At 35.2% G+C, this 70,409-nt stretch overlaps 8 protein-coding genes, 3 long non-coding RNA genes and 1 other non-coding gene across 25 annotated transcripts in view; 4 read left to right on the top strand and 8 right to left on the bottom strand.

Annotated features, from left to right (window-relative positions):
• Positions 1-6,694: 6,694 nt before the first annotated feature.
• Positions 6,695-9,727, bottom strand: LOC110930981 (serine/threonine receptor-like kinase NFP). Its single transcript, XM_022174373.2, has 2 exons — positions 8,485-9,727; positions 6,695-7,536 (listed from the first exon to the last, which is right to left on the bottom strand). Exons 1-2 carry the CDS (start codon positions 9,580-9,582, stop codon positions 6,802-6,804), a joined length of 1,833 nt encoding a protein of 610 aa, XP_022030065.1. The 5' UTR covers positions 9,583-9,727; the 3' UTR covers positions 6,695-6,801.
• Positions 9,609-12,674, top strand: LOC118490275. Of its 2 annotated transcripts, XR_004888972.1 has the most exons (3): positions 9,609-9,746; positions 10,340-10,830; positions 10,936-12,674. It is a non-coding gene; the product is annotated as an uncharacterized LOC118490275 (long non-coding RNA). The 2 variants fall into 2 exon arrangements; XR_004888971.1 differs by having other exon boundaries at positions 10,340-12,674.
• A 3,590-nt stretch (positions 12,675-16,264) lies between these two features.
• On the bottom strand, positions 16,265-18,471 carry LOC110930982 (photosynthetic NDH subunit of subcomplex B 5, chloroplastic). Its single transcript, XM_022174374.2, has 5 exons — positions 18,132-18,471; positions 17,939-17,999; positions 17,806-17,868; positions 17,120-17,178; positions 16,265-16,646 (listed from the first exon to the last, which is right to left on the bottom strand). The coding sequence occupies exons 1-5, from the start codon at positions 18,432-18,434 to the stop codon at positions 16,416-16,418; spliced, it is 717 nt and encodes a 238-aa protein (XP_022030066.1). The 5' UTR covers positions 18,435-18,471; the 3' UTR covers positions 16,265-16,415.
• A 2,299-nt stretch (positions 18,472-20,770) lies between these two features.
• Positions 20,771-26,444, top strand: LOC110930983 (protein GAMETE EXPRESSED 1). Its single transcript, XM_022174375.2, has 7 exons — positions 20,771-20,939; positions 22,094-22,600; positions 23,942-24,529; positions 25,066-25,192; positions 25,271-25,457; positions 25,545-25,689; positions 26,048-26,444. Exons 2-7 carry the CDS (start codon positions 22,122-22,124, stop codon positions 26,292-26,294), a joined length of 1,773 nt encoding a protein of 590 aa, XP_022030067.1. The 5' UTR covers positions 20,771-20,939; positions 22,094-22,121; the 3' UTR covers positions 26,295-26,444.
• A 1,198-nt stretch (positions 26,445-27,642) lies between these two features.
• Positions 27,643-32,991, top strand: LOC110930984 (protein GAMETE EXPRESSED 1). 3 transcript variants are annotated; one of them, XM_035987793.1, is made up of 6 exons: positions 27,643-28,030; positions 29,070-29,581; positions 30,684-31,298; positions 31,935-32,061; positions 32,144-32,330; positions 32,478-32,991. In XM_035987793.1, the coding sequence occupies exons 2-6, from the start codon at positions 29,097-29,099 to the stop codon at positions 32,855-32,857; spliced, it is 1,794 nt and encodes a 597-aa protein (XP_035843686.1). In that variant the 5' UTR covers positions 27,643-28,030; positions 29,070-29,096; the 3' UTR covers positions 32,858-32,991. The 3 variants fall into 3 exon arrangements, with proteins under 3 accessions (XP_035843686.1, XP_035843687.1, XP_022030068.1); XM_035987794.1 differs by having other exon boundaries at positions 27,643-27,818; XM_022174376.2 differs by having other exon boundaries at positions 27,645-28,030; positions 30,711-31,298.
• Positions 32,992-33,171: 180 nt separating this feature from the next.
• Positions 33,172-34,854, bottom strand: LOC110930985 (berberine bridge enzyme-like 25). Its single transcript, XM_022174377.2, has one exon. It carries the CDS (start codon positions 34,845-34,847, stop codon positions 33,243-33,245), a length of 1,605 nt encoding a protein of 534 aa, XP_022030069.1. The 5' UTR covers positions 34,848-34,854; the 3' UTR covers positions 33,172-33,242.
• An 800-nt stretch (positions 34,855-35,654) lies between these two features.
• On the bottom strand, positions 35,655-35,727 carry TRNAK-UUU. Its single transcript has one exon. It is a non-coding gene; the product is annotated as a tRNA-Lys (tRNA).
• Positions 35,728-36,795: 1,068 nt separating this feature from the next.
• Positions 36,796-38,325, bottom strand: LOC110930986 (CBL-interacting serine/threonine-protein kinase 7). Its single transcript, XM_022174378.2, has one exon. The coding sequence runs from the start codon at positions 38,233-38,235 to the stop codon at positions 36,928-36,930; it is 1,308 nt and encodes a 435-aa protein (XP_022030070.1). The 5' UTR covers positions 38,236-38,325; the 3' UTR covers positions 36,796-36,927.
• A 2,825-nt stretch (positions 38,326-41,150) lies between these two features.
• LOC110928369 lies at positions 41,151-41,889 on the bottom strand. The gene is made up of 3 exons (XR_002586323.2): positions 41,764-41,889; positions 41,579-41,656; positions 41,151-41,300 (listed from the first exon to the last, which is right to left on the bottom strand). It is a non-coding gene; the product is annotated as an uncharacterized LOC110928369 (long non-coding RNA).
• Positions 41,890-42,727: 838 nt separating this feature from the next.
• Positions 42,728-47,573, bottom strand: LOC110930987 (protein TPR3-like). 9 transcript variants are annotated; one of them, XR_004888973.1, is made up of 14 exons: positions 47,257-47,523; positions 46,930-47,095; positions 46,651-46,830; positions 46,454-46,567; positions 46,223-46,384; positions 45,987-46,135; positions 45,792-45,912; positions 45,456-45,591; positions 45,256-45,370; positions 44,080-45,143; positions 43,815-43,968; positions 43,503-43,726; positions 43,316-43,415; positions 42,728-43,215 (listed from the first exon to the last, which is right to left on the bottom strand). XR_004888973.1 is itself a non-coding variant. In XM_035987795.1 (7 exons), exons 3-7 carry the CDS (start codon positions 46,701-46,703, stop codon positions 45,857-45,859), a joined length of 534 nt encoding a protein of 177 aa, XP_035843688.1. In that variant the 5' UTR covers positions 46,704-46,830; positions 46,930-47,095; positions 47,257-47,573; the 3' UTR covers positions 45,599-45,856. The 9 variants fall into 9 exon arrangements, 1 of the variants encoding a protein (XP_035843688.1); XR_002588144.2 differs by having other exon boundaries at positions 42,728-43,726; positions 46,930-46,957; positions 47,055-47,095; XR_002588142.2 differs by having other exon boundaries at positions 42,728-43,726; positions 46,930-46,957; positions 47,035-47,095.
• A 16,247-nt stretch (positions 47,574-63,820) lies between these two features.
• Positions 63,821-65,284, bottom strand: LOC110928370. Its single transcript, XR_002586324.2, has 4 exons — positions 64,950-65,284; positions 64,363-64,582; positions 64,086-64,249; positions 63,821-64,011 (listed from the first exon to the last, which is right to left on the bottom strand). It is a non-coding gene; the product is annotated as an uncharacterized LOC110928370 (long non-coding RNA).
• A 180-nt stretch (positions 65,285-65,464) lies between these two features.
• LOC110930988 overlaps positions 65,465-70,409 on the top strand; it is an 8,430-nt gene continuing 3,485 nt past the window's right edge. The window contains exons 1-3 of one of the 3 annotated variants that reach the window (XR_002588146.2): positions 65,465-65,626; positions 66,092-66,145; positions 66,647-66,966. Coding sequence is in view for 1 of the 3 variants with exons in the window: in XM_022174379.2 (XP_022030071.1) it covers positions 67,709-68,852 (1,144 nt within the window). In the remaining 2 variants the exon portion in view is untranslated. Of the gene's footprint in view, positions 65,627-66,091; positions 66,146-66,646; positions 66,967-67,708; positions 68,853-70,409 lie in introns of those variants that run through there. The other 2 variants (XM_022174379.2, XR_004888975.1) reach the window with 2 other exon arrangements.

Consider the following 70,409-nt stretch of genomic DNA (forward strand, 5'->3'; position numbering starts at 1 on the left):
ACAAAGTACAGACCACTATCCTGACTACCATTCATCAGAATTTTCTTGGAACTGGAATCCTGTAACATACAACTATTCTCCTTAAAGATAACAGAAATATGATTATCCTTAGCAAGCTTATAAACAGACAGAAGATTCACACAGTAATCAGGAACATAGAAAACATCTCTCAATACTATATTATCAGTCAGTTTTAGATCCCCAATTTTTAAGACTTTCACATTTGTACCATTAGGATGACCAACTGTAATATTAAACTCAGACACATCAACAACATTTATCATATTCTTATCTGACTTTACCATATGTTGACTAGCACCAGAGTCAACAATCCAAACAAAGTTGTTACTAAAACTAACTGAACTAGAACAACTCACAAAATTAGACACATTGAAACACTCACCTCCCACATTAGCATTCTGAGCATTTGACCCACTTTTTTCACCAACTAGACTTAACAGCTTCGAAATCTGCTCAGATGTAAAAGGTAATACAGAACCACCAGTAGAAACAGAAGATCCACCAACATTATTTGACTTATTACTATTATTATTATTAATACTAGAGTTGGTTTTATTAACTTGATTATTATTTCCTCTTCTTTTAAACCCTGGAGGATACCCAACAATCTCAAAACACCTATCAACAGTATGTCCTATCATATTGCAATGAGTACATTTCAAATTAGGATTAGGACCTCTGTTATTTCTTCTTTTAGGATCAAATGCTTGATTAGGTTTAGATACAAAAGAAACATTCTGTGTTTTTGATCCACCACTAGACAACCTATGTGACTCTTCCCTAGAAATAATAGAAAAAGCCACTTTGACAGAAGGAAATGGTTCTCTTGTTAACAAATTAGTTCTTACTGGTTGATAAACATCATCAAGACCCATAAGAAACTGCATCAATTTTATCAAAGTTGAAAAATCATTGTAGTCTTTGGCAGCTTGACAAGAACATGAAGGCAGGTGCAACATTGCATCAAACTGCTTCCACATAGTTGTCAATCTATTATAGTAATCTGCCACAGAGCTACCATTTTGTGAAATATTATTGATCTTTTTATACAAATCATACACAATAGAACCATCTACCTTATCAAATGACTCTTTAAGATCATTCCAGACTTCAGATGCTAACTTAGAAAACACTTGACCAAGAAACAATTCCTCAGATATAGAATTCAACAACCAAGTAAGCACAACTGAATTACATCGATCCCACTGAGCAGACAACACATCATCATCTTTTGGTTTTTCACATTTACCATCTATAAACCCATACTTATTTTTAGCTTCTAGTGCAAGTTTCATTGCACTAGCCCAAACAGTATAGTTTTCAGTACCTTTAAGTTTTAGATTAACAATAGTCAAAGCACTAGAATCACTAGGATGCAAATAGAGAGGTGACCCTATGTCTAGCTTACTAATGAGAGTAACTGAAGGACCAGGTCCGTCCACCATGATAAGAACACACAAACAAACAACCAAGAACCAAGAACCACAGACAAACACAAACAGAACCCAACAGATCAAACACAAACTAAGGCGAAACTGAGTCAGGGACCAGATTCCAGGTTCGTCACTCAAAAGGTGCCTGGACAAGCCTTTACTCAGGAGCCGAACCCTAACAGAAAGCAAACACAACAAACAGAAAACAAGAATATGTGCCGGTCCTCACTACCCCGACTTCAACTACTCAACAACAGAAATAAAAACAATAGAACAGAACGATCTTACAGAGGGTGCAATCTTCCACCAAATACCAGATCTGTAGTTTTCAAGAACTACAGGATCTGATATGCAGAAAACCAAACACAACCACTGGTTAGTTTGCCCTAAAACCTTCAAGGGTTTTAGAGACTAACGCAGCCTTGAAGATCCAGCAGTATATGAAGCCTCACACGAACCAAGAAACCCTAAGCTAGGGTTTCAGCACACAGATCGGACCAAATACTCCCAAGATCAAGACGATCTAGATCACAACAGGTTGAGAACAGAATCGCAACCTAAACAAGAAAAGTAACAACCAAATCAGAATCAAACAGCGGAAAGAAACAAATCAGGAGCATCTAGCTCTGATACCATGTAAAAATGGTATGAACAACAAAAGAACAAGACAAACAGAATCACAACACCAGAAAATAGTGACAAAACGGTGACAAAAATTTTTATTACTTAACCAACCCAGAAAATCACCCAAACCTCCCTTGATCTTACAAAATGTAAGATCTATGAACAATACAAGAAATACACAATCAACTGATGTAATATCAGTTGATTATATGAAACAATACAACCAGAATGAAGAACGATCTACAAGATCTAAAGATACAATCAAACAACAGATCAAGATCTGTAACAACTCTTCAAGATGTAGCAGATCTTCAACAGCATAAGCACAAGAACTGCGAAACCCTAGTTTCGCCTCAACAACCAGAGAGAGAAATGTGAGTGAAGTGAGAGAAAATATCTGAGTTCTGGAAGGATCTGAGCTCTTCAACACCTTTTATATACACAGTTACACAAAGCCCCCTCAACTATCATAACAACCTGTAACAACCACAACCACTAAGAGAAATATCAGTTATAACAACTGGGCCAACTATCCACGAGAAGCCCAACATATGAACAATGAGCAGCCCATTATATAACATATAATCAGCCCATTATATAGAAAATAAGCCCAGACATGTTTACGTTTGATCACCATATGTTTTAACACAAAGGCACAACAATAGGGTTGTAAACGAACTGGACGAACACAAACAAGGCCATGTTCGTGTTCGTTCGTTAACGAAATTAACATGTTCGCGAACTATTCACAAACGCATACCGAACATAAGTTTATGTTCATGTTCGTTTGTTAAGAAAATTCAGTTGTTCACGAACAGTTCGTGAACACTGGTCTCAAACACAAACGAACGCAAGCAAATAAAAAAGAACGCAAACGAACATTTAACTTGAAAATAAAAAAAATAAAAATATTGTTTTTCTTAAACATTGGATATAAATAGTTAAATACAACTATCAAATGATAAATCAAAACACAAGAAGTCTAATACACCACCAAACGATGAATCGACTTTAACTAACTTAGACATAATTATCCCCAAAAATGTCTTAGCATGTCCAAATTTTAGATAACTTAGAAAAAATAGGGTTTGAAGTTTTTAATATGTTTAGATAAAAAGTTTATTATTTGTTATTTTTTTAATATAATCAAACGAACACGGACGAACGTAACCTAACATTTTACCAAACGTTCACGAACGCAGTCGAATGAACGAGACCTATGTTCGTGTTCGTTCGCTAAGCTAACCGAACGAAATTTTTTGTTCGTGTTCGTTCGTTAAGCTAATTGAACGAACATAAACGAACTTCCCGCCGAGCGGTTCACGAACTGTTCGCTGAACGTTCAGTTCGTTTACAACCCTACTCAAGAACAAAATGGTTGAACTCAAATGTTTGGATATGAATATTCAATCGACAAGCTTAAAGTTTGGAATGTTTACCAAAATCAACCAAAACTAACTAAACAAGAATAATAATCCAACATTTATACTAACTCTAATTTGATAAACTAGGAAACGAAATATTTATTGAAATTACATAATAAGATATCTTGATCTTAAGTCTAGGGCAACCCATTCCTAAATCCATTGCGAAACTGGCCCAAATCATCTTCATCCGCAAGCCTATGCCGCCTTTGGTAGTCCAAATCATGATCACATAAATACCTAGATCAAATGGCCCATTTAATTCCTGACCCAATTGGTGATCCATGAACTGATCCATGGATGCTCCTACATCATATGTTTGAAAAAGACTCTCCTCGTGTCTTGTAGTTGACCCGGTCCATGAAACTGCTGACTTTTAGCCTACGACCAATTAACTCAGATTCAAGAACATTAATCCAGCTCATTCCCTAGAACTTTATCCGGGCCTCATGAATATTATATGCAAAATTGGTGATGACATCTTGTAACACCTCGAAGTTTCAATTAACGAGTTTTGTATTGTTATTAGATATGAAATAGAAAAGGACTTTTGTGCATGGATTTATAAAAGTTCGTAAAAGGCATATTGATAATTTCGGTTGAAACCTTAAAGGATAAAAAAGTGTCATTGCCTCCTCAAAATGTCATTTGCAAGTTTTCCCATTTTTTGTTAGAGAGAGAAAGAGCTATATAGAGAAACATCTTATTTAAGCTTACTCACCTGATTTCTTCACGGTTTCACTATAAGGGAAGCATATGGTGGAGTGTGATAAACACCTACGTGCCTTGTTCTAGTTGTTACCGAGTAAAACATAGATTTTGGAGTTGTTTTGCTCGAAAGTTGGTTCAAACCCATTCAAAGATATGGTTTTCGTTTAAAGTTCATACGTTCACGACTAATGATGCATGTACTTATAATAAACATTCATTTTGAAGCATTCGGGTATATAAGTTGGAATCTTGAGTATTTTTAGGTATACATCATGTAGCCACAGCAAACAGGTTGATCTAGGGTTTCTGCGAAGAGATAGACATTAATTATGTTTTCGTATTTGTTCTTGCTAAAAGATAGCCTTTGTGTGAATAATAGACTTTCGTTTGATAGTTTTCGCTTGGTCTTGTCTAGGCATGGAAATTAAACCCTTACTCAATGGTTTAACATGTTGTAGGTTCAAGTCATGCTTCTCCATTGTTCACAATGTCCTTAAGTTATATATCTCCTCATGTTTTTATGTTACCATATGGAGCAGTGGAAATATCGAACCGGTCATAACGAAATAAATAATGGAGTAACATTTGTTAGGCAATAAAAGACGAAGTAACAGAATACAATTTATTAAAAACGACATAAATATATCTGCCTCAACAACAACAATATATTAATGGTAAAAAATTAATAATAAAGATATTGATATTAATATTAATATTAAATTATTAATAATATATTTCTTTCCATTCCTTGAAGGAATGAAAAAAAAACGCCTACCAAGGAATGATCTATTCCATTACCACATGATAACCAAACATGTTCTTTTCATTTCATCAGAATGATCTATTTCATTCTGCCTTCAGTTCCTTCATAACGCTACCTTATGTTTGAATACCAAAGTAGAGATTTGATTCAAATATTCATATTAGAAATAAGATCCCTTGAATAAATCCAGTTAGTAACATCAAGTACTTAACCGGATCATCAAAACAGTACAGATTCGAGTCTTACAAAGTAAACAATAGAATATGTTTTAGAAATAAACTAGCATTTAGGACACGCGCTTTGCGGGGGGCCTGTTAAATCGAACAAAAAGTAGACGTAAACACTTTGAACCACGTACACACGTTAAGACCAAAATGTAAAAGATAGTAAAGAATGACTAAGTCAACTTATGATTCGCGCGTTGCGACGGACCATTAAATTGCAAAAAAAAATACGTTAAATCACACAAGCATGTTCTAGCTTATACCGAGTCTAAGCAGATAAAAATATACACAAAAAGCATGACCAACAAAACAAAATATACAGCCACATAAATCAGAAACTTGTATCAAAAAAATTGAATAGTAATATTGTCGAAAAGAACTTGATTTTTTACTTTTAACCCAAAGGTTTTTACATTTTACAACTTTAACGCTACATAATTTGTTTTTTTAACTTTAACCCAAAAGTTTTTATTATACTATTAACAAAAAGGTTTTTACCTTTTACAATTTTAACCCTACATAATCTGTTTTTTAAACTTTAACCCAAAAGTTTTCATTATTTGCAATTTAACTTCACAACTTTTGTCACTTATACTTTTCATCTTTCGCAATTTTTTGTTTTACGTATAGTTCTAAATTTTTCGAGTTAATGCGACGCAGCGTACGAGTGTGGTTCAACTTTTTTATGTTTTGTTTCAGATTTTGCAAGTTAACACGGCGCAACGTGCATGTGTGGTTCAACGTTTTTACCTCTATTTTTTCATGTTTGACAGGTTTGTCGCAACACTCAGATCCTATATCGAGTCAGTGTTGGTGGTCGGTGACGGTTGTGTGACGTTAGTACTATTTGACACCATTTTACGCCCCGCCGCAACGCAGGGTGTGCTTTGGGGTTTTTCAAAGAAAAAATGGTTATGCATATGGTTGTTGTAACCTTGGCTTTGAGGGTTTTCCAAAAAAAAATGGATTTTTTTTTTTACTTTTTACCCAAAAGTTCATAAATTACTTTTAACCCAAAACTATTTGTTTTTTTTTTACTTTTAACCCAAACTTTTTATCTTTTGCAATCTATCCTCACAACTTTTTTTACTTTCAACTTTGGTCCTTTATAGTTTTCATTTTCCGCAATTTTTTCGCTTTATGCTTGGTTCTAAATGTTGTGACTTAACACATCGCAACGTGCGTCTTTGATTTAACGTTTTTACATTTCGTTCTAAATTTTGCGAGTTAACACGACGAAACATGCGTGTGTGGGTGAACGTTTTTACAACGTCTATTTTTTCCCGTTTAACAGGTTTAACATAACGTGCGAGTCCTAGATCGACTTAGTTATAATTAAAGAATCTCCGCCGCGTTGCGACGGACCGCAATTCTAGTTAGATCTTTAAATGGTGTGTAGTATTTAATTATTTATATAAGATAATATTATATATGTAGCCTTATTTGATTCTAACACGCAATCTGTAATGAATTTCCAATCTCCAAACCGTCAACTACGATGATAAGGTTGTATTTATTACCTTAGGAAAAACATGCCTAGATGGCTAAAGGGGGTGGGTGTGTATATATACATATATTATTCAGAAATTACCAAAATAGATCTATCTTGCTAAAACTTGGCGTGGAGAAAACCCATCATCGGATATATCAGTGAACAAATCATCACTCTTACACAACGCGTAAACAATATCCACCATACTCGGTCTTCTTGAAGGATCCCTATGTAAACACGCGATCGCGATTGCCATAACATTCATCACACCATCCATTGAGCAAGATTCCTTCAATATAACATTATCAACAAACCCTTTTAGCATATTCTTGTGTTTCTCGTCATTCCCATTAAAATTGGCATATGCCTCTACCCACAACGCCTTTCCCTCGTCATCCACGGCTTCCCTCCCGGAAATGAGCTCAAGTAAAATAACCCCAAAAGAGAAAACATCCATCTTAGTTGACACAATTCCATCAGCTAAGTATTCGGGAGCAATATATCCTTGAGTTCCCACAATATGCATTGTTATAGCATTGCATCCTGATTTAGCTAGCCCAAAATTGGCAATCTTGGCTCTCATTTGTGCATCCAAGAGAATATTACTACTCTTGACATCTTTGTGCACGACTCTTGGTATGGTGTGTTCATGGATGTATTGAAGACCGTTGGCTATATCAACCGCGATTCTTAGTCTTTGTTTCCAACTTAGTGTTTCTGACTTGCTATCGTGCAATCTTGTATATAGAGATCCATTTTCGAGATACTCGTAAACTAGATAGCAATTTGCATCTTCAGAATCTATGCAAAATCCTTCCAATATCACCAAATTTCCATGGTTTATCTTCAAAGGAAGAATAATAATAACATCAAGGTTATAGCCATTTAAAACATTGTCAATTCACAAATTAAATACAAGTTCTCTTTTTTTTTTCTTTTCTATCGAGAGAAGAAATAAATAAAAATTCAAAAATTAATTTATTGTTTTATCTTGAAACTTATGAAGTACTAGATAAGGGAGAGGAAGTAGTCCCACTTTTCCCTATTTTCCTACATGACACATGAGTACAAAATTACAAATCTTAGAACATATAAAGAAAATGAGAAACAACTCACCAACCTAACAATTTAATAATTCACGCGAAGACAAACATAACTAATTATAATATCAAATTTTAAAATACATTTAATTAGTTTATAACAATATAATAATTCACGCGAAGACAAACATAACTAATTATAATATCAAATTTTAGAATACATTTAATTAGTTTATAATTTAGTAAGTCGTGTCTTTTAATCGTTTCTTAATTTTATCAAATTTTAAAATACATGTAATCAGTTTATAATTTAGTAAATTATGTCTTTTAATCGTTTATTTCATAATATATGATTAATGATTTAGATACTTCTTTTACTGTATATTTTTTTTTTCAAACAGGTTAGATAAGGCAATAGCATGTCAAAATGTAGAAAGGGTGGGTAGAATACTAGAATGACAACACACTTGCATACAAATTTTGGTGCATATAAAAAATCAAAACAAAAAGCTCTTATAATTGTTAGTATAAATTATTGAAAAGGAATAGTACCTAATAGCACTTGCATATTACCTAATCTATGTTTCATCAACTAAACTATTCTCCAATTGTCCTACTTGCAAAAAGCTTATTGTTGGGTTTTCCTTAATTATTTAAGTTTTGACCCCAAAGATTAATTAATTCAATATTCTTAACTTTTTAAATATTCATCAAATTTGTCATCTTAGTAAGTGAAAGATGAAGTGATGTACCTTTTGCAAGATCTTGAGTTCTTCACAAGCATTCCACTTCATCCTTTTGATTGCATACCACCTCCCATCAATACAACCCTTAAAAACAGACCCTTGGATCACACATCTTTCATCAAAACCATCTGTTGCATCATACAACTCTTCAATTGTATACACTTTATATTTATCCAAACAATCTGAAACATCTTCCATAAGACTAACTTTCACTTTAGTTTTCTTGTTTTCTACATCATATCTATTCTTTCCCACTCTTTTTTTCCATGAAGACTCTCTATATGCCCAAAAACCACCCATCAAAACCAACATAACTCCACAAACTCCAAGTCCTATTCCCAAACCAATCACCTCCCCTTTTCTATCACTCTTTGAGTCCAATGAAACGTTAGTCGGGGGAGGCTGTGCGAGCTCGGGAAGCTGCGAAACCGGCACGAAAACGGTGTCCGAAGGCTTAAGATCATTACCATTTAATTCAACTATTGAGTTTTCTGTTGTCCCAAACCTTGAAGCAATGGAAGATATTGTGTCAAATGGTTCAAAAACATATGAAATAAGATAATTGACTCTATTTTGGAGTTGGGTTTGTGTTGGGCACTTGCAAAAGATTGGAAATATTACATCTTGACCTATGGAGAGGTTTGTAGGGACAAGTGTAGGATTGACAATCTCCACTGATTGGTAGGTTGTTAGGTTATGAAACAGGCTTGTGGACACAACATAAAAAGTGTCACCACTTTTAATTGTGTAGTTGATGCTAGCATAAGATAGATTTGTAGTAGTGTTCACTAAGTTGCATGTGCAAGTGAGTGGAACAAAGAGGGCTTGGTTAGGGGAAAGAGGTGAAGTTAGAGATGTTAAGTTGCTTGGTTTCGCGATCATGGGACGGGTTATGGAGAATAGATCGCTTATCGAAGCTAAGTCGAGTTGGTCCGGACCCTTGGCTCGAAAGAAGGCGTAGGTTTGGCAAGAGGGTGTGGTTTGGTTAGGATTGCAAGCATAGCCAGTGGTGTTTGGAGGTAAGGTTAAGGTTTGTGAAGATGAAACTTGGAAGAAGTTGTGAAGGTGCAAAAGGAATAGGAAGAAAAATAAGAGGAATCTCATGGTTTGTTTGTTGTTATGTGATTTTGTGATGGTGTTTGTTTGTTATGTAGGATGCAATGAATTGAAGTCACATGGGTCCATTCAAACTTAGTTGGTGCAAGAGAGGAAATTCTTGGTCAAACATGATGCTAAAGTCCACCAACAGTAAATATGTGTGACAAAAGGTTTTTTTTTTTTTATATTTTTATTCTTTTAAACAGCCGTTGTGAAAGTAGAACCATATCTTATTTAATTGATTTCTAGTAATAATAAAATAACGTGGAGTCCTGTCCTACTCGGGCATCATTAACTCCAAATAATGATCGCCATTATTAACAAAAGAAAAGTGATTCTTGACTTTTTAGTTTTACAAGTTGTTGAAAAAAAACATAAATTATATATATATATGGAACCCATTAAGTGGAAGTTACCTTTGAAATCAATCTGCACCGTCGAATCATGCTAAGATTAAATCTCAGCCACTTAAACTCACAAAATTAACCGCTATTGTGGCGGTTCAGAGCGGTTATTAGCGGTTTCCTTAATGGGTGGTTAGCTCCACATTTTCCTACCCATTATCTCCACAACTTTGGTGGTTATCTCCTAATGGGTGGTTAGCCCAGCTTTTTAGCAAGTAGTGGGGATAGCGGGCTACGTAACTTCCAAGCATAATGTGTATAAAATACGTAGGGAGCATGAAAACGTATTTCATTTTGTTGGTCACATAACCCAGACAAACACTGCAGATTTCTCACAAGACATATTTCATGCTATGCAGTACCTATTTTCAACAGCGGAGTTTGCATGCAAGGTAACTCTGATTTTCTACATGGTGCGGAATAATTTAAGTGTATGATCCAAAAGTGACAAAATACATATTATATATATTGTATTAGCAACTTAAGAAACTTTCCATTTCCGCTTTCTAACAATGATTCTGAAGCCAAGCAGGACTGCCTTATAGTTAGTCCGATCAGAGAAACACTCTCAAGTGTTGAGATCCTTTATTACGGCCAATGTTTCAGCCCTACAAATCTCAGTTTGAGAGAGATTAGTGAAGAGGTGACCTTTTTTTATGTAATTTTACAATACCAATGCATCAAATTATACGATTTTAGAGTTGCATGCATGCATGAGTGTATTTTTATTTTGTTGATTTTATTATATAATTGAAACCCCTCCACTTGATGTATCACATTTTAGCTTTCTAAAAAAGCTTTTGTAGCCAAGCAGGACCAACACATCAGCCCGATCAAGAAAGAACAAAAGGTTTGTTCTACTTTAACAATACTGGAAAATGTTTGTTTTACTTTTAACACTATGGTTAAAAGTTTAGACATACTGAATATTTATATTTCTTTTCATAAATTTCAGACTAACACTAACAGGAACAAAGTGGGCCAACGAGGGAAGTTGGGGTTGCAACTGCCCTTTAGCATATCTATATAATACGCGAATAGTGTCTTAAAAAAATATTTTTTCTCAACAGAACTTGCGGAGCACTTCAACTTATAGAAATGAAGTAATTTTCGAAGTTGACGATTACGAAAGCCAAGGTAAGATAAACTAAACAGTAGAGATGGAGACGTACATGTTTCATTGTTGTAATATAGTTATGCTTTTTTTTCATCTCATCCGAGTGACATGGAACAAAAGTAGCAAAGGATAAGTGGAAATGGATACATTTACATGGAGCAAAAGTAGATCCGAATGAAACCACAAACTAACTTGCCATGGTAATTTATTTTATTAAATATTCTACTAACCTACTTCATTAAATGTAATCAACAATGAATTTTGTTTTCTCGTGGGATGTGTATTTTTATGTTTATTCTATTTTTTAGAAAGATAGTCTCATAGTTGAAAATTAGTTTTTTATGGACCAGTCGGGGTTAACATCAACATATAAACTTGACTAGGTAAATGACCCTATTACTTACTACTTAATTTATATTATTAAGTAGTAATCAAATCTTTTACTTTTTTTTGGTTTCCATGTAAGATAAACAGGTTAAACCCAATGCACGATGAGCAACAGGTAAAGTTTATCTTTCATATATATAAAGACACACTGTGACAGGGCTGAGATATCGACAATATCGATAATTTTGCATAATTTTTTAATCATTCCATTTTTTGTCTTTCATGCAAGATGATCGAGATTCTAAACACTAAGAATGCTGACATGATGGTAGAGTTATGTTTACTCAACTGGTCCTTATTAACCGAGTTAGTTATTTAGAGGTTGCTAGAAGCATACCTACTACACCCACTTTCTCCTAAATTAGTTGAGTTAGTGGTATTTGCAAGTAAAAAACCATTTTATTAAGAAAATTCAAAAACCTTCAAAAGTAAATAACTTTTTTAAAAGACACGCTCTATCTACATGTTTTCTAATGTAATAACAAAAACATTAAAAGTTATATGTATACTTAATAGTCTTATATAAAAGTTGCACTAATAAAAAAAGTATACTTAATACCAAAACGACTTGCGAGTCAATCTGCAACTCCAAATTCTTGAACTTTATATCATAATCACCCACTAAATTCACATCTGATTCCATTTTTATTTCCATGCAGGGTTGGCATTGCTCAACGGCCTAGGTTTTGGTAAGATTAGAAAACCAATCATTTGAGTAAATTCAGGAGCACATTTATCCTTTTTACAACTCATCCTATATTTGCCATGTATTTAAATACCCTGGCATAAAGGCTTTTGAGAATGCTTCACTAAGGGTGAACTTATCTTGGCACGGTGGGATATATTATCACATAAGAACATTTAAACCATGCCACATGTTGCCCCCTTGCTACCATATATTAGTGTTGATACTTTGACAAATGGGCACCATGCATCAAGTCAACAAGTCAAAAAAAGGCCATCTTTGAGGTTAAAGAGGACGATCCAAAAGCCGAAAAAATTGAGGGAGTAAACCATGTTTGACTATTACAAAACTTTCCCACATTGTTGCCTACCGTTTACTTTTGCATTAAAATAACATCATTTCATGTTTTGTCACTCTATCACTTTTATTTTATATTGTTGTGTGGTTGTACACTATTCACGTTCGTTTTCCTTTTATAAATTAAAAATGGTGCTTTTGTTTATAATGTTGCTTAGACTTGTGTCCACTTAATGTGGGTGTTTGGGATTGCTTATTTTGAGCTCCTTTTTGTAGTGTTTGGATAATGGGTTTTGAGAATGAGTTTTAGTGGTTTGAAAAGAAGAAAAGGAAAAGTTAGACGGTTGCAACCTTTTTCAAAAAAGGATATGGAAAAGAAGAAAAGAAGAAGCGTTCCCGAACACCCTCAATATATATTATCTTTGTTTGTTACGTTGTTAGCGTAAGCCGTCCAACGGACGGGTATTAAACTAGTTTAATTATGAGATACATCAACTTAAAAGGAGTTTAAATACTACTTAATCGTTAAGGAGGTTCTTAAGTTTTTAACGCACCAAATAAAAATAAATAAACAGTCTGGGTTGGTGTTTTGGTGAGCGTTGTCCATTTGGCGTGGCAATAGTGCTTGGTGTGGGGTGTTGGTCTGGGGTGAGTTGGCTGGGTGTTGATGACCGTTTCGCTAGCCGTTAGGCATAGCCGTATTAGGTGCCACATGGCACCCCAACGCCAACCTGGCCACGCCCCTTCCACACCCCACTTTTTTGGGTGTGGACTGGTAGAGCTCACACCTGCCACGTGTCGAGCAATGCCTCCAACCCAAGTCCCTCCACACCCCATAGTCTAATGGATGACAAAATATAACACAATAGATTGCAAAATATAACACAATATCGAGGAAAAAAAGACACAGTGAATCATAAAAAATACACTCACAAAAAAAAAAAGACAATAACAAATAAGAAGAAACAATAATCTAAATAAAAATTCTAAAATCTACAAGCTATAAATCAAAAAGCGAAAACCTAAAATCTAGTAAGTAGAGTTTGACGAGACGATTTCAATACCACTAGAATGACTTTAATCAGAGTCTGTTTAATACCTTTGCTACGATGTGTTAGTTTAGATAATATCCATCAAGCAAACTAGACAAAATCAGAGCAGGACTTGCTAAAATTTGAGAAAATTCTCAGCAACCAATTCGAACTGGTATCGAAAATGTTAAAAGTCGGTACCGAATCGATACCAAAAAATAATGTACTCGGTTCGGTAAATTCGATACCGATACCATTTGATCATCCCTATGCAAACTGCCAAAGTATCTTCATATACGATGTCTTTTCATAGTCATATCAACTTATGTCAAGACTCGATAAAATTCAAAGGTTTGAATTTCATCCCTTGCTGATCACCATTTTTGAATGGAATAATACATATTTTTTATTTACTTTTTATGCATGATATAAAGAAAATAAATGAACGTGATGATGAAAAAATATGTGTTAACTCTTGGTGGCGTTCGTTTGTTGGAATGTAATGGAATTGAAATTGAAATTTGTGCATGAATTAGATTTGATTTAGAATTTAGGTATGTTTGTTTTACAAAATGGAATAGAATCCGGATAGAATTCGAATGCCGATTCCATTTTTATGTTGTTGTTCCTTTCTAATTCATTTGTTTTGTTGAAAGGAACAAAATAAGAAATGGAATCAACATTCATTCCATCACGATTTTATTCCATTCCGTGAAACCAACGCTAATGTATCATATATATGTGGTGTCAATCGTGTCAAGTTGACGGGTTGTGGGTTGTTTGGTTAAAATGTTCAACCCGAACCCAACCCATATTATTACTAGGGTCAAAGATTTCAACCCTAACCCCACCTATATAAATTCGGGTTAACCCGAACCCGACCCCGACCCATTTAACCCATATTTTTAAATAAGTCATACAAGTTGACAATTTATAAACGAGTTGTTAGTTTTACGTGGGTTATCTATAACATATTTAATGATGAGTATGAGTGACAAATAAATAATATAATGTGTCAAAACTAACATTATTATAACTAACCATGTAAAATATAAACAGAAAAACAAAAACAAAAATATAAAAGATTTTTTTCTAAATAGTTAAAGAGTTAACGGGTCAACCCGAACTCAACCTGTTTTTAATACGGGTCAACCTAAACCCGACCCGTATTTTTAAACGGGTCGTGTTAGTCAACCCAATCCTGTTTTTTCGTGTTGGGTTCGGGTTAAGTTGACGGGTCGTATCAGAAATTATCATCCCTGTATACATCTAGAGTTATGAATAATTCATAAATATGTGTTTATTAGAACTAAACAACGTTTAAAGTTCTTCCTAAGGGACATAACGTGGTAATAATTGTGTCTCCCCTGGTTCAAATTTATAACATACATGTGTATAAGACCATGTGTAGTGGGGCATTATGGGGCATTATGGGGGCATTATAACAAAAAAAAACGCCCACTCTTCCATTACATAGGGCATTATGGGGCATTATGGGGGAAAAAAATTTGCTTGGGCATTATAATTATAACGCCATTTTGCACTTGTTAGAGGTATGACTTGAGTTGACCCACCAATGAGAAATCACTTTGTTTTTTTTGTTTTTTTTTTTAAGGATTGAAAGGGGCATTATCCCCACTACACCACTTTATGCTATAATGCCCTATGCTGACTGGGTTGCCACGTGTCGGATAATGCCCCATGGTGGGGGCATTATAACAAGTTACCACTACACATGGTCTAAGTATTTAAGAGGTGATTGCTTTCCGTAGAAAAAAACATTTAAAGTTTTTTTTTTTATTTTTATTTCATAACTTTGAATTTAAGAAAGCAAATGGAAAATGATCACCATTTTTTCAAGGGAAGGACTTTAATAAACCAATCCTTGAAATGTATTTAACAATAAATCTTATCACTTAAAAGTTACAAATTAAACTATATATATGTTTTTGCTTGTTAGTAAGAAAAGTTTATATGATATTTTTTTTTTATAAAAAAACGTTATCGTAATTAATTTTTTGCTATTAGTAAATAGTTAAGGTGACATTGGAGTTTGTAAATTAAAGATTATACGTACACCACATATTTTTATCCGACCACCAAAATATTTATTTTGACTGTATTTTACCGATGTGTATAACTAACTAGTAATTCATTATTGCTAAAAAATCTAAACCATTGTGTCCAATCAATTCACAGATACATAAAAACTTAGTATGGTTAGTCTTCTAACTCAACTATGACTCTAATGATTTAAGTTTTATTAAGCTTTGGGGTGTCACCACTCAAAATTTTGTCTATGTGGTTTGCTGATTTTCGTCTCTAGATGCAAGGAAAATGGAAACAATGCCTCAGATGGTTTGGGGCTTGATAGTGTGTGTGGTCATGGCGATGGCTAGAGTCGTGCCGACGATGGATGCCATCGTGAAGGTGTTTCAAGGGTGATGGTAGCATGATGATGATGGTCAAGGGTGAAACATGGGTATTATAGTCTTTTTATTATAACTTAACAGAACTACACTGACGGTGTTAGACTGTTAGTGGTGTGGACTGAAACTGTTATAGTCAGTAAACCAATGGACGATAAATACAATTTTTAAACTTCTGGACTCAGAGTGTTAAAATTAGCAAACCACAATGACGAAAATTATAGTTTACTCAAATTTATGAGTGTAAGTAAGAGTATGCATCAAGCTTTTACAAGCTGGAGCTTCTTCATCCCTATTTAAAGCATAGAATAAACATCAAGACATGATAAACTCTACAATACCTTAATAACCACCAAAAACAATAAAATATTCTGATATTTGTTATGCATTTTTGTAAAATAACATGTATAGAAAATGAATACAAAGGTTTAGTTTTTGGCCATATACATACATGAGGTGAGGTTGTATCAAATTTTGAGTCACAATTATCTATCTTTTCATGATATCATCTTTAGTGACAGTAAAATCCCAAAGATCCCCATATTTCTCATTAAAGTCCCAAATATCCATGGTGTTGTAGTCCGATATCAACTTGTCTCGAGCACCCCTCTCCATGTTATATATCTGCGGCTCGAAGTTGTACGCCTCGCTCGGTTTATCCATCTCGATTACGCAAAATATTACAATGAATATCGCCGCCCCAATGTACAAATACTCTCCCTAAACAATATAAACATTTGTCACACTAGTATAAAATAATAACTTCCTTTGCTCTCCAACTCAAGAAAAGGGGTACTTTCGCGTATATAATGATGATACTCGTGGTGATACAATCGTGTCAAGAAATGTCGTTTTTAGCTTGAAAGTGTGATTATGATCATAGAGTTACCTCGTGATCGTATTCACCCTTTTTCACGGATCAATTAGATGTATCTATGTTTTGTTTTGAAAGACCGCGTGTAACATGCTTGATCAGAAGCTAGCAGACTTATACTTTAACCAACTAGACAAAGGCAAACGGGCTAGAAAATGACCCAACTTAGAAAGAGTATAACTTGGGCCCACACCTTCAGTTGTAGCCCAATTTATACCCTTTTTAGATGGGTTATTTTCTAGCCCGTTTAGTTTTAAGTACGAGTCTATTGCTGCTACTCGCCTTATTTTTTAGAAAAGTTTAAGGTGAATAATCTAACCGGCACATTGAGGTACATTCCAAGAGCCACCGAGGGAAGAAATAACCATGAGATGAGACCTGACCCATGATCCAAAAGAAGATTTATGTCACTTTAATTTTAGAGTTAATTACTGTTTTCGTCCATGTGGTTTGTCAAAAATCACTATTTCAGTCCATTAGTTTAAAAATTGCGATTTCAGTCCCTGTGGTTTCACTTTTGTAACCATTTCAGTCCCTGTGGTTTCACTTTCGTAACCATTTCAATCCATTATTCTGTTAAGTACAGGGACTGAAATGGTTACGAGGTGGACTGAATGGTAACGGAGGTGAAACCACAGGGACTAAAATGGCAATTTTTAAACTAATGGACTGAAGTAGTGATTTTTGACAAACCACAGGGACGAAAACAGTAAATAACTCTTAATTTTATTAAATCAAATTGCAAGCAACTTAGCAGAACCAAAAGTAGAGTTGCACAATTCACAATTCAAATACGGTTAGGAACCGAATGGATAAGATAACCAATCTACAATTCGGTCCGGTTTTTTCTGGTTACATATATAGTCGGTTTTTTTTTTTGCACACCCCTACGACCCGAAGTAGTTAAAAACTCAAAGCCGAATCGATCACGTCCCTCTCCAAAACGCGCTTACATACCCAACCCGGTTCACTACAACCGGTTTGACCCGCGTTGACCATATGTACCTTGAAAACCAGTGGGAGGATTAATTGCTGCATAATCTTCCTTTATCGACCCCCAAAACGTTGCTGAAAACATGAATTCTAATCGTTAGATCAAAAAAAAAAAAAAAAAAAAAAAGAAAAAGAAAACTTATACATTTATCCTCTGCTTCATAATATGTGTGATGCCCATCATAGACTCCGTACACAAAGTCATCCTGCACCAACGCCCAATAACAATAAACTAAAACGTGTTAGGTAAACGGGCAACAAGCTATACCGCAACCCTATTGGATAGCAAAACCGATCCTACTAAATTCGAGAAAAGAAAGTAGAACAAACTGACATACATCGCTAATGCCAAGGTTATCCCACCGGTCTATAGGATCTTCTCTGAGATCAGGTTCGTACTCAGACAATCCAGCATTCAATCTTTTTATCCAGTGTCTGCCATTTCTGTATCTAACACCGAATGAAGTGGGACAGATGTCGTTAATTCTAATTGGAGATTGTTGGGGTTTGGCTGGGATTTTGGGGATTGAAGGAATGGATAGAGTAGAGAGTGGGTTTGCAGAAACACCCGCCATTTTCATTTGGATGTTGATTGTGTGGTGTTTGGGATTTTGAGTTGTTAATGGGATGATGATGCTCATGTGACTGGTTGGTTAATGTTTCTTATCTCAATGACAAGTCATATAGCTTAAATTACATTTCTGTCCCTCTAATGAGTTGATCTCGAGTTTTAGAAATACAACTTTAAATGAGTCAAGCTCGAGTCTAAATGACCTTGGAGGTTCAGAGTGATCAACCCGTCCAACCACTTACAACAATAACAAGTAACCAACCCGCATCAATAGCAACATGGAAGTTTCCGCTGAACGACCCGAGCCAATGTTCAAAAACATAAAGGTGACTCGCAATGATGTGATGATAATACTACTGAATAGAATTGAACAAATGTGTTCCGAAAAAATCATTTGTATTGATATCAAATTAAGAGTAATTTCCCACGCCTAGAGGCTAAAACCATAATATGAATATATCATGTCGATTGTTCCGCTAATTTTTTTAAAAGATTACTAGAAAAGTTTTTGAATAAATGAATAACTAAATGTTATGTAATTGTAACTTTTTTTTTTTTTTTTTTTTTTTTTGTAAAACGATTTAGAAAATACTCAAATCTATACTATATAATAAAAGAAACCAACTTTGGGACACGTGTCATTCATTGAAGGCATCTACGTTTTAATTTCCTACATTTTCATACTTATCTTATATCAATTAATTAAATAATAAATAATCAATTAATATTAAATCTTATCATACTTTGAATGTCGGAAAGAATCATTATATTTTTTCTAATAAAATATTATCTTCAAATTTAAATTATAAATTTAAGATATTTTTTAAATATATAATAGCACAAAACAATAATCTTAAACTTAAAAAAAACAATAATACGTTCATATCAAAAATTTAATGTACAAACAGAATATACAAAATAACAGATCAGACATTAGACCAAACTTAAAAAAAACACTAAATAGGAAGAGAAGTGAATAATATTATTCTGTTTTTGGTTTTTTCAAATTGGGGTTCTAATCAATTCGAATAAAACTTAACCAAGTTTATGATTCGATTCGAATTAAGCCGAACCAAATTTATGATTTTTTAACCGAATCCAATAGCATATTATTTACAATACAAAAAGTACATTTATTTAACCCGTGGAATGCACGATGTTTTTAAAGATATAACTTTTTTTATTATTTAGTATATATAATTAGATTTATTTAACCCACATAATACACGGGGTTTATAAAAATATAACTTTTTTGTTATTTACTTTATAAAATTACATTTATCCAACCGGTGTAATACACAGGGTTACAAAATTACATTTATTCAACCCGTGTAATACGTAATGTTTTTAAAGATATAACTTTTTTTATTATTTAGTATATATAGTTAGATTTATTCAACCCGTACAATACACGGTTTTTAAAAATATAATTTTTTTTATTATTTAGTTTATACAATTACATTTATTAAACCCGTGTAATACACATGGTTTTTAGAGATATTTTTTATTATTTGGTATATAAAATTACATTTATTCAGTACAATACATGGGGTTCTTAGAGATATAATTTTTTATTATTTAATATATAAAATTACATTTGTTCAACTCGTGTAATAAACGAGATTTTTAAAGAATAATTATTTTAATTTTGTTTATAAAATTACATTTATTCAACCCGTGTAATACACGGGGTTCTAACCTAGTTAATAGATAAACGAAACCAGGAAAATAAGTTATTTAAAAAAAAATTGAACTGAAGTTAAAAGGATTTATCGTCTAGTTACATGCCATTTAAATTGGAATCATAAATTGACATGTAATAATCTCTAGACGTCATTCGCCATTGGCAGTTTTCCTTTTGAATATTTTCCCTACCAGTCCAACCTTTCACCTATTTTTCCTCCACTAATCCCCCATTAAAAAATTTTAACCGGGTTAAGTTTTTTTTTTTTTTTCCAAATTACAACCAGGTGTTTTAGGGCTTTTGATTAGAACGACGATACGAGCCCATTGATGTGTAACTTACATCCAAACTGTGCTCCAAACGACGAAAACAATGCCTCAATTCGGGTGTTTAAATTTCCAATTAACAAAATCAAGTCGTTTGGAGCACCGTTTCAATTTAAGTTTTACATCAATGAACTCATATCGTCGTTGTGATAAAAAATCCTAAAACATATGTTTGGAATTCAGAAAAAAAAAGTTAACTCCGTTAATTTCTTTTAACGAGCAACCGTTGAAGGAAAAATAGGTGAAATATTGGACTGACATAGGAATATTGAAAAATGGGACTACCAACAGCATGTCTCCTAGGGAATATTATCGGCCAATTTCTCTACAAACAATAATGGGCCATGGGGGTGGTTACCTGAGGGCCGAGCCCAACAAAAATCCAGTCCCTTGAGTCCAAAAGGCTAAAACCCACTACAAACATTACCCACCGGCTACAATTTTTTTTAACCGTCACACGCTTTTGAAACCATGTTTCACCCTTTAGTTACCACAGGCGGTTGTTTCAATCCAACTACTACAACTATTTTTCAAGTTATTTCTCCAACCACTGCAACAATCGACTGTACGTATACAAATCTTTATTTGAGTTGAGTACCAACTGTTCGATAAAATGCCTCAATGAAAGTCTCTTTACCATTTCCCATCTTTCTCAATGAAAATCATATTAATTATAAATTTTATAAAAAAAGTATCTGTTTTTACTTGATTGTAATCATTTAAAGCAGAGTATATTTAGTGATGATGATTGAAATAAGCATCAGATTGTATGGATACTTGTTGAGTTTGAGTTTATTATGGTCTTTGGTTTGTTTCAGAGTTATGTATTATTAAAGTTTGATCATATTTAGTTAGTATTTCTGCCTATAATGGTCTAGGACCATATGGAAAGTGTGTAATTTAGGTATGCATTGTTGAAGGTTATGTGATAATAACTTTGCCATGTGAGAATATTTGTTGCTCAAAATGAGCGAAATATCGTCCATGTAACGATAGATAATATCATTCTACTTTTAGCAAAATAACAATTAACATGCTTTCCATACCGATTTACATTGTATTGTGCCACTCTGATCACTTTCTTGGTATGGGCGACTTCTTATTTTTGTATTCTTTCTATATTCTTTGACTTGGTGTGTTGGTTTGCTGTTCGTTTTCGAGCCGAGGGTCTCTTTGGAAGCAGTCTCTCTATCCCTATGGATAGAGGCAAGGTCTGTCTACATCCCACCCTCCCCAGCAGTGGCGGATCTAGGATTCACGCCAAGCGGTAATGTTTTATAAATAAGCGGTAACGAAATCGGAAAAGCGTCAAATTTTTCCAAAATTTACACTAATTTTACACTACCACCGCAACGCCAAGCGGTAGCGGGCGCTCCCTCTTGTATACACATACATCCGCCCCTGCTCCCCAGACCCTATAAATAGCTCTGCTGTTTGTGGGATTTACTGGGTATGGTTGTTGTTGGTTGTTGTTGGTTGCTTTCCATACTGACTTTGACAACAATGAATATGTAAAATTTCCATTTGAGTGAACATTTTTTTTATTAATTTAATGATGGCTGTGTTATTTTCTTTTATGAGATTCATAAATGTTAGATAGTTGTAAATGGCCTTCATATATTTCCTAATAAATTCGACTGAAACCACGAAAACTCGTAGGTCATTGTTTCTGTAGGTCATCGTCGGTCAACTGATCAGTTTTCTTCAATTTTTACGCAGGCCTATTATCGTTACTTAATCAAATCTAATGAATCATAACAAGCATTACAATATTAGGATCCTATGGCTACTTGTGTTGCTTTTACAAACCACCGAGTCATTCAGTTGGTTTTTCTCGGGTGGAAAAATTGATTCCAGCAAGAAACATTCACCAGAAATGTTTCATGATACCGTCGGTGAATTTTCCATGGAAACATTCGATAGCAAAAAAGGAGCGAGTTTGGTCGAAAAGGCAAAGCGAAAGGCTGCTTTGCCTGATTCTTGTTGGCAAAGTGCGTATCAAAATTTGTTTGCAGGATGCTCCGAGATTCTAGCAGACGAAGAACAACGGTCTCGGCTCGCTTGGCATCTTAGTGATTGCTTTCAAAAGGATAGTGGGAGGCCTCCTTTTCCGTATTGCGATATAAAATCCCGCATGATTGATTGTTTTAAAGGGTTAGATAAGGTGGCTCATAGCATTTATCTTGAGTTTTATCTTGAGACCAACACCATCTGCCATCAGTTACAGTAAGTCCTCTCTCTCTCTCTCTATATATATATATAGGGGAGAAAGGTTAACGTACAAAACTGCTTAACGTACGTTAACGTACGCGACGAAAAACAACATGCGTGATTAAGTTTATAACGTGCGTGATTATATATTTGATCAAAATCCCATGCGTGATTACACACATGTATGCGTGATTATATCCAATTTGCTGAAAGCGTGATTAGGTTTTATCAGTTTTGTACGTGCGTGATTTTCATATTAACGTGCGTAAATTTGTCGCGTACGTTAACGTACGTTAAGCCGTGAAGTACATTATACTTATTCGATATAGGGTAGGGATAGTGTACATTAATCCAGAAGTGTGAGAAGTGTATTATAACACTATATATAACACTATATAACACCATATAAACACCGTATAACACTATGTAACACCATATATACACTATGTGACAATATATAACATTATAAGGGGGGGGGGGGGGTATTGCACGGACCTCCCATCCGCTGGAGTGAACCCACTCCACAAGCTAGCCTAGCCCCATGGCTGTCTGGCGGTGAATACCCTCCGAGTTCGAAGAGCCTGGTGGTGTGGTTTGCCGACGCCAGGAATCGAACCCGGGTCCTCTTGGAAGAGGAGGGTGGGGCTGGCCAACTGGGACACCCCAGTTGGTTCAATATATAACATTATAGAACAAATATAACACTATACATCTATCATAGACATGGTATCAGACAAAATATAGTGTTATATTTGTTATATAATGTTATATAGTGTTACATAGTGTTATATGGTGTTATATGGTGTTACATAGTGTTATACGGTGTTTATTTGGTGTTATATAGTGTTATATATAGTGTTATAATACACTTCTCACACTTCTGGATTAATGTACAGGATCCTCTACCTATATATATATATATATATATATATATATATATATATATGTAGGGAAATGGTAAAATGAGAACCACCTTGAGTTGTGAGAACCGTGAGAACTAGGCCGAAAAAAATCCCAAAAATCTTAGAAAAAATCAACTGTGTTCAGAAAAAAAAATGTCGCCTGCGAAAATTTACATCATCTTAAAAAAATTTACTGGTGACGTCATGGTTTTGTAAAACAAATTTACATCAAAGTAAATGGCGAATAAATACCCGCCCGACAATTTTTTTTTTCAGATGTGTTTGTAACATTTTCATCTACGTTTGTGCAAAAAAATGGTGGCTAAACTCGCACGGGAAGTAGGAGTTCACACAACTCAAAGTGGTTCTTAATTGAACTAGATCTATATATATATTTATATTTCTATATCTATCTCTCAAAAGGTTACTTGAATTGATGTTTGACTTGCTGTAGGACTGGTGCATTCAAGAGACAAACGGAAAGATTGGTTAACGAACTCAAAAAATCCGCTGAATATGCAGAGGACAAGTTAGAGAACATAGAAGAGAAAGCCGAACATCTATTGCTCACTTCAGAAAATATTCACGGCTCGTTATCTTCTATCGATGATCAAACACGACAACTGGCTCAAACATCAAAAGATGTCGAACAACGTGTTAATACCGTGTTAGAGCATTCACAGTCGGTTTACGAACAGTCTCTCAAGATATCAGATTCTCAAATGGAGCTGCAAAATGGACAAATGAAAATAAACGAACGGATAGACAAAGGAATGGCGATGCTTAACGAATCTGCTAATAAGTTGGGTGAAGAAATGGTTAGTTTAAGGAACGAAGCGGTTGAAATAGAAAAGGAAATTGGTAAAGTGGGAGATGCGATGTTTATGAAGATGAATAGTTTACAAAGTAAAGCCGATGAAATCGAGAACATAACGGAAACTTCGTTAGATAGACAAAAGCAACTTCTTGAAAGCCAGAGTTCCGCACTCGAAGTTCTCCGGACCGTCACAAGGTTTCAGTCACAAGCACTAGAAGAAAGCAGGTACAAAATAACAATTATATGATAATGAGTAAAATGTCATTTCCGTCCCTGAGGTTTGGCAAGTTTTGCGACTTTCGTCCAAAGGTTTGTTTTTACGCATCTGGATCCAAAAGGTTTGAAATTTTGCCATTTTCATCCGACTCGTTAACTCCATCCATTTTTCTCCGTTAAGTCAGGGGCATTTTTGTTTTTTTGTTAGCTTAAAGGAATAAAGGGCAATTCGGTCTTTTGAATACTTGTACATTATGCTAAATGCTTGTACATAAAGTGAAAGAGACCGAATTGCCCTTTAAGTTAACAAAAAAGACGGAAATACCCCTGACGAGTCGGATGAAAATGGCAAGATTTCAAACCTTTTGGATCCAGATCCGGAAAAACAAACCTTTGGACGAAAGTCGCAAAACTTGCCAAACCTCAGGGACGGAAATGACATTTTACTCTATTATAATAAATTAATATACTTATACGTATGTATGTATGCATGCATGCTCGTGTAAGTGTATGTATATTAACTGACTTTCAATAATTTATTGCAGGGGAAGTCTGCAACAGTTGATTACACTTGGTCAAAGTCAACAACAGGAACTCATACAAAGGCAAGAACAGCTTAAAAAATCTCATGATGATTTAGTTGAGAATTCGAAAACTATATTAGATGCTCAGGTTCGCCTTTTCGATTTAGTTGTATTTTTAGTTAAATGCACTTTTAATTATCCTGATTAACTCGTTCGAATTCGATAGGATATATTCAAGTCAAAGCAATCAAGCATGTTTGTCGCAATTGACAAGCTTTTTACTCTACACAACGCAATTTTGCTTGAATCGCGAGTCATCAAAGCTTTCCTTGTGTATTCGTTATTAATATTCACTATTTACATGTTTACGAGTACAAAACAAACCTACAGTGTGAGATCCAGGCTATATGTAGGTGAGAGACCGAAATATGACTTTAAACGAGTCAAACTTTTGGACGTTTTCTTGATCTTACGGTAATTTTTTTTCCTTTTGGTTGAAGGGTTATGTGTGACATTCTTGATTGAATTTATGGTGCTTCGATATGGAAATGATATTGAACGACAAGCGTGGATGATAAGCATTGTTCGGTTAATATTTGTGGTTCTCGCGTCATGTCAACTTTTGTATGCGATTTACACATACAGGTAAAGAACATACAAGTTGTATATAATTTGGCCCCTGTGGTTATATCACTTTTACCCTTTTAGCCCACAAAATAATTTTTTAACATCTAAGCCCCCAACGTCTTTTTTTCTAACCCTTTTGGCCCCTAACGTCTTTTTTCTAACCTTTTTGGCCCCTAACGTCTTTTTTCTAATCCTTTTGGCCCTTAACATTTAATGGATGGGGTTAGTATTAGGGGCCAAAAGGGTTAGAAAAACAGACGTTGGGGGCTCAGATGATAAAAAATTCTTTTTTGGGCTAAAAGGGTAAAAGTGATATAACCACAGGGGCCAAAATCGTAATTTACTCTTAATTTTTAAATTAATTGAATTTGTGCAGAGACTATGAGACATTGAACCATGAAATGCTACAATCACTTATTGAGAAGGTTAATGGAATGCAAGGAAAGAAACAGTTTTTATGTGAAGATGATGAGGATAGTGATGTTGACTGGTCTTCATGGGTTGACAAAGATATATCTAATAATGAATTGGAAGATCTCGACTACCGTATAGCCCCAGAGCAACTCGACAAGGCTTCGATCATCCCTAGAGCGTATAATCTCCGTAACCGACGCAGACGATAGCTTAATTATCATTTTATAATTAAATTAAAGAAACATGTATGTATGTATATGTCCATAGATATTACATTATTACTAATGAATTGTGTATGTATATGTCAAAGTCATTGTTTATTTTGCAATATACCAATCTGAAAGTCAGTTACCACTATATCTTTGTACTGTTTAGAAAGCAAGCATCAATATTATTTTTCACTCCAATTTACAGAAGAAAAATTGAAATTAAAAATTGTAAATTGTAAATGAATTTGTTAATCCCTTATTCCTGAGTTTGTTGGTTTGATTGGCATGGGCTGCTTCACTGTACTTGTGGCCACAATTTAAGAAGGCCCAATTTTAAAATGATTCATTTTTTAACAGTATAGAAATAGAAATAACCACTTTAATTAATATTAAAAAAATGTATAAAAAATCCTAGATAGTATTTTAAAATAATCATGTATTTTATATAACATCAAACCAAATATTGATAGGTTTAGATCTATTTCAACAATTAAAAATAGTAAGATCATAATAATTTACACTATACAAAATATTTTAAAAATACACAAATCACCTGTAGGCCATTATGATAATGGCTATTTCTCAAGGAAAAAAGTTTTTCTAGATAATTGATAAAAGTTACTTCAAGATTGAAATATCACAAAAAAAAAAAGTAAGTTGATCGACTGTTTTGTAAATTGAAATGATTTTAGAAATATATCACATTTATTTAATTATTTTTTTTTGAAAAGCATATCAAATATAATTTTAGAAATATACACTTTTAAATCAAACAAAATTTATAATTTAATAAATAGCATTTAACTTTTTCGAGTAGGGGCGTGCATGACTCGTTTGAATCAGTTTTTGGAACTTTACCAAACAAAAAATCAAAAATTCGGTTTTTGGGTTTTCGAAAACCGTTCGGTTTGATTTTTTTGGGGGAGACTATTTGCACACTTGGTGTGTAGATAGTCAGCCCTAAAAGGGTTTTTTGTCCTATATGCACACACTACAGTGTCGAGCTATGGCCAAATCGTCACGTTTTGGTCCGGTCAACCAGACAAAGACTGACGGGTGTCTGACGAGTCTGTTGACCGGACCAAAACGTCGAGCTTTGGCCGCGTTTTGGTCCTGTCAACCAGACACCCGGTCAGTCTTTTGTCTGGTTGACAGGACTAAAACGCGGCCAAAGCTTGGCGTTTTGATCCTGTCAACAGACCCGTCAGACACCCGTCAGTTTTTGTCACCGTGCTTTGAAATATAGGAAAAAAAGCTCAAAATAAAGGGTTCGGTTTCGGTTTTTTGCTTTTGTCATTTGGGTTATATTTTCTGGACAAAATTCAAAATAGCTCAAAATAATGAATTAGTAACTTGGGGGTGCATTTAGATGATCAAGTATATTTTATTTAATTTTCAGATGATCGAATTAATGGAATTGTTACCTTAAATTATCCTAAAGAACTAAACTGAAATTTAACGGCCGGACAACGAAAGCCCAACAGTCGCATTCCATTGAAGTCATGTGTAACCTTCTGGTACCAGGTGGGTTCTTCCCGTTCTTGCAATTCCACAAGAGGAACCCTTTTTGGAGCTTTTGTTTCATACCCGATTCCCACGATCCGATAATCGACTGCAAGGTGTTTGATGAAATGCCTCAATGAGATTACCACCCGAATTCCAAACAAAAATTTGTAGAAAATTATAACTTTTGATGAGCCAGTTTCTCTCTTGGTTCCCAGAACCAACAACTGACTGTGAGTACACAAACTTTTATTTGATCACCAAGTGTTTGATAAAATGTCTCAATGGATTTCTTGGTTTCAAAAAATAGCCTATGTGTTTGAATTTGATATTAACATGTATAAGAGCCACACTGATTATTAATTTAAGGATGTATCATATTTTTTCTATCTGATTGATTATGTAAAGTAGAAGATATTTGGTCATTTGCATCAAGCTTTCTTGTTGAAACAATGGGAGTGTCGGATCAAATTGCGATTTTGTATTGAATTTATCATACCAAGGACCAGAAAGGAAAGTGTGTATTAGGGTGTATATTGTCATTACTTGTTGAAGATTATGTAATAATCATTTTGACATATGAGGATATTTGATGCTCACAATAGGTAGTTAGATATTTGATTGCGTATTTACATATACGCGTCGCGTGCATTCATTTTTCTTTGTTAGCTTTTCGACGTTTCATTTTCAGTTATGCTGATGCATTCCCATCAAATTCTTTTCCTTTTGGTCACTTCAATATTTGTTAGTTAGAGTAAACTGCCATTTTGGTCCTTGAGGTTTGGTCACTTTTGCCACTTTAGTCCAAAATTCGAATTTTTTGCATCTGGGTCCCTGTGGTTTCAGTTTTATTGCCATTTTGGTCCAAAAGTGAAATCATGTCATATTTGTCTTATAAAATCCTGCTATTTTGTCATTTTCCTCAGGGGCAAAATGGTCATTTTGATAAGATAGCAGGATGGTTAGGAAAAATGGTCCTTTTCCTTAGGGGCAAGATGGTCAAGAAAAGGACAAAATAGCAGAATTTTATAAGACAAATATGACATGATTTCACTTTTGGACCAAAATGGCAATAAAACTGAAACCACGGGGACCCAGATGCAAAAGGCTTGAGTTTTGTACTAAAGTGGCAAAAGTGACCAAACCTCAGGGACCAAAATGACAGTTTACTCTGTTAGTTATTTATGATTAAAGAGTCTTTCCATATAAATTTTGCACTCTTCTTCTTATAAAATGCTTATTGCCTCTTTCTCGTATTTGATTTTTATACAGGCTTATTATCATTGCTCATCGGATCCAATGAGTCATCGTAAGCGTTTTACTCTTGGTACCCTATGGGTTCTCGTGTTGCTTTCACACAACATCAAGTCATATAGTTGGCTTTTCTCAAGTGGAAAGGTCGACTCTAATGAAAAACCTTTAGAATTTCCCGAACTTTCCAATAACATCGTTGCTGAGTTTTCCATGGAATCGTTAACTAGCAAAAAGGGTGTGAGTTTGGTCGAAAAGGCAAAGCGAAAGGCCGCTTTGTCAAATTCATGTTGGCAAAACGCGTATCAAAATCTGTTTAAAGGATGTTCGGAGATTTTAGCGCGTGAAGAACAACGGTCTAGGCTTGCTTGGCATCTTAGTGATTGCTTTCAAAAGGACACTGGGAGGCCTCGTTTTCCGTATTGTGATGTAAAATCACAAATGGTTAATTGTCTAAAAAAGTTGGATGAAGATGCTCATAGGATTTATCTTGAGTTTTATCTTGAGACCAATGCCATCTGTCATCAGCTACAGTGAGTCTCTCTCTCTCTCTCTCTCTCTCTCTCTCTCTGTGTGTGTGTATCTATCTATATATGAGTAAAATGCCATTTCCGTCCGTGAGGTTTGACCAGTTTTGTGAGTTTCGTCTAGGGGTGCAAACGAGCCGAGCCCGAGCTCGGCCAGGCTCGAGCTCGATTAACTTATGAGAGCTCGGGCTCGAGCTCAGCTCGATTCGAGCTTTGTTTTCAAAGCTCGAGCTCGGCTTGTTTGTATTTATCAAGCTCCAGCTCGGCTCGGGCTCGGGCTCGGCTCGTTTATTATCTATTAATTAGTATATTAAATAAAAATAATATATATATTAGACTTTTTAGGCTTGCGAACTCGATAAGTAAAGCTCGGGCTCGGACTCGTTTACTAAATAAGCTTATTTTTAGGTTCGAGGTCGGCTTGCAAACAAGTTTAAATAAGCTCGGCTCGTTTACACTAAGGCTCGACGAGCCTAACGAGCTTCACATGTGAGGCTCGAGCTCGGGCTCGATAAACAAACGAGCTTTGTTTTGAGGCTCAAGCTCGGCTCGGGCTCGATAAGGCTCGGCTCGTTTCGAGCTTTTTCTCGAGCCGATCTCGAGTAGCTCACGAGCTGCTCGGCTCGTTTGCACCCCTAGTTTCGTCCAAAGGTTTGTTTTTCCGCATCTGGATCCAAAAGGTTTGAAATCTTGCCATTTTCATCGGCTCGTTAACTCCGTCCATTTTATCCGTTAAGTCAGGGGTATTTATGCCTTTTTTTCTTAACTTAAAGGGTAATTTGGTCTTTTTCACTTAATGTACAAGCATTTAGCATAATGTACATAAAGTGAAAAAGAATGAATTGTCCTTTAAGTTAACCAAAAAAGACAAAAATACCCCTTACTTAACAGAGAAAAATGGATGGAATTAACGAGTCGGATGAAAATGACATGATTTCAAACCTTTTGGATCCAGATGCGAAAAAACAAACCTTTGGACGAAACTCGCACAACTAGCCAAACCTCAGGGACGATAATGACATTTTACTCTATGAGTCTATGTATATTCAAACACACATCTATTTTTCTGCCTATCTATCTATCGATATCGTTCTAACTCTCTCAAAAGGTTACGTGAATTGATGTTGACTTGTAGGACTGAAGCATTCAAGAGACAAACAGAAAGACTGGTGAATGAACTCAAAAGGTCGGCTGAATCTGCAGAGGTTACGTTAGAGAAGATTGAAACAAAAGCAGACCATGTGTTGGATAGTTCAAATCACATTTACGACTCGTTATCTTCTATCGACATCCAAACACAAGAACTAGCTCAAACATCAAAAGATGTTGAAGAGCGTGTTAATATCGTGTTAGAGCATTCACAGTCGGTGTACGAACAGTCTCTTAAGATATTAGATTCTCAAACGGAGCTGCAAAATGGACAAATAAAAATGAACGAAAGGATAGATGAAGGAATGACGATGCTTAACGAATCTGCTAATAAGTTAGGTGAAGAAATGAACAATTTACGGAACGACGCGGTTGAAATCGGAAAGGAAATTGGTAGAGTCGGAGATGCGATGTTTATGAAGATGAATAATTTACAAAGTAAAGCCGATGATATCGAGAACATAACCGAAACATCACTAGACAAGCAAAAGCAACTTCTTGAAAGCCAGAATGCTGCCCTTGAGGTTCTCCAGACTGTCACAGTTTTTCAGTCACAAGCATTAGAAGAAAGCAGGTACAAAATTATATATATATATATATATATATATAGGGGATGGATCATGAGAAAACTAGTTTAAATGAGAAAACCAAAAAACTAACTAAAAAAGCCTAAAAAACATACCAAATTTTTCTTTTTTTTTTTTACAAATTTTTATAAAAAAACGCTAGTTTTTATGCATGGAAAAAAATTTTCAAAAAAATAAAAATATTTTTTTTTGTTGTATTGCACATGTGCAGTACAACAACTTTTTTTTTTTTTAAATTTTTATATATAAAAAATAGCGATTTTTTTATAAAAAAATGTAAAAAAAAAAATTTTGGTATGTTTTTTAGCTTTTTTTAGGCTTTTTTAGTTGTATTGCACGTGTGCACTATTACGGATATAGTGCACATGTGTAGTACACATATAATGCACATGTGCAGTACAACAATTTTTTTTTTTTTGAAATTTTTTTATATATAAAAAATAGCGATTTTTTTATAAAAAAAATGTAAAAAAAAATTTTGGTATGTTTTTTAACTTTTTTTAGTCTTTTTTAGTTAGTTTTCTAGTTTTCTCATTTAGATGTAGTTTTCTCAAGATCCTCTCCCTGTATATATATATATATATATGTATATGTATACTAACTGACATTTAAATTTATTGCAGGGGAAGTCTGCAACAGCTGATTTCACTCGGTAATAGTCAACAACAGGAACTCATACAAAGGCAACAACAGCTTAAACAAGCTCATGATTATCTATTCGAGAACTCAAAAACTATATTAGCCGCTCAGGTTCGCCTTTTTTATATAGTTTGTCGCGTATTCAGTTAATTGCGTGTTTTATCTTTCTAGATAATCTTTTACTGTTTGATAGGAAACCTTTGAGTCAAAGCAAGCAAGCATGTTTCTTGCGATCGACAAGCTTTTGAGTTTGCACAATGCACTTTTACTCGAATCACGAGTCATTAAAGCTTTTCTTGTATATTCTATATCGATCTTCATTCTCTTCATGTTTACAAGCACAAAGCAAACGTACAGTGTTAGACCCAGGCTATATATAGGTAAGGGTTTTTTTTTTTTTTTTTTTTTTTTTTTTTTTTTTTTTTTACAATAGGTAAGTTAATGCTATTGTTTTCAGTTTTCTATTATTTTTGGCGTTTTCGTAATATTAAGGTAATTTTTAGTCGTTATTTTCTTTTTTAATGTAGGGTTGTGTGTGACATTCTTGATTGAATTTGCGGTGCTTCGGTATGGAAATGACATCGAACAAGAAGCATGGATTATCCGCGTTGTTCGGTTAACGTTCTTGCTTCTAGCGTCGGGTCAACTACTATACGCCATTTACACATACAGAGACTACGAGACATTGAACTATCAAATGCTTCAATCACTAATCGAAAAGGTTAATCGCCTGCAAGGAAATAAACAGTTTTTATGTAACGATGATGATAGTGACGTTGACTGGTCTTCATGGATTGACTCAGATTTACCCGAAGATGAATTGGACGAAATTGACTATATGCTCCCGGAAGAAATCCGAGATTCTTCGGTTTCTAGAGAATATAATCTTTGTCGCCGCCGCCAATAACTTAAAGATCATGTAAATTTTGAGGCAAGATGCATAATGATACAATCTAAAGATAGGGAGTAAACTTCCGTTTTGCTCCCTGTGGTTTGGTCATTTTAACGGTTTTGCTCCAATAGTTTAAAAATAGCCATTTTCCTCCCTAATTTTTCTAACTTATCTTCATTTTGCTCCCAGCCTCTAACTCCATCAGGGAGGAAACTGGCGACAAACTCGAAAGATTAGGGAGCAAACTGGCGACAAACTCGAAAGATCAGGGAGGAAAATGGCTATTTTTAAACTATTGGAGCAAAACCGTTAAAATGACCAAACCACAGGGAGCAAAACGGAAGTTTACTCTTGTATTTTATTTGAATATATTGATATATATATAATGAAACTTATGACATTAGAACCTTGGGGGAATACTTTGTTCATGTTTGAAAAAGTTGCCAGGGTCTACCATTGTTTTCACCTTTACCAACCTGTTGAAATTATTTTTGAAGTAACTTGAGCCCCAAGTATCGTTTGCTTCGGCGTAGGTTTTACCGACTCCAAGATCAAGATCATTGTAATTCAAATAGGCGGTTCTAGGAGAGGTCGAAACGTAAGAACTCATGTAGTTATATAAGCGTCTAATCCAACTTATATGCGGTGATGTTTCATTTCCATCCCACGCAACCAAATATTCGATCATGTATAACGATCCACGTCTATGCGGGAATGGAATTGCGGATTCCGGAATCTCATCCATCGTACCACCATACGGGGTAAACACCAAGAGCGCCATTCCGGCTTCTATTTGATCATTGTAAAACCGCCATATCCCTTCAAACCCGTCTTCTGAAATAGGATTCGTTGCAAAATCTGATTTCCCTTTGAAAGAATTCTTCGGCATCGCGGTTCTGTTTAACAGAATCTCCAAAGGCTCTCCGTTTGTAAAACTAGAACCGATTACCACCGCTTCGATCCAACTCATTTCGGTGCAGTCTTCTCTAGTCAAACCCAGCTCCGGAAATTCTTCTTGCATTAATGCAAGTAATCGATCAACTCCACCGAGAAAAAGGGTATCGAAAGTTGCTCTGATCGTGCGGTTTCCGGTGCTAGGATTCACTACACTAAACATTAAAACTCTAATGTCAAGATCTTTATCAATATTCGGTGCGACATATTGCCATTTGTAGATGATTTTGGTTAAGTTTTGTTCTAACGTTCGGTCTACTGCGAAAACCGTCACTGTTTCTGGAACCGGAACGAGCTTTATCTTCCACGAAAGAATGATTCCGAAACTAGAACCGCCACCTCCTCTAACAGCCCAAAAAAGATCCTCACCCATTGAACTTCTATCAAGAATCTTGCCATGCACATTGATGAATTGTGCATCAATGACATTATCGGCTGCAAGACCGTATTTCCTCATCATCGCACCATACCCACCGCCACTAACATGTCCGCCGAGCCCCAAAGCATACCAAACACCTCCCGGAAATCCAAGATTCTGGGTTTTTTGCGCGATTCCATAGTAAAGCTCACCTAAAGTTGCACCGGCTTGAACCCATGCCGTAGCGGTTTGAATGTCAACCGTGACAAATTTAAGATTTTTAAGATCAAGAATCACAAATGGGAGTTGTGAGACATAAGACAACCCCTCGAAATCATGGCCTCCACTGCGTGTACGTATCTCAAGTCCGTGTTTCTTGGAGCAGTACACGAGTGTTTGGATTTGGGATTCGTGAACCGGTGTGAGTATAAACCGAGGCTTTGGCGTTGTGGGTGATGTGAATCTTAGGTTGTTTATAGAGGATTGTAAGACTGATGTGTATGAGGAGTTATTCGGGCTGTAAATGACTCGCGAGATCGAACCAGGATCATCAGAATTGTGAATTAAACAATCAAGAAAGTCAGAATCATTATTTTTGGTATTTAGTGACAGAAGTTGGCCTGCCCTTAGAACTAACAAGAAGTTAACAACAACAATGAGATTTAACAATGAATAGGGTGCTTGAATGTTCATTGTTTTATGCAACAAGTAAGATAAGATGTATATGATTTTATAGATAGATATAGATTCATATTTTTTATTGCAACTTGGAATGAAAGTTGAATAATTGAAGCAACATGGATTCAACTAGTAGCCTCCAGTTCATGCCATTATGGAAGAAAAGGTTTGACTTTGACAAAAAGGTTTATCATATTATAAGTTGTGCACTTGCCAAAAAAAAAGACTATATGGAATAAGGCTGTAATCGAGCCGAGCTTAAACGAGCCAGCTAGGCTCGCCTTGATTACTTTTTCGAGCTAAAAAGTCGAGCTCGAGTTCGGCTTGTAAAAACTTCGACCCAGCTCGAGCCCAGTCGAGCCGGCTCGTTAACATTTGAAAAAAAAAAGAATTTTTAATATTTTTACAAATATTGGTAACACAAAAAACAAAAATAAAAAAACTCACACATTTCTAAAAAAAATGTACACACATACGAGCAATCGAGCCGAGCCATAGAGTCAAGCCATCGAGCCGAGCACCCAGGATCAAGCTCAGCTCGATTACAAAATGAGCTGGCTCAGCTTGAAAACAAAACCTCGAGCCAGCTTTTTCCTAGTTTTTTTCGAGCCTTGATTATGGTAATATCAAAAAGAGGTAGCGGCGCAACTTTTTGCCCGTTTACCAACCATCTCAATGTAAATAAAGATAAAATGGAAGTTTATGAAAAAAAAAAATCATCCTTTATTTAAAATAGGATAAACATTTTTGTCAAAGTCAGTTGCTACCAAAGTTATGTTTGACTTTGTTTCAAAAAGTCAAAAAATTAGTATCCCAAAAACACGCCATCCGTGGGACTCGAACCCACGACCACGTGGTTAAAAGCCACGCGCTCTACCAACTGAGCTAGAACGGCTTATTTGTTTAGTAACATGTACAACTCTCATTTATTTCTTAGACGTATGGCTGGCATGTCTTTTCATCAAAAGTCGGTACCGAAAATGTATCCGGTTCGGTAAATTCGGTATCGGTACCCGGTACCATTTGCTCATCCCTAGTGAAGACCACATCATTCGGCTTGAAAGATGAATTCGTAGGGCCCAACAATGCGTAAAGGGTCGCGATCTCACAAGGACGGGTTAGCGCCAAATATCCGTTGTTAAAATCTAATCGCAGTATACGAGTTTATGTTCATCATTTAGGCATTTCACAATCCACATACAACAACTAGCCTTAATTTGATATCATCTATACAACTGTTACCATCTTTGATATAAAGCCAAAACATGGAAAGCATTTTAAATTTCAAAGAAAAGTTTAATAATAATTATTTAAGATTATGAGTGGCACAAGTATAGTATTTCTCATTGGATTCACAGTTACTTTATAATGAATGATTTGTTTATTCCCACTAATAATATTTCTTTTTTCTAAAGTGATTTCATTGGTGAACGTTATGAAATTGGCTATCATATCATCTTTTTTCTTGATAGATTTGTTATGCATACCTTTTTTTTAAGATCAACCTAATCTACTCCTGGTTCTGCACCATTTTTCATTTTTCATGTAGGACTCGAACCCTCAACCTCTTGAGGAGAGTCACCATTTTACACACATGAATACGATTAGTCCAAAAACCTTGTAATAGAAAGCCCCATGTATACCTAATGGGAATAAGTTTCCTTTATAAGGCTCAACATATCGGGCCAACATGTATTGACACATGTTAGCCCAGGACAAAATAGGATTATCTTTCATACGGGTCATCATTTCTTGTTTGCTTAAAACAATAAAGCATTCTTTTCGACACCGTTTGCAAATATAACATCATCTAAACACAGTTAAAAGTATCAAGTTTACGTCAAAACGCATACTTAAATTCTAATATTCCAGTCTAGTAGTCAAATTCATAAACCAAGCAAATCATCACACCTTATGTTAAATTCATATGGCTAATATTGTTTTAATATTTGTAACATAAACAAAACATTAAGCTACATTCACCATCTATTCATTTATTTATTTATACACATTAAAAATCATAAGATCAACAAATGATAAAGACTTTAACCACTTGTTAATCACTAATACAAAAAAAAAAAAAAAAGTTGGTTCACTATACACCATCATGCCATGAAACAACAATCTCTTGAAACCCCCCTTTCAACTCATCCCATCCCCCCTCACTAAACTCATCTCCACCATCCACCACCGTCATCTGCACCAACACCACCTCCGGCACCACCTCCATCACCTTCACCACCACCTCCACCCTCCCTCTCACCAACCCATAAACACCCTCTTTCTTATTCTCTCCATCCTTCATCTTCCTCACTCTATACCCTAATTCCCCCCCTACTTCCACCACCCTCTTCTTCACCTCCTCCGCCTTCGCATTCGACGTAAACCGCCTTTCCTTCCTCACCTTCTCCTCGAAAATACCCGACAAGTTCAACCCGGACGACAACGACGAGATTATATCAAACGCATTCATCGTTTTCTCGCATTTTACGCCTTCTTCTTTGTCGTCGTATAATTCGACATACGGGTCGGGTTTTAAAGACTTCTTAAACCATGAAACACTCAACAACTGCTCAATGCTCATTCGGGTTTTCGGGTTCGGGTCAAGAAGCTTATGAATTATGACCCGGGGTTGCTTCGATATCCAATCCGGAAACATAACATCCCGATTAAACATTTTCTTATACATGTTGGGTAAATTACCATCATGAAACGGTAAATAACCGGTTAAAAGGTTAAACAATATTACCCCACAAGACCATGCATCCGTTTTTTTACCGTCGTAAGGTTTCCCGCGAATAATCTCCGGCGCGGTGAACGCCGGAGTTCCACACGAAGTGTGTAGTAAACCGTCTTTATGAGATTCCGGCAACGCCGACAGACCAAAGTCGGAGATTTTAAGGTTACCTTGTAAGTCAAGTAAAAGGTTTTGTGGTTTTAAATCACGGTGTGCGACGCCGTTTTGGTGACAGAAGTGGAGAGTGGAAACGAGTTGTTGGAAGTAGAAACGTGCGGTGGGTTCTTTCATCCTGCCACGTCGGATAAGTTGTGTGAAAAGTTCGCCGCCGGCGGCGAGTTCCATGACGAGGTAGATTTTGGTTTTTGTGGCCATGACTTCGTGGAGTTTAAGGATGTTGGGGTGGTTTAACCGTCGCATGGCGGCGACTTCTCGGACGAGTCTAGGTTCCATTGTGGGGTCGGAGATTGAGGGTTTGTCGATGACTTTGACGGCGACGGAAGAGTTGTCGGAGAGAGAACGGCCGTGGTAGACTTTGGCGAAATTGCCACGCCCCAGGAGGCGCGTGAGGTGGTACTTGTTGAGGATGATGGTGCCGCCATCACTGGTAGTTCTGTTAATGGTGGTTGTGGTGGTTGTTGTGGATGGCGGCTGTGTGGGTGCCATGCCTAAACGGCAATGGTACGGCGGCCGAAGAATAATTTGTAGAGAGAGTAGGTTTAGTAGTTTGTGTTTTGTGTTTTGTGTTGTGTGTTGGTCGAAGATGTTTTTATAGGATGAAAAAAACACCAAGTACAGTTGGCGCTTGACTGTATTCGCAGATTTTTTGGGGGGTGTGAAATTATATTTATGCCCTCAACATTTACTTGTCTTTTGTGGGAAAACGAACCGATAGCGTGTGAAAACTTTTGTAGTGGTGGTTTTCGATATAAATTTGGTTAAAAATTTATTTGTATTCATAGAATCTTTGTTTATATGGTAAGTTATAGTGAATGTTAGTACGGTGTTAGTAATGTGATGCATTGAACTGATAACGTCCTAAGAATATCGGTACAATTGGAATCATTACTGATATTTGGTTTTATGGTTTTCGATAGATGTAAAACCATATCATTACTTTAATGTTGGGGGTCTAATTTTTCATTTTGGTATCGAGTGTCGGTACCATACCAGTATTGTTATGAATTGAACTGATTGGTTAAGATTAATGAAAGACGTCTTCTTTTATATTGTAACACCACACTTTAAGGTGTTGTTTGTTTTTTTACAAGTAAAATGTCTGTAGTTTTCGGACAACATCTGTAGAAGAAGAGGTGGACCAAATCTCTGTAGTTTGCAAGAAGAAGACTGTTTGTTTTTTTAACGTATGTAGACTTCTAAAATAAACTGGTGTTGGTGTACGAACGATGGTGGTGGGTGGTGGTTGTGGTGCTGGATGGTGGTGGTGGACGATGATGGTGGTAGACGGTGGTTTTTTTTATTTACTTTGTTTCACGAGTTTTTCTGATGTTGGTGGTACCGTTTTTTATTCAGGGATTTGATGGAGTTTTATAAGATTTGTGGGCTGGGAAATAAAGAGAAGGGGGTTATTAGTGGGCTCATAATTATTGTGTGTTTATTTGAAATGCAAGGAATACGAAGATTTTTGCAAATGGTAAAGGGGAAAAAGATGACATTTTATGGAATATCAGATCTTTTAGTTTTCTTTGTGTAAAACATAGATTCAGACATAAGTGTATTGTTTGGAATGAGTGGTGTAAAAGCCCTCTTTATATGTTGTAATTAGTTTTGTGGGTCTATGCAATTTTTTCTGGGTAGCCATGTGTTAATGAAAGTTAATCTTCAAAAAAACTTAGCACAATATTACAACCCGTCGCAATGCGAGTATAACAACCCTCCTAAAATATTTTCGACACCCCTAAAATATTTAAAACGTCCCTATACGCCCTAAAGTACACCCCGTATACAAGAAATGGCCCAAAATACCTTTATTTTTATAAAAAATAATTAAAAACAAAAATTAATGGGTCCTGGAGGGGCGCGACAGAGCCCTTAAGGGCCTCCGCGGGGCACGAGCGCCTGGCTATGAGGCAGCACCCTGAGCCGCCACGTGGCAGCCCCGTGTCAAACCTAGTTCGGCGAATCAGCAAGGCTAGGGCCTACACCCCTAGCTCGCGGCTGGCGTAAACCCTTGCTTCATCTTTCGCGGGGCGCGAGGACCCCCTGTTCCAGCCCTATAAATTGGATTTCGACGTTCATTTGCAATTCGTTCATCACACACTTCTCTCTCTAAATTTCTGAATAGCAATTATAATTCCCGGGCATAATACCCCCTTAATTAACGAAGCTCTGCCTCGTTGTAAGTATTTTAACCCCCAGTTACGTATTAGATACGCTGCCCGATTGATCTAGCGCTCCGTAACGGTTATTGAGGCTCTGCCCGACGTAGTCGTTGGAGTTTTGTCTCGGGGAGGGTATAACTAATGTAAATTTGGGTTATTATACTAACGCGTGTGCATTATTTAGAATTTATAGATTATAGCCAGGAAGCCACAGGAAATTATCTAAGATAACGATGTGAGTAATCCTCCTTTTTGCAAACTGTTTTACAAAGCCTCAATGTCTTAAATTATATTTCTACAATTATCGTCGGTATGTTAGGGTTTTGTATACAAAATTTGTTACTACACTGTGAGTAGTAACATTACCACATGTCGTGTTAACAGTACCGTGGGTGGTAATTAAAGTAGAAAAATAAACAAATGTAATTGCGAGATCGCCCTCAATACTGTAAAACTGATAAAACTTGTATTGATTAAATTGGGATTCACTCACCAGTATTTCCCACTTACAAAATGTTTTTAAACGCGTTTCAGGTAACAAAATGTGAAAGCCAATTAGAAGCCAGCTGGATAGCACTGAAAACTTGGAAAAGTGACTATAAAAGTTACCTAAATAAAGAAGATGTTTTATTTCAATAAAAGAGTGTTTATCCCTATAATCCTGTTTGTAACGAGAACTTGGGTTTTATCCCAATATATTTATTATTATAAAATATGGTGTTTTACTCTGATAAAATATTTCCTAACTACGGTGCTGATGAAATTTCCGCTGCCAAATAATGATAAACACCGATACCACCATCTCTGAGTAGGTCGCGGCCGCCCGCCTCCCGAGGCAGGGGTCGGGGTTGCGACAGCGAGGGCCTTAATACTAGTTATTTGTCATAAAAATAAGAGTAAACTGCCATTTTGGTCCATGAGGTTTAGTCATTTTTGCCATTTTAGTCCAAATTTGAAACCTTTTGCATCTAGGTCCCTGTGGTTTATTTTTGTTGCCATTTTGGTCCAAAAACAAAGTCAGCTCAGATTTCTAAAAAAAACCCTTTTTTTTTTGTCTTTTTCTGAAGGGCATTTTGGTCATTTTGCACATCTGCCTAACTACCCACCCCACCCCCACCCCATCTCCTTTTCTTCTTTCCCCCTTCTGCCGACACCCTCACTCCCTCTCTCTATAAACACACAGATAACTTTTTCCCTCATTTTTGCAATCATCTTCTTTATCCAACTGGGTATCTTCAGACATCTTAATCATAATCAAAATCCAAAAATCCACAAACAGAAAAACTCTCAAATCCCACAAACTCTTTCAAATTTTATATCTATTCAAAAGCATCATCGTCATCATCTGGAAGAGGCTGGCTGGAAGCTGCAGCAAGCTCAGCTTCATGCCTGCAAATATTTCAAAGACATCAGTTTTTTTTTTTTTTTTTTTTTTTTTTTGCACGGATTTAGTTGGGTTGGAAGGTATAATCGTTCCCTTAAATTGTTGTTCGGTTTAAAAACTGTTTCTTAAGATTGGTTTTACAAAACCCACAAATTTGGGTGGGTTTCCTTAAAAAACCTCAAACAGCATCTATCATTTTAAACCACATTCCCATATCCACCAAACCCTCACAAAAAGCACACGCTTGAAAATTGTTGAAATTAAGAGCAACAAATGGGCTTACTGTTGTTGAGCAACAATGTCAATTTGCACTTCCGGAGGAGCTAGAGCATGAGACTCAACAAAATGCAAGTTAGGGTCCCTAAACAAACACAATTAGCATCAAAACATGTCATTAAGACTAGTCCTTTTCCAACATTTAAGACAACTAATGAAAGTTCACCAGTACACTTAGCAGAGTTTACTTACCCAGCGGCGGTGGTGGGAGGTGGGAGATGGTGGTGGTGATAGATGAAGTTTGAGATAGAGAGAAATAGTTGTGTTTATAGAGAGAGAAATAGTTCACCGGCAGAAGGGGAAAGAAGAAAAGGGGTGGGAGTGGGGTAAGTAGTTGGGCAGGTGGGTAAAATGACCAAAATGCCCTCCAGAAAAGGATTAAAAAAAACCAGGGTTTTTTTTTTTGAAATCTGAGCTGACTTTGCTTTTTTACTAAAATGGCAACAAAAATGAAATCACAGAGACCCAGATACAAAAGGTTTTAAATTTAGACTAAAGTGGCAAAAGTGATCAAACCTCAGGGGTCAAAATGGCAGTTTACTCTGAAAATAAATGTCCCCTTAATTCAAATAAAACAAAACAATATTAATTTAAAATACTGGAATTTTGTTTTTATGTTTGTGCGTTTTAAACTATGGTTTAATGTCGTTTTCTGACAATCTCATACAATTTTCATGCATTAAGTATATAGAAATGGTCACTATTTGAAATTTAGAATCGGGTTAGTGTATATGAACCAAATTGTTTGTTTTCAAATCCTATTAAAATTTGTGAAAGTTCCAAAAAAAAAAAATCAAATTTGTGATTTTTAAACGATTAGAACCACATGTCAAGAATCATATTATATATTTATATTATATAAAATGTATTACTCAATTTATTTGAATTAATATGAATTCAAATATGTTTTCTGAATCCTAATTTGTATTTAAATTTTTTTTTTCTGTTTAGAACGATAAACTAACCTACTTTTCAATATTTATATACATGCAATTTTCATCTATGCCATAAAATGAAAAGAAAACACCTTTTACCCTGACACTATCTCCTACGGGACCATTCATATATTAGTCAACTAGGTTATTACCCGTGTGTCACACGGATTGAACGGTAAAAAAAGAAAACGCATAAAACTTTATATTCAAAACAGTTTAAATAAAATAAAGGCAAAAGTTTCCTTAATAAATGATAAATGAAGAAAAAAGACTACAAATTTCCAAAAATTTCTTCGTATACAACATTTGTGGTCTTATTTGTAGCATGGCCATCTTTATCTATTAGCGGCATCTTTAAACCGGCTCTACTTTTAACCCTTGATAGTGCCACATAAAGTTGACCATGTGAGAAAACAGGATCTTTGAGATACAATCCAACCTTGGATAATGATTGTCCCTGACTTTTGTTAATAGTCATTGCAAAAGAAACAGCAACCGGAAACTGTCTTCTTTTGAACTTGATAGGGATTTTCTTTTTAGATGGTGACAAACTAAGACGGCGGATGAAAGTTCTTGTACCAATATTAGCACCAGATATAATCTCAGCTTCAATCACCTTATCACCAAGATAAAGTACTCGTAGTCGTGTACCATTACACAAACCATTCTTCATGTCAATATTTCGAAGTAGCATTATTGGAACACCCACCTTCAAATGAATTAGTAACATTTATATGTAAAATAAATGAATTAGTAACAATTATATGTAAAATAATATTCAAATAGACATATTAAAAGATATGACAAACTCTTTATCTTCAAGTTGCATCGTTCTTTTAACCGATTCTTTCCCATTTTTACCGGTGAAAGATTCTGTGTCGTAACAAACACAAACATCTCCAATAACATCTTCAAAAAGAAGTATTTGTTATAAATCAAAATATTTAAGAAAAGGTATGTAAATTTTTATTTGAATTTGAACAAGTGTATACTAACCTATCGGTTGAGTATTCTGAGATGTTTTGTCCAAAATTGAAGAAAATGGAGTGAATGAAAACCCATTATCATAACCCAAAAAATCATTGCATTTTATGACTTTAGAATCATAATAAAGACATATCTTGTGAGGACAATCGACATATTTAAACAAAGAGAGATTGTCCCCAAGAGTAGGTTTTTTTATTATCACAGTAGACCCTTGTCATTTGACGTCGAGTACCCTGAAAATAGAATGAAGATAAGTTATGAGTCTTTAAGTAAAAACATATGACAGATATAAAAATGTTGCATCATGAGGTTAAGGAGTACCTCTTCATCAACCACCAACATCTCAAGAGCATAAATTTCGTTCTCATTTTTGAAACTCATTCGATTCCATTCTCTTAGGACACGGATTTTGATGGTAAAATCTAACCTTGAAGGATGTAAATCCTTCAAGAAAGTAATCTCGGATGGAGGTATGCTGTTAAGGCAAAAAAACAAACAAACATATACATTAGTAAATGATACATGTTGGATAATAAATATGCTTATAATGTAATTAGAGGGTCCAAAATAGTAATTAACCACATACATTGAAGGCAATGGTGCAGCCGATGAGCAATCCTTGTTTTGACATTGCAGAAGCAGATGAGGTATCCGGTTTAGACATTTGTTAAAAAAGAGAGAATGAAGAATAGAGTTAAGTGTGATTGTCCAAATGGTTTCATGGATTATCTAGAGTGGAGGATATAAGACAACTACTCTATCTTTGAGCAGCCTATTTTTGAGCATATGAGTTTGAATTCCTGTGTTGAAAAGTACTATACTTTTTGGTGCAAAGGGTTTTCAGTTTTTAAGAAGCCTTTTTTTGAGCATATGAGTATGGATTCGTGTGTTTGGAGAGTACACTAACCTTTTTGGTGCAAGGGTTTTCATAAGACATTAATGTTTGTTGTCCCTTATAATTGACATTTGCTTGTTGTTAGTGTTGAACACTTCCTGGTGTGTCACTGTTCATTTCAGCTTTTTGACCTTTGTCTTTTGTTGTCATATGTGTTGACAATATTCCCCAATAACAAAAATAGGTTGTTGCATTAGGGTAAGTATGTTGAGGACTACTAAATCAAACCCCTGGAAATATAACAAAAATTCTTTTTTTTTTTTGAACAAAAAGATTTCAGAGTTTTTAATATTAAAAGAGGCAAATTAGATCCATCTACTAATATGGACTTTTTCAAGTTATGTTTTGACCCGTTAGTAAAAGGAAACGGGCCGTAAGTTGCCAAACCGTACTTTAAATGATTCAAACCCTTATGTCACGTTATTCAAAAGCATTGAAATATATTTAAGTGATCTAAATTTGTAAAGTGATTAAAATTATAAATCTTTGGATAAAAATTGTTTCAAGTCAATACGATATGTGTAATACCTAATTTGACCCATTAACTCACCTATTTTGCCATTTCACTCTAAAATTTATTCAGATATGTGTCTTGCCACGCGATTTGTGAAGTCGCCAAATGATTCTCTAGATTTCCTCTTCAATCTCCAGATGTAGAATAAAGGTTCGAAAACCTTTTCAAGGTCCTGGATTTTAACCTTGTTCATCAAGGTTCTGGCTAATGAAGTTTGTGTTGGCATTCCCCCAAGCCAGATCTAGAAAACATAATTTTTAATTTTTTTAAAGATATAGCATTTTATCAACAGAAATAATGACAACTTGTAGAAACTAATAAAAAAATACCAACAAATCGAAGGAACCAGGTACCTGATAGTTATTAGGACCATTACCAACTAATCCAAGTTCGTCCATGTAGGGTCGAGCACAGCCATTAGGGCAACCAGTGACTAACTACTATCGATTCATTATATGGGAGACCAACCTGAGATCACAATACCAATGCCTGTTAATGAAGATTGTATATGGATCACTCAAGATGGTAAAAATTCATTCCTCGAAGATAATACCTTCTCAAATACACTTCGAACACGGCTTAAGAAGATCCGTAGTTCCTCGCTCGGCTTCGATTATGGCGAGAGGGCAAAGAGGAAGAGCAGGGTATGCCATTACAATGATGTTAAGGGGGTCCACATAAGTAGGAGGCTAAAAAAATAAACAAAATTCAAGCTTTTGTATTATTGTCAGTTGCATAAGGAAAAGCATTAACAAAGAATTTAAATAAGGTTAAGCAACAAGAATAAACATCAAAACTGCGTGGATCAAATGATCAAAACGAGTCAATGGGTCATCGAAAAGTGTTAACGGGTCAATGAGAAAATGGTGTATAGAATCATGTAGATTACCTGAAATAGGACTATCGAAACCAATTACACTATCGGAAACCGTTGGATGAGATACGGTTGGCGGATTAGACATCCAACCCACAAGTGGAGTTGGTACCGGAGCCAGTGCGGATTGAAACGGCTGAATATATAGAATCAATAGCAAATTACAATAACAAAATTAAAAAAAAGTTAGAGCAAATAAAGATTACAGACCCCATGTGCACCCAAAGGAGGAAAGTCGCCAGCTCTCCAAGAAGCGGATTATTCGCATGTGATGGAGCACGCGCACCATTCGGTTGACCACGTGAATGGTCAACAAATAACGTCTTGATATCGGGATTTGGCCTCGGGTTTTTACAAAGCTGGTGTTGCCAGTTCAATATACAATTACACAAACAGCTAACATTAACTACCATTGTAAGATGTATAAAATAGAGTTTAAGGTTTACCTTTGGTTTATGAGAGTCCTTAATATTGAATTCTTAAGGTTTGGAAACTGCAATTTGTCACGAAACAAAGGATTCTTCGCTTCGATTAACTTCTTAAGTTCAACCAACATTATAGCTCGAGCCGATTTTGTATCTCCATATTTGGATAATTGTTCATTCTCCCTAAAATGTAAATGAAATTATATAAAGTTATAAAGAGGATGTTACAAAATGCTAACATTTGTAGTGTACCTAAAATTCTCTGAAGTTAATAACTGAGTTATCTCCTTAAAAAGATCTTCATTAAATGAAGCAAACACTTTAAGATCTTTTACAAGAATTTCTAGAGTTTTGGACCTGTCATGCCTATCAAAGACAACACAATTAGTCAATAATTATTCAAGGATTCAAATTAGTTACTTCGTTAATAATACGCGAAAAGGGCTTACTTATCCAATGCTTCAAGATACTTTTGCTTTCTAATCTCGAAAAATATCTTCATCGAATAGCGATTATCGTCCACTTTAGTGAAACCCGGAAGCTATTTCTCAACCTCATCCCAGTTTCCATTGTGCACTTCCTCTTCGAAATACTTCATGTTAAAGAAAAACCCTTATTCTTGTTCAAGCCTAAAATAACCCCATGAAAGTGATATTTTTAGAACAAAATTCATGTAAATAATCATAGAAAATGTTTATTAAAAATTTAAAAAAAATTAAAACACTTACTTGTGAACAGCTTTAACCCACTAAGAATCTACGATGCAAAAATAAAGAAAAGGGTTTCACAAATGGGAATAAAAAGCCATTATTCCTAGTAATGAAGTACTCAACTGCTAGAAGAAAAATCAAACCATAATCATTATCAAGGCACTCTATTCTCTTAGGGTAGCAACTGAAAAAAAAAAAACAGAATCAAAATCAAACAAACAAACAGCCATACGAACATGTATTGAAGTGAACTGAAATTGTTGTTGAAAAACCCTAACTTCTTTTAACCACAACCATACAAAGAGGAAAAAATCGAAAACCTAGAAATTGTTAATGAAAACATACTGTATTACAGATCAAATCGTTGGCATCTTCCGCCGATGGTGAGGGTTAGGGTTAGAGAACGCTGAATGACAGATGCGAGAAGAATGAGAATTTTGGGGTTGTTTAAACAAAAACGGGTAAGTGAATAAGATGACATCCATCCTAACTGTTGTTTGTTACTAATTGACAGTGAAACGAAATTAGTCAATTGAAATCAAAGTCAATGAAAAAGAGATGGGGTTTGTGAGAGGATGGTTGGTAGAGAAAGACAGTGTATGATGCAAGGGCAGAATAAAAAATTTCAAATATAAAAATCAAGCAGAATTGGGCAGCGGATCCGGGTCAGATGCCAAGGATCTGGGCATTAATTTTTTTGCCCGATAAAGAGAAAGGTGAAGGAGGTTGTATAATTGACACATAGGATTTTGTTGATGTGGCTAGGCTAAGTCTTTGCCAAGTGTTCACATGGGTTAGTTATTTATTAGAGGAGATAGATTTAAATGTAAAATCAAAATTTGAATAAGTTGAAACTCGATTCAGTAAACAATAGGGCAGAACTGCAGAAGAGTTAAGGAGGGGACAAAATGTGTGGTTGTTATCGTCCCCTTTCAATTTTTATTGCTAGTAGTGACATTAAAATATTACATAAATGTCCATTAATTAATTCAGTCTATAAGAAAATATTTATAATCAGTTTATAATATTCGTATCCTTTTCACATTAAAGCCCTTGCTTCAACTGTATATTAGAGGATAGAGTTAATTGCCCGGATGGTTTCTATGGTTTTACGTTTTTTTATGTTTAGTCCTTAGCTTTTGAAAATAGCAGGTATGATCTCTATGGTTTGTTATTTTGTTACTCGGATAGTCTCCTGAGTAGATGTCAGTTAGTTTGGAAATAGCAGGTATGCTACCTATGGTTTGTCATTTTGTTACTCCGATAGTCCCCTAAATAAATGTCAGGGTGGGGGACTATCCGAGTAACAAAATGACAAACCATAGGGAGCATTCCTGCTATTTTCAAAAGGTGAGGACTAAACATGAAAAAACGTGAAACCACAGAGACCATCCGGGCAATTAACTCTAGGGCATATAATAAAAACAGTTTTCCCTTGCTTCAAGTGTGTTTTAGAGCATAGTAGTGTGAACCCGTATGTTACGGTGGGGTCAACAACTTACACCGGTAAAGCTTTAGCCAGTGTTGTAAATATTGCTTGTATGTGTAAAGTTTTATAAGATACAATTCGAAATGCATATACATATTCATGACTCCATTATTTAGGCTATAGGGTGTGAGGGGCATGGTTCGGTCATTAATCGCCACGTAGGACCATTAATGGATTGCTACATCACCCCCTTGTCTCATCCACCATAATTCCCATGGATTAAACCATGGAAACCACAAGCCTACTTTCCATATTTAATATTTTCTTTCCTTTTCACAAAAATAAATTAAAGTAAGATAATAGTGGTTTGAGTCATAACCACACCCTTAGGGTAGTGGTTTTGGATGATGGATTAGAAGTAGGTGACATGACGCTGATATGGAGGGTCATGGTGATCATGAGGGTCATGACCACACCATATAGCCTTATAAGATACAATTCGAAATGCACATACACACTCATAAAAAAATAAAATTATTTAATAGTATTTATTTTGTCTAAAATGGAATAAGATCTTTTTACCTTTTTAAAGGTATTTTGGTTAATTTTTATTAACAGAAGCATAAGACATGTCAAGGGACAAAAATTTTAATATTTAACATAAAAAACGAAAATATTTAATAGTATTTATTTTTGTATAGAGTGGAATAAGATTTTTTTTACTATTATAAGTGTATTTTGGTTAATTTTTATTAACACAAGAATAATACATGTCAAGTGGCTAAAGTTTTTATATTTAACATATGAGATTACTACTATCTCTTTTTCATAAATGATTATATTTATTTGATGAAAATTCAAAAGAGAAAGAAAATGATAAGGTAGAGAATGAGGATGTAAAGTAATATATAATAAGAACAAAAAATAAAAATGAAAAAAAAAATCTTGTTTAAAAGTAAATTTCTTGAAGTTTTCTAGCAACTTTTAAATTTCCTAGTGATTTGTATTTATTTACATAGTTGGCGTTAACGTTTATTCACATGTGCATTATTATACACAACCTTTACTAGATTTTACTTAACTTCTTGTGCATGTAATGTTCCTTAATTGCCGTATTCATAACCTGTTCCGATTGTTTTATATACATTTTTTTATAACCATAATTAAAGTTTATGAACGTATGGCTTATGTTCAAAATCACGTGATGACAAAATTAGAAAAATCTATATTATTCAATTGTATTTAACAATTTTGATTCGGCTTTTAGTGTAATGCCATTTTTATATACGAACCCCTCCACTCACGAAAAGTAAAAAAAAAAAAAAGGTCAAAATAGGCTCTCTTGACCAAGGTTAGCATCTTAAGACATTTTGAGTACATATCTACATAGTTTATTATATTTAATTTTTATAGTTCTAGTGCAAGTAGTTTGAACATATAATATTTTTTAACTTACGTTATTAAAGCAAACGACACAGAAAACCAACATACTTTCTACTTTTTCTCATAAAAGTCCTATCACTTTCTTTTTACTTAAAAAACCAACATAAAGAACATTTTCATCGTATGGAATATCTTCATTGTCACCTATGATGGTTGATCTAGATATGACAACCATGTATTATTGCCACGGGCACCATCAATATCCCTTGTCCAAAGTTCTAGGTGTTATTTTTTCGTTTTGTTATATGTTACCATATAAACACAAATTTGGGATTTCCATGGTATGTGTGTACGAAGATGCGTGATTTGCCATATATTAAGGTTCATTTTGTAGGTGGTGATGAGCACACACGTAAATAGATTATGTTGCCTTTCAATTTGGGGTTAATGTTTCGAGTAATCCGATCTTGATTTATGCTTGAATATTTTGAAATTTTTAACTTTTGAAGCAAAGTTACTTTTGAGTTTTGGACTCGAATCATGGTTGTATGCGACAATATTGTTAAAATTATATGTTTAACATGTGGTAGTTTGCAGATTGGAAACAAATATATTGCAAGTTTTGGACTTCAAGTTGGGTTTGATGTTTTCAAGGGTTTCAGTCATGGAATCGTGTGGGAATTGGGTCTTCACTACACAACCGAGGACTTTCAATTAATAAGATATAAATATGAAATCTCTTAGCAGAAGGGGTAACCGTCGATGATAAGCCATCGATAAACATGTGGGTAAAGAATTTATCGTCAAATGTTTATTACTGATAATGTTATAGTTGGACAATCAAGTTAAACTTGCCGACGGATTAGCAATGAAAGCGTCATCAACGGATGAGTAAAGGATGGCATGTGTTGGCGAAAGCAACGTCGGTGAAAGCATGTGTAGTTTATGCCGACACATGTCACTCTTCGGTAGCAATGATGTTCCTACCGTCGCAAGTCAACCTTTAGGTACCGATGGCCTGTCATTGACTAGTCATATGTGTAAAACCACATTGACTAAAATAAGAGTTTACTCTTTTTTATTTTTTTTAATCTAAAATTAGACTTGTATGTAGTGCATTAATAACGAAAATGTGTAATGTTTTAATACTACTTTCGTTAATATAATTTTTAAATTTATTCAATACTTTAATTTATATAAACTGTTTTATTAAAAATCATTTATTTATTATAATAAGTTAATTAAATTTTCATAAATAGTTTAATTTTATATAAAATATTTGATTATTGAAACTAAATGTAAAATATCATCAACATATAGAAAATTTAAGGATTTATAAACTATAAGGATGAGTTTGTGAAGGATGGAGAAATCTCGAATGTTTTTGAAAGATTATGATAAACACAATGGATGTGTTTAATGATGTTTTTAGTTGTTTATATTAAAAATGATCTAATTACATCATTCTTAGTTGAGAAATACTCTAATCATGTGACCCATTTAAAATATGCCGTTCAAAAAAAAAAATATGAAATACTCTAATCATGTGACCCATTTAAAATATATGCCGTTCAAAAAAAATGTGACCCACTTAAAAATACTATGATCATATCAGGTTGACAACGACTTTGCTCCATTGAGTTTTGAAAGGGTTAGATATTAATAAAATAATGTACGAAAATTTATCTTTTTATCTTTTCATGTCATTTCAAATAAAGAGAAATAATTGAAATGAAAAAGAAATATACGGGAATAATCGTCAAAGTGCTTCTTTTTGTTAAACATGTTGAGGTTGGGGGTGAACACGGGTAGCTTTGCTTTCATCTACCTATGAATAAAGTATTAGAGTTGAGAGACAGCTAATATAAAGATTATTTTATTTTATTTATTTAATATAATAATAATACTATAAGGATGCTTTTTTTTTGTGATTTTTAAGTCTTATTAGTTATTACATGTTACTTTTACGTTATTTAATTTGCTAATGGGATTTCTAGAAGTCATTAATCAAGCAGGAGGCATGATTGTATTTTAAGATAAATATTCGAAATGCTTCATATTTCATGCTTAAACCTACCTGATCATCATTATACTTTAAACCAACCCGTAAAACAAACATGCAATATCATATTATTAATTATGACAAGTTATCATTCATAATTTGATTCTTTTTCGTCCGCTTAAACATGCAATACTAATATTTCGATTATCCTTCACAAATATATTACTAATGTTTGTATGTAATGTTATACTACTAGAAGAATAACAATATAAGTACGTGATCTTTTGTCATAGGCATTATCCTTTTTATGGATTTCCTTTATATTGTAGCTCCTAAAAAAAGATTACAATGTATATATGTAATGTTTTACTATTAGAGTAAAAAGCGATACTGTTCAATCTTTTGTCACAGGTATTATCCTTCTAACGAGTTTCCTTCGTACCAACGTTCCTCTTCAAGCTCAAAAAAGCTTAGATCTCCAAATTCAATCACCACATAATAATGCATAAATAGAAAAAAATCACTTGAGTCTAAAAGGTTTTCACGCTAAATAAACCGACAAAACTAACTATTCATCACCAAATCAATTTGGAGTCAATGTTAGTCCATAACAATGTTAAGAGAAAGATTAAAGAACTATGATAAGAGTGGGTTTCTCCCTCACACCACCATATTTGATTAACTCCCACACAAATGAATCCATAAACTCGTTGGAGACCTAAAGCCAACAAAAAAAAGATCAAGACCGAAGAAGAAAATGGAGGATGCGTGAAGGTGCGAAGAGAACATCAATTGAAGAAGATTCAGGGAGACAGTTACTAGTTCGCCGACTTCTTGGAAAACAACTTCGTGGGTGCTCATTGTTCACTCGGCCAAAGACCAAGCATGCTAAAACTGAGTGAACAGTGACAAAACGTGTTAAGACTTAAGAGCAAAATCTCTATCTAATCTTACCACATCGACCATCCGTGTATTTAACTCTAATTTATATTAATGATCGTTTCTTGACGCACGTTCTTAGAATATTAGGAAAACAAACCAATACATGCATTTAAAACTTTTAGAAGGACATATTTCTATTGAATAAAAATAATATCTATAATATTAAACATATAGCAAAAACCTCCAAACTAAAACTTATTACTAATAATGTGAGATGCTTAGAGCATTCACATCCAATCCATCAAATTATACATACATTCCACTAAAAAACAACTCCTATATTAATATATTTTCACTAAAAACAAATACTTTTTCTCTCTCCTTTTCAATTAAATAATATTATCATCACAGTTTTCTCTCTCCTTCACTCACAACCACTTTCAATATATATTAAAAAAATTATAGTGGGTGAACAGTATCCCCTCAAATATACAGATGAACAGTAACATTTTCTCTCTCCTCCACTCACAACCACTTTTTATACCCTTTATAATATAAAAACTCCCCCTCACATATTTTGATGGATAGAATGTGAATGCTCTTAGCTATGAACAAAATTGGCCACCTACCTACTTTGATGGTGATTCTATTTCTGTAACTTGAAACATATAGGAGTGACCGAGTGAATAGACTTGAACGGACAATATTATAGTAATCAAAATCATCATTGTACCATTAAATTCATTACCAAACATTTTCTACGGCTATAAATTTCTTTATAATTTCTTAACTCATCATTTAACTTTTTTTCTTATTTTATACCGAATATCCAGAATTATTCCTCAGTCTATATGATACCAAAAATGTTTAAACATAAGGGATTAAATAATATTCTCTAGTCGATAAACTTTGCTATTTTAAAACTACAATATTATACCCAAAAATAAAAGCTTGAATCTTATCTTACTATACTAATAAACGAAAATCTTTTTTAGACACGTTTCATTTTCTGGTGCTTTCTCACTTTATTTTTCTATTTATCTCCCATATTAAATAATAATTTTAAACAATTAGATAAGAATAAATATTTAGATAAGGATAAACGTTTGTTTTTATTATGATCATATTAAATAATAATAATATTATTAATTTTAAAACAACAAAAAAATAGATAAGATTAAATATTTGTTTTTTTATAAATAATTTTAAACAAAAATTTGGTAAATTTGGAATCAAAAGTTTCCCTTTGATATACACTTGATAATTGTATTATTTTTTTCACTAGAATCAAATAATTATTCTAGGTCGGGCATATGCTTCATTCAAAGTGTAAGTGTTTTTAGACGTATCCCTATAATGATTAGCATACTGTTATAATTGGTTTAAACCAATCATTTATGTACGTTACATCAACATGTCAAAGAACACTGTTTTTAAATATAATAATTCTATATTTCATTCAAAGAGAATTTAATTCTCGATTTTACGGTATAATTTTATTATATAAAATTACATTTATATAACCCGTGTAATACACGGGGTTCTAACCTAGTGTAACTAATAAGATAACCAGCCGATAAGAGTAAATTACGTTTTTGGCCTCTGTGGTTATATCACTTTTACTATATTAGCCCAAAATAAGAATTTTTAACATATATGTCCCCATAGTCTCTATAACTAACCATTTTGGCCCCTAAGTCTAACCATTTTAGCCCCCATGGTCTCTATAACTAATCATTTTAGCCTCCATGATCTCTAGACTTATGGTTAGTTATAGAAACCATGGGGGCAGATATGTTAAATTTTTTTTTATTTTGAGCTAATATAGTAAAAGTGATATAACTACAGCGGCCAAAATCGTAATTTACTAAGCCGATAATAACAGAGTGCTTGATGTTTTTTTAGGGACGAATGTAAAATGTCAAAATCATCCCTGAAGTTTGGTCATATTTGTTTGTTTCATAAGAAATGATTTTTTTGTGCATTTGAGTCCCTGAGGTTTGCAATTTATTTTCATTTCCATCCAATTCACTAATTTCGTCTAATTTTAATGCCAAACCGGGGGCATTTTGGTCATTTTACCTGTTTTTTTTTTGTTTTGCAACTTTATTTACTGATTTTTAATAAATACAAATTTTATTTTATTATATAAAATCTATCTCCAATCTCTCTCTCTACTCTTCTTCTTCTCTTTACTTTCTCTCTGCAACCAGTTTTTTAAAAACCGGTAAATATCAGCCGCAAAATGTAAATGTGGTACGAAACACCTCGATAAATAGGATAAATGACATCGACTTTGTACAGTCGGTAAAATTCGGTATACTGGTTTTAACCGCTATAACAATACCGGCCGAATTTAGTTTTTATGTTTGGATTTTTACTTTTTATCGCCTCATCTCCATGTTTACTCTCCAATTTTAACCTAGTGAGTAGCGACTTTCAATATTCTATCTCCATCGATCAAAATTCAAAACTTGCTTTATCACTCCGTCGTTTGTGAGTTGTTCCAGACTTCTATCATTCCGTCGTTCATTCTAGACTTCAGTCGTCATCCACCAATTTCGTTCCAGACTTCCATCTTCAACGTTCGTTCATAGTTTATCACTCCGGTTCGTTCCAAACTCCATTTCACGATTGGTCTTTTCTGTGAATTTTTGTTGTTGTTGACACTAGTACAATATGTGTATATACTATATAGTCTGAGTGAGTCAACATGTATATAAATCTAGATGTATGTGTAATTTATGGGATTATTGGGTTAATTCGTCAATCCGGTGGTGGTTGTAGTGGTGGCACTAGTAGTGATGTGGTGGTGTTGATTGCTTGTGGTGTTTGCAGTGGTGCTGTGTTGTTGTTGGTGGTGGTGATGGCTGACGGTAAAATATTTAGAATACCCCTCAGTTATATATGAATTGTCCCTCACTTAACGTTGCATTCAAACGGGGTTAGTCAATTGGATGAAAATGACAACAAATTGTAAACCTTAGGGACCTAGATGTAACACTTGAATGAAACACACAAATATAACCAAACTTTAGAGTCGATTTCAATATTTTACTCTGTAAAATAATTAAAACACATATTTAAAACACTACAAAGAAAGATGCTAACTTAGAGACGATTTTAACATTTTACTCTATAAAATAACTAAAACACTACAAGATGCTAACCTAGTGAGAATTACCCCGAGTACATAAGTATTACATTAAAATTACACAAGTCAAGTCAAAATAACAAGTTGTTTCGCTTGATTTTTAATCCAAAAAAAGGAGTTCTATAGATTTTTGGTTGATATTTTTTAAAGTGCTAATTTTTACAAAAATTGGGAATCCCGAAATATCATGAAAATATGAATTAAGTTGATATAAAAAATTAATTTTCATGTGATTGTGATGGAGTAAACATAGGACTATAAAAGGGTTTGATATGTCTGCGGGTAATTGGAAAGTACATCGGGTGGGCCTGTGTAAACCGAAATAACGGTTGAGTATGTGACACATGTAGTTGTTGACTCACAAAAAGAATCTTTCGAAACCTCCTAGAGTGGGGTCGGATTCTGGGTCGTTCGTTAAGCGGCACCCGTGCATGCTATGTGCTATCATATCATCTTATTTATATCACTAAAAATGGGTTTATATCATGTATAATGATATAATATTATGTTTTAAACGGATGTTTTGTTATCAATTAATTCATTTTTAAGTTATCTTTGGTTGATATTATTTTTGAAAACTATAATTAGGCATCAAATATTTATACCACTAATATTGGGTTTATATCATGAATAATTGTAACAATTCAAGTAAACCGTGTTAAGATGTTGTCCGCTTTGCCCCTAATGGGTAGCCCATCAAGGAACTCACGGTTTTGTTTTCACCCAATGAGTTGCTTGCCCAGGCAATACGCGTCTTGGTAAAGAAGGTTTCCACCCCTTATAAGGAAGGCTTTGTTCCCTCCTCAATCGATGTGGGACTTACATCTGGGTGATTGTAATGATACCGATACCAACTACCGAAAGATTAACATGGATCCTTGTAACACCCTAGGTAAATCCCACATCGGCCGTGGCCAGGAGAGATCATTGGTTCATAACTAGTCCAATGCCTCTTAAATCACCAATGCGTTTTGGGCTTAGTTGGTCGTTGAGCACATGAAAACTCCACAGTTAAGCATGCTCAGGTGGAAGTAGTGCTAGGATGGGTGACCTCCTGGGAAGTCTCCATTAGGGCAACCAAAAACAAATCCGTGAGTTTCTGAACAGACAACCCATCGGGGGTAAAGCGGACAATATTGGTGGTGAGGGAGGCCGGATGTTACAATAATACTGTAATATTATGGTTTAAGGAATAATGGATTTTGATAATCCCAACTATTGTCCGTTGGCCGGCAACAGTCCCAACTTAAAAAATTCCCACCGACAGTCCTCTCTTTTCACACATTGGCCTTCAATGGACCTGGAATGACAGAAACCTAACGCCGTTAGTCTTCGGTCGCCGGAAAAACATTTTGGCCGGAAAAAGGCTCTTAAAGGTCCAATCTATTGTTACAAAGAGGTTTGGGACCAAAAAGTTGAGTTTTCCTGCCAAAAAGAAGTTTTCCGACGAAAAAATAATTTTCCAACAGCCTCAATAATTGAGGCTTTTACTAGAAAAATGTTCTAAAGGTCTGTAATAAGGTTACACAGAGGTTTGAGACTAAAAGGTTGAGTTTTCCGGCCAAAAAGGTTTTTCCGGTAATCGAAGACTAACGGTGTTAGGATTCTGTTAGTCATGGTCCATTGGAGACCCATATGTTAATAGATAGGACCACCAGTGGAAACTTGTGGAAACTTTTGAAGTTAGGACCGTTACCGGCCAACGAGCAATAGTTGAATTATTAAAATCTATTATTCCATCTTTTAATCGGGTGTTTTATTATAAATTAATTCATTTTTTAAGTTATCTTTGGTTGATATTATTGAGTACTAATTCATTTTTTAAGTTATCTTTGGTATTATTCAGTAGTACAGGAACAACACAACATTTTTTATTTTTGAAAACTTTAATTAGGCATCAAATAGAGAATCCTTATGAACTTTCCCTCATCTACTATTATTAAAGCCGAGCCTAAGAATTCGTATTCCCTGTTCGAGCTCGAAAAAACATGCCCTTAGGCCTTAACGAAATTGGGCATTAGGCTCACTAAAGGTTTAAATCTAATGCCAATGGGCTAATAACTAAGCTAAACCATAAAAATAGTTTTGTAAGTGGGCCTATGTTGATGTTTGTATGGGTGAACCCTATTTTTTTTTTTCATATACATATCGGGTTTTTTTTTTAAACAACGTGCCCTGACCGCTGGTCCTCCCCGCCCACCCCCAAGGCCGTCCCTGATACCATCATAGGTGAAACCTGAGCCTGACGAAAAACCCAAAACATGAAACAATTGGGATGGGTCATGGTACAAGTATTTGGTTATGTGAGTAGTTTTGAAAACGCTAAGTCCCGAACCCATTCACACTCCTCAAAACCGAATATAGTAATGTATAACGCAATCTTAAAAAAATATTGTAGATAGTATTCAGAAGTTGGTAGAAGCTTGAAATTATTATAACGATATGATTATAATAAGTGTGGTTAAGTTTTCAATATTTGAAGTTGGTTTTTATATGAGTTTAATATCAGGTTTCAAGTAGTTTTGAACCATATAAGACCATAAACGAGTATACGTGCAAACCCAATGAGTGATGCATAACGTGTACCCAACGGGTATGGGCTATAATGTCACACCCTCAATTTACGTTTGTAAACCGTTCATTACTATTAACGAACGCACATAAATGAACAAAAACACATTCATCTACTTAATGGACAAGAAAACCATGTTCATTCAACTATTCATGGTCAAATGTTTGTTTGTTAAAGTTAAACGAACAAACAAACATGAGCATGCCCATTCATGTCCGTCCTGTTTGTTCACAAGCTTATATACTTTTTTTTTTTTTTTTTTTTTTTTTTGTAGCCGTTGGAAATACAAAGAAAAAACTGATTTTGTTAATTGTAATTTTTTTTTTCCTATTGTACTTGTATGACTAATTTTTTTAATATCTTCACAAATTTATGGTTGCTAGCTTTAAGCATATAGGCTGTTTCTAAACACCAATCGTAGGAGGTGGGCTTAGATAACAAAGCCCAGATGAATAGAAGATGAAATATCAAAGGAAAGGGTTTGAAACTTTGAATCAGATAAGTATAGCCCAAATTAAGGGTCGGGTTGAAGGTACCAAACTAACCAATAGGGCCGGCCCATGTGATCAGGGGATGAGTCGAGCCAGTGAGCCATGCTGGATCAGTTTGTAAAAAAAATTATTTTTTTTATTTTAAATTTGTTTATTTAAACTTTAATATATACTTTTAACTATTTTATGTAAAATTCAAGATGTGGGGTTAATCCATATCTAGTAAATTAGAATGTTGTGCTACGTGACACATCATAGTTTTGTGAGTCCAAAATTCTAAACCTGGTGTGATATCGGAACTCCAAATGAGATCAAACACTTTGTTAACTTAATTATAGGTACGAATTAAAGTTTATTTCTTAAATATGAACAATCTCATGATTCATGAATATATATTTATTAAATAAAATTAACTTTTACGATTTTATACCTTTCTTTTTTAAATGAAGGAAATAATCATTTCAAGGTCAAATAAAGGGGAATGCAGAGACGATATACTAGCTTTGATGTGTATTAATTATAAGTAAAAAAAAAAAACATAAATACATTATCAAACTTTATAAACCGTCTATAGTGACGAGGTTAAAGTTTAACCGGTTAAAGTTTAATATTATTTTGTTTATTGAATTTAAAAAAAAAAAAGTTTCAAAAGTTAGCCCCAAAACAAAAACTCACGTAAAGTCCTTTGCTTTAAAGGAAAAACAAGTAGCAGCAGAAAGCAGAGGACCATATATAGTTAATGTGTGTTTTTTTTTTATATATGTTAAAAGATTTCAACTTAAATTCTTGTTATATACATATATATTTTGGAGTTAATTGCTAAAATCGCCCCTGAGGTTTGGGCACATTTGTCATTTTCGTCCAAAATGACACTTTTGTACCATTTTGCCCCCCACATTTGTAACTTTTTGCCATTTTCATCCAAACCACTAACTTAGTTTATTTTTTCTGTTAAGGTAAAGGATATTTGGATGAAAAATGGCAAATATATACCACAGGGACGAAAATGGCAAATGTGCTCAAACTCTTTTTAATTTCTTTTATTTAGTTTATTTTGTCACATATATAATAAAAAAGAATATACATGTAATATTTATATGAAAAAAATAATAGTTTTGTCACATATTTTTTATAAATTTTCATCTATTCACGAACTAAGTTAATTTTTTCTATTAAGGCGAAAGATGTTTTAAATTTTATAAATTAATTTTTTTCTATTAATTTTATAAATTAATACAGGATCTTTATTTATTAAATTTCAAAAGAAATCTAAATACAATTATGAATATTTTTGTATTGTAAATTAGGTATAATATTCTTTTAACGAGCAACGATACCATACTTCTTTGGTATTGGTACCAAACTGCACCATATCGGTACCAGTTCTCATTTTACATGTTATGGTTACCACTACTATAGAATGAAACATCAGATGCGGTCAACGTTTTTTTAGACACGGTAAAAAAAATCGTCATCAAAAAGTGAGTTAAATATTGTTCAAAATTTGTTTAAGAAACAACCAAACCCCGTGTAAAGGGTTTTATAATGAACCAATTTAAAATGCTTGCATCTTCCGAGCCATCCTACTTCATTTGCTGGATAAAAACAAGTTTGAGTTTTAAGTTATTTTTTAAAAATTTATTTATTATTTGTGTCAAGGTTATTATACGTAGTCTTTTGTTCGATAGAACTTTGTTTTCTTTCTCTAAGTAACATGAATATTTCGATTCTGTTTTTGAGAGTTTAACAAGAAAATAGCTCGTCGTGAAAAGTGTTATCACAAAATATTAGATGACATTATACTTACTATTTGGTGGGTAATTTTAAGGTTTGGTAACGGTACGTTGTTTGATGGGGACACTGGCTTTTGTTTTTTGTTAGGAGCGAATTTAAAAGAGTAGAAGATGAATTACAAACTTGGTACATATGATAATATTTGTTTATTTGACATTTTTGTATAAGGTCACAAGCATTTTAGTTTTATAAAAATAGAGGTTTAAGTAGATTTTTATTTTTATAAAATTGATCTATATAAACAATTGGAAATTAATTTCTGTATTAATTAATAAAATTTAAAATATCCTTCGCCTTAATAGAAAAAAATTAACTTAGTTAATGGTTGGATGAAAATTTATAAAAAAATATGTGACAAAACTATTATTTTTTTCATATAAAAATTGCATGTATATTCTTTTTTATTATATATATGACAAAATTACCTAAATAAAAGAAATTAAAAAGAGTTTGAGCACATTTGCCATTTTCGTCCCTGTGGTTTATAGTTGCCATTTTCATCCAAATATCCTTCAACTTAACAGAAAAAATAAACTAAGTTAGTTGTTTGGATGAAAATGGCAAAAAGTTACAAACGTTGGGGGCAAAATGGTAAAAAAGTGTCATTTTGGATGAAAATGGCAAATGTGCTCAAATCTTAGGGGCGATTTTGGCAATTAACTCTATATTTTGAGTCTTGAGTGGTAGTGTGCAACTATTATAAAAAGCAAGCCTCTTATAGTTAAGGTTGGAGAACTCGCTAGTCGCTAGTCGGCCGATGAGATGAGGACTAGCGACTAATCGGGATTAATCGGATCAGATTTTTATATGTATTTTTCAGTTTTATGTATACATTTACACATTTTTATAGGTCAATATTTTAAGTAGCTAGATTTTAACTCTTACTCAACTCATATTTTTAAGTATACAGGATTAATTGTTGGAATTCACATGTATTGGTTGAAAACTAGCCAGAATTTAGAGGATTTGGCCGGAATATACAAGTTTTTTGCCGGAATCACAGATTTTTGGCTGGCCGACTTGGCCCGACTAGGCCGACTAGCGATTAAAGGACTGATTAACGAAAAATTACTCAGTTACTGGCAGACTAGCGATTAATCGCCGATTAGTCGCGGTTTTTACAACACTGCTTATGGGTAGCGGAACCCATTCAACATGGGATGATGATGTTTACGTGACGCTTGGATACTAAGGTGAACGCGACCTCGCTTCTACTTGATACCAAAATTTTCATCAAGAATCAAGATGGTGGTCCTGCTCGTACTCACACACACACACACACTCTCTCTCTCTCTCTCATAAGAAACACCGGACCTCAAATATCACCAGCGTAGGCACAATAATTTTGGATCCATCACAAGATTCACCAGTTAAACCTACAAATTTGTCTCACACTCGCTAGAGATCTTAAGCCTTAGACTATAAACCTAAAATAGAAAATATCAATTCTAAAAGAATTCTTTATTCGGGTAAAAAAAAACTAAACAGACAATACTAGTCGAGAAAAGCAAATTGATCATATGTTCATATTGCATTAGATTATATTAATAGTTATTTAATGTTTCTTAGGTAGTGTTTGGTATGCAGGAATGAGAGGTGGAATGGAATGGATGATTACGAGGGAATGAAGGAAAGGGTGTTTGATTGGTCAATGGAATGGAATCACCCATTCCAAAATGCATTCCATTCCCTCAAAATCATTCCTTCCACCCCCATGTTTTTTTCCATTCCATCCCCTCTTGCACCATTCATCAACAACACCACAACCTACCACCTTCGCCACAACCCACCACCACCACCACCCACCACCGACGCCATCGCCGCCACCCGCCACCACCTCACCCCGACAGCCACCGCCGCCACCCACTCGCCACCGTTATTCCCCACAGCTGCGACCAACCGCTAACGACACTCGCTGCCGTCGCTCACCACCATCGTCTACGCCACCACCACCGCCACCACCAACCGCCGCCGCCGCCACCAACCGCCACCTCTGTTGCCACCCACCACCAACGACCACCTTGCCACTACCACCACTCGTCGTCGCCGCCGCACCGCCACTCGCCGCCACCACCACCACCCATCGCCGCCGCCGACACCCACCACCGCCACCTATAACCACCCACAATCACTACCACTGACCACCACCACCACCACCACCACCGCTCACCGCTGATTTTATTACTCCGTTTTTCTTTCCTACCGAACAATACACAATAATAACTCATTCCATTCACAAATGGTAACCAAACAAGACATGGCATGGTAATGATTCATTGCATTCCCTCGTCCATTCCATTACGTTGTCCATTCCATTCCTTCGTCCATTCCATTACCCCATACCAAACAGACCCTTAGTGTGATGACTTATGAATCACGATCAAAGTTCATGCTATTGACTATTTAGTCAATGAGAAACTTAAAAACCACTTCAAGTAACATCTACCAAAACCTACCTAAAAGACGTTAAGACACTTGGACCTTAAATAGAAACGGCCAAAATTAATCTTAGATAGGCAACAAGCTACTCTAAAATAAAATAAATATATATTATTACAATATTACTATTTATTCTAATCTAAATAAAATTGTGGGGCTCATACTTAGTGGCGTAAAGAAGGCTTACGTTTTTAAATCGATAATAACTAGAAATGTAACCCGCCGCGATGCGGCGGGGGCTATGTTTATATTTATATTTAGTCGGTTTTCATGAGTAGCATCGACTGAGTTAATTTCGTAAGATAGTTTCTTTTTTAAACACTAATGATCGTCCAAAAACAATAACCCGTGATAGACCGTCATATTCCTAAATAAATAACAAAGTATATTATGTCTCATGCTTGTATACGGTTTAACATTTAAAATTGTATTATGTCTCATGCTTGTCCACAAAAAGGAATGGATAATAACATACCTTCTTCACATGGCAAGTTCTCTTTTTGCCTGAGAACCTTCTTCAGATGGCAAGTTCTCTTTTTGCCTAAGAAATTACCAACATTGGCTCACCCATGTCAACCTTAACCTAGAGTAACAATATTCTTTAATCAAGAATATTACAAATCGTGTCACAAACGTTAGCTGTAGGTTTATAAAAGCTAATTATTTTGCATGGACAGATCTTAAAACAACAACAAATAACATAAACTAAAAGCATAAAACACGACTCAATATAATTACCTTTCAATCAGGTGGACAGGTGGTATCTCAGTAATGCTAGTAACCAATAAGATGCAATTGAGTTTATTAACAATTTCAAGATTCTCACATGATTAAAGACATAACCAGATGTTAGTTTGAAAATGTTATTTGGATCCTAAGTTTGGGAAGTTTGATCTGTAGGTCCCACTTCTGCTTTAAAGTCCAAGCGAGAGTTGCTCGTCTTCCCTATATTAGCTGCAAATTTAAGGTGTCAATTAAGAGGAAAAAAAGATAAATTCTCAAAACCGTTCAGACAGACAGATGCTTACCAACAACATCCAGACCGGTTAATTTAGGCATAAACTGCCTAACATGCTCTTTTGTTGCCTCATCTACTTTTAGCGTTTCACACACCGAAGAAATCACAACCTCGTTCTTCTTGTTCTTCTTCTGGTGCTTCTAGTCAACCGAATTAACAACATCCTTCCCCCATCTTCGTGGAAATAAACAATGTAAATTGAAAAGAGACATTACACAATAACACCAAAACCCTCATATATTCAAATTCTAAAAGAAAGCATACACGTAATCAGAAAGATTCATTACCTATGAGCATGATAAACGTTCAATAACCACGTAGCATCAGGACCACGTCTTTCAACCACCACAACTTGTTCTTTCTTGCTTTGCAACATGGAAAAGCAACCTTTAAAAGCTAAACATCAAAACATGAAGTAACATCAGAAGACAAACATTGAAGTTGATTATCTTTAACTTAACCAACTGGTAGTCCTCACCCTGCTGCATTCCCTTTCACATGCTAAATCTGATTTCATTAGAACACATTCATCAGTAAAAAATAATAATAATCATTTTTTAAAAAATAATAATAAACTTCAATAATCATCTGGCATAGGGATTGAAAATGTAACAGAACTGTAACTCTAATCAAGACCAACATATCCTGGTTTTCGGTGTCCGCATTAGCGACGATTGTATATGCTACAAGAACTTGTTAATATGTCGTTAAAGATGAATCGATACAGGCTGACCCGTTTCACGTTTTGTAGAAAACCAAATATCCATATCAAACTCGTACATTTCAAAAAGCAACTAAGATATGAATGTAAACAATTCAAGGTCGATCTAACAAAAACTGAAACGTATAGTAGAAAGTAGAATAGAAGACTTACCAGATCTTTTCCGGAGACTCGTCAGACTTCACCAGAATACACTTCTCGCCCCTGTTTTTTTCTTGTGGCGGTCATGTATGCATCGGAAGTGAGAAGCGACATCATTCGCGACCAGGTACACTATCGTAAACGGTTTCCATCGTCTCTCTCTCACTTATGTGTCGCCCTCATTTGTTGGTGCTTAAAGGTTGCAGACGTGCTCAACACCTTCACGATTCGGTTTCAAAACCCCCAAACTGGAACCCTAGCCGCCATCGCTGCCAATCTGGTTGTCGGAGTCGTCGCCATCATCACCTTCATCGAGTTGGGGTGATCGGCTTCCTCTTCTTTGATCGGTTTCTGTAACACCCCAAAAAAAATGAAAAACATGATATATAATAATAAACATAATATGATTTAAGGTAAATGGAAATATGATACTAAAAAGGGGATTTTAAGGTTAATAGTTGCACATGTAACAAGACATAAGGGGGTAATAGGTAAATATTAATAAGTGGGGGTTAATTAAGGGAAAACCCACAAAACCCACACACTGTACGTGTGTGGATCGACCAGGAACAAGAAAAACAAGGGCTCACCCTTGTTCTCACCAAATTCACCAAATTGACAAGGGAAAATCGATGATTATCAATTGCATGTGGTAGAATTTCGATCAGTTACCCATATCCAATCAAGTGGTAAGTCGAATTTCTGGAATTGGTAAATTGTAGAACTAGGGTTTTGACCCAACCATGAAATTATGATATGATTTGTGTTGTTTAGATGATAAGGGCACTCCCTAGTGTAGGAACCATGCTTAATTTTAGTTAATTGAAAGAAACCCACTTGGTGAAATTGTGTCATGGTTAACAAGTATCATAGTGATTATGAATTCATGTATTCTTGTTGTATGATCTTGTTTGAATTACTTGAATGCTAGACAATTTGATGTAGAGTAAAGAATTTTAAGAAAATTGGTTGAATAATGATGATATATAGTTGAATTAGTAAACTATGCTTCAAATAATTGTACATTATGCTTATTTAGTGTAACGCACACAAGGTGTTTGATGAAATGCTTGAAAGAACAATTATGTGTAATATAGAGGAAATAACGAAATGAAATCGGGGTACTAAAAGAATGAAATTATGTATTGGTATAGGCGTGAAGGAAGAAGGCTCAAGTGCTAAGAAAACGGAAGGTTCACAAGATCGAGGTATGATCCGTTACATATGAAAGTTTACTTCTTTTATTGACCGTTTGCAATTATAATGAATAATCCTTGTTATAAGAACCATTCTATGTTTAATTATTGAAGTGTTAATAATGAATGGTAATCCCTTGTGGATTCGTTTAAGCTAAAAACGGACTATGCTAAGTTAAGCAAAACGACCGGTTCTTGCAACTAGGTCAATTAAGGATATGAAACCATCCGACTAGAATGGGTGGTCACGCAAGCAAACAACCGTATGCATAAGGTTCAATCCATTGAATGGATAGAACGAAGGATTCTTAAGCTAAAAGTAATTAACCCGATGTTATCGGGTCGAATGCGATATGTTTAAATCTCATTATGAGATTGTATGCCGTACTCACTAGATGGGTAGTCGAATGCGTATAAGAAATGGACGTATATAGATGATTGTAGTTACTATGTTGGCATTGTGGACTAATTAAGCGCCTAAACTAACTTTTTAATGTTTGGTGTTTAATGTAGGTAAATCCTCGACTTAGGCAATTGGACGACTTGGAACGTGCACACATGGTTTACGCCCGCTTCTCGCTTCCGTTGTTAAGCCCTTTTTTGAACGGTCTAGGTCTTGGTCTTATGTTATCAAGTCTAGTTAGTATGTTGCCATTTTGTCGTAGGGTAAAAATTTGTTAGATGGAAATCATGTCGTGATCAATGTGGACTTGTTTGTTCGTTTTGGGTTTTTGTCAAAGATGTTTAATGTTTAAGTTTGGTTTGTAAAACAGGTGGTTTATGATGTTAAACGAATAGGTCATGTCGAAATTTCAAAAATATTTTCCTACTTATTTATACGTAATCAATAGTAAGATTGGGGCGTAACAAGTTGGTATCAGAGCCTAGGTTTGAGGGATTCAAGCTGGAGTAATAGCGCTTGAACTCAAACCAATGGCTCTCGCGAAGGTGTGCTCGTTCCAAGATCGCCAACGAGGTAATAATTTAATTTCCCGATGAATACTAGTATACGTAATGAGTTTGAAATATAAAAATTGAGTTGAGAATGTGAGATAAGTAGTATGGGTAGCAAAACAATGAATTCCAGGTACTATATGACTGCAAAACGAACTCGAGAAAGAATTAAAGCGTTAAAAACAAAACTGCAGCGATTAAGCAAACGGCGGGCCGTCGCCGACGGCCAGACACCCGTCGCCGACGGGGTACCCCCATCCGACGCCCTAACACCCTGCCGACGGGTGAATCTGTCCGACGCTCATTTTAAGAGCCCGTCGCCGACGGGCATGTTAGCCGTCGCCGACGGCTTACGCAATGCTGATTTGCTGAACTCTTTTGTTCCACACGTTATGTGTTAATGGGCTATCCAAAGACCCCTTTTTGTGACGAAACCGAATTCATATGAGGCTTAACAAGGAGTATGTAATCACAAATGGTGATTTCAATAGGAACGATTTCGTAAGAATGTAAAGTGATAAACCGGATTGTATGAAATGAGCTAAGTAAATGCTGATAAATGAACAATGATATATACTGAAAGTTTGTGATTTGTACTAAACAAAATATGCTATTGTATAGATGGCTGATGCAAGTAACGCTAATGATGGTGATGATACGATTAGACAAGAAGTATTTGAAGGCAAAGTCACGGAAATAGCTGAAGGGGTTATGCAAGCCAATCTCCCACGATTAGTTCAAGAGGTGGAAAGTCGGGTTTTGGGAATCGTAGATGCTATGATGACAAATAAGATCGAAGAGCTAAAAGAATTGATGGAAGGGTCTAAAGATAAAGGCAAAGAACGACGATGTACGTATAAAGATTTCATGGCATGTAAACCTACCACGTACGATGGTAAGATCGATCCAATAATGTGCCAAAGATGGATCTTAAGCATGGAGGCGGTGTTTAAAAGAAGTCGGTGTGATAAGGAGGATCAAGTGATGTTCGCTACGGGACAGCTCACTTTTCAAGCGAAGGATTGGTGGGATGCTTATAGTAAAGAGATAGGTGAGGACAAACTTCAGACAATGACTTGGCAAGAATTTAAAGAGCCGTTCATGAAGTACCATTGCCCCCAGTCAGCCATCGATAAGATTCAAGAAGATTTCTTACGCCTCCGACAGAAAAACGAGACGATAAATGAGATATCTAGTATTTTCTTGGATAAGATGAAGTTCTGTGCGGAGTTTGTGCAAACCGAAAGAATGAAGATCAATCGCTTTTACGGTATACTAAAGGCAGAATTCAGGGAATTCATCACTCCTTCGAAATGTGAAACCCTTGATGAGCTTATTAATCTGGCACGGGATAGAGAAATTGAAATCAGAAGGCAAGAAGAACGTGGTGAGAAGAGACCAAGTGAAAAAGGTACGAGCTCGAGTCCATCAAAGAAAGGAAAGTTTCAAGACCAAGGGAGGAAGGAAAGGTCGAAGGCTGGAATCACTCCTTGCAAGACTTGTGGAAAGCTCCATACTGGGGAGTGTCTGTTGGGCAAAAAGGGGTGTTATAAATGCGGTAAGGAGGGGCATTCATCCTATCAGTGCCCGAGTAGCCCAAAGACTTGCTTTAATTGCTTCGAAAAAGGGCACATCAAATCTGAATGCCCGAAGCTCCAGCAAGAGTCGAAGAAGGAAGATAAGAAACAAGAAGGTTCTAGGGCCAAAGGGAGAATGTTCCAAATTACCTCCGAAGAAGCCAAGTCTCACCCGAATGTGATTTCAGGTATCTTTTTACTAAACTCCATACCGGTTTATGTTCTATTCGATACTGGAGCTACTATGTCATTTATCTCGAATGAAATTATACAACATCCGTCCTTTAAGATCGAACGAATGCCAATGCCTTTAGAAGTAGAAATAGCCGATAGCAAGATGTATATGTTGCATGAGGTTTGTAGAAATTGTAAATTCACTATAGATGACGAAGAATTTGACATCGACCTGATACCCATGGTTTTGGGGGAATTCAAAATGATCGTGGGGATGGATTGGTTGGCGCAACACCATGTGGAGATTAACTGTGAAACCAAGGTAATGATTATTCAAGCTCCAAGTGGAAAGCAATTAAGTGTTCAAGGAGAGAGAAACGTAGAAGCCAAGTTGTGTACCTTGGTCCAAGCTTATAAGTACGTACTTAACGGGAGTAGAGCATACTTAGCTTATGTAGGAGATGCCCAACGAACTCTCCCGAAGCTTGAAGACGTTGAGGTCGTGAACGAATTTCCGGATGTATTCCCGGAAGAATTGCCGGGACTACCTCCCGAAAGGGAGATAGAGTTTCGCATCGAATTAAACCCGGACGCGAAGCCAGTTGCAAAAGCTCCCTATAGACTTGCTCCCACCGAGATGCGAGAATTGATGACACAGTTGCAAGATCTTCTAGATAAAGGCTTTATACGCCCAAGTGTGTCGCCTTGGGGAGCACCCGTCCTTTTTGTTAAGAAGAAAGACGGGTCGATGCGTATGTGCATCGACTATAGAGAATTAAACAAACTGACCATAAAGAACCGTTACCCTTTACCTAGAATTGACGACCTTTTCGATCAATTACAAGGGGCGAGCTGGTTCTCCAAGATAGACTTGCGTTCGGGGTACCATCAAGTTAGGGTACGGGAAGAGGATATTCCAAAGACTGCATTTAGAACCCGTTATGGGCACTATGAATTTCTAGTCATGTCGTTCGGATTGACGAACGCGCCGGCTGCGTTTATGGATCTTATGAACCGGGTGTGCCGACCCATGTTAGACAAATCGGTAATCGTGTTCATAGATGATATCTTGGTCTACTCGCGAAGCAAAGCTGAGCATGCGAGCCATTTGCGTGAAGTACTCGAAATTCTCCGCAAGGAGAAGCTCTACGCAAAATTTTCAAAATGCGCCTTCTGGCTCAGGGAGGTGCAGTTTTTAGGCCATGTGATCAATGCGGAGGGTGTTTTAGTGGATCCATCAAAGATTGATGCTGTAATGAGATGGCTTTCCCCAAAAAGCCCGACTGAAATAAGGAGTTTTCTAGGCCTCGCGGGATACTATAGGCGGTTTATACAGGACTTCTCAAAGATAGCTCTACCCTTAACCAGACTGACGAGAAAGAAAGAAAGGTTTGTGTGGGGTAAGGAACAGGAAGAGGCTTTCCGTATACTGAAGGAGAAATTGTCAAGTCCTCCGGTCCTGACATTACCAGATGGAACTGAAGACTTGGTCGTTTATTCAGATGCTTCCCATCAGGGGCTAGGTTGTGTGTTGATGCAAAGGGGGAGAGTTATTGCATATGCGTCACGAC

Source organism: Helianthus annuus, chromosome 3 (assembly GCF_002127325.2).
Source record: "Helianthus annuus cultivar XRQ/B chromosome 3, HanXRQr2.0-SUNRISE, whole genome shotgun sequence".
In the NCBI taxonomy this organism is placed as follows: domain Eukaryota; kingdom Viridiplantae; phylum Streptophyta; class Magnoliopsida; order Asterales; family Asteraceae; genus Helianthus; species Helianthus annuus.

Coding starts and splice junctions, on each gene's coding strand:
- LOC110930981 (XM_022174373.2), bottom strand. CDS start 9,582: ATGAGATTCCTCTTATTTTTCTTCCTATTCCTTTTGCACCTTCACAAC. Junction 7,537..8,484: donor AACTCAAGATCTTGCAAAAG/GTACATCACTTC, acceptor CTTCCTTTGAAG/ATAAACCATGGAAATTTGGT.
- LOC110930982 (XM_022174374.2), bottom strand. CDS start 18,434: ATGAGCATCATCATCCCATTAACAACTCAAAATCCCAAACACCACACA. Junction 18,000..18,131: donor ATAACCTTGGCATTAGCGAT/GTATGTCAGTTT, acceptor GCGTTGGTGCAG/GATGACTTTGTGTACGGAGT. Junction 16,647..17,119: donor GAATGTACCTCAATGTGCCG/GTTAGATTATTC, acceptor TATATTGTTTAG/GGAGAGTATTTGTACATTGG.
- LOC110930983 (XM_022174375.2), top strand. CDS start 22,122: ATGAATCATAACAAGCATTACAATATTAGGATCCTATGGCTACTTGTG. Junction 25,458..25,544: donor GAGATCCAGGCTATATGTAG/GTGAGAGACCGA, acceptor TTTTGGTTGAAG/GGTTATGTGTGACATTCTTG. Junction 25,690..26,047: donor TATGCGATTTACACATACAG/GTAAAGAACATA, acceptor GAATTTGTGCAG/AGACTATGAGACATTGAACC.
- LOC110930984 (XM_035987793.1), top strand. CDS start 29,097: ATGAGTCATCGTAAGCGTTTTACTCTTGGTACCCTATGGGTTCTCGTG. Junction 31,299..31,934: donor CAAGCATTAGAAGAAAGCAG/GTACAAAATTAT, acceptor AATTTATTGCAG/GGGAAGTCTGCAACAGCTGA. Junction 32,331..32,477: donor TAGACCCAGGCTATATATAG/GTAAGGGTTTTT, acceptor TTTTTAATGTAG/GGTTGTGTGTGACATTCTTG.
- LOC110930985 (XM_022174377.2), bottom strand. CDS start 34,847: ATGAACATTCAAGCACCCTATTCATTGTTAAATCTCATTGTTGTTGTT.
- LOC110930986 (XM_022174378.2), bottom strand. CDS start 38,235: ATGGCACCCACACAGCCGCCATCCACAACAACCACCACAACCACCATT.
- LOC110930987 (XM_035987795.1), bottom strand. CDS start 46,703: ATGAAGATATTTTTCGAGATTAGAAAGCAAAAGTATCTTGAAGCATTG. Junction 46,385..46,453: donor TTAACTTCAGAGAATTTTAG/GTACACTACAAA, acceptor TTTACATTTTAG/GGAGAATGAACAATTATCCA. Junction 45,913..45,986: donor CTCCTTTGGGTGCACATGGG/GTCTGTAATCTT, acceptor CTATATATTCAG/CCGTTTCAATCCGCACTGGC.